At 32.9% G+C, this 70,184-nt stretch overlaps 10 protein-coding genes across 13 annotated transcripts in view; 6 read left to right on the forward strand and 4 right to left on the reverse strand.

Moving 5' to 3' along the window:
- Positions 1-8,331: 8,331 nt before the first annotated feature.
- Positions 8,332-9,611, forward strand: LOC105129972 (protein MIZU-KUSSEI 1-like). The gene has a single exon (XM_011032265.1). It carries the CDS (start codon positions 8,709-8,711, stop codon positions 9,399-9,401), a length of 693 nt encoding a protein of 230 aa, XP_011030567.1. The 5' UTR covers positions 8,332-8,708; the 3' UTR covers positions 9,402-9,611.
- A 7,718-nt stretch (positions 9,612-17,329) lies between these two features.
- On the forward strand, positions 17,330-18,637 carry LOC105129977 (transcription factor MYB44-like). Its single transcript, XM_011032277.1, has one exon. It carries the CDS (start codon positions 17,661-17,663, stop codon positions 18,402-18,404), a length of 744 nt encoding a protein of 247 aa, XP_011030579.1. The 5' UTR covers positions 17,330-17,660; the 3' UTR covers positions 18,405-18,637.
- Positions 18,638-22,842: 4,205 nt separating this feature from the next.
- Positions 22,843-25,831, forward strand: LOC105129985 (Thioredoxin superfamily protein). 2 transcript variants are annotated; one of them, XM_011032294.1, is made up of 4 exons: positions 22,843-23,034; positions 23,246-23,792; positions 24,583-24,776; positions 25,307-25,831. In XM_011032294.1, exons 2-3 carry the CDS (start codon positions 23,328-23,330, stop codon positions 24,739-24,741), a joined length of 624 nt encoding a protein of 207 aa, XP_011030596.1. In that variant the 5' UTR covers positions 22,843-23,034; positions 23,246-23,327; the 3' UTR covers positions 24,742-24,776; positions 25,307-25,831. The 2 variants fall into 2 exon arrangements, with proteins under 2 accessions (XP_011030596.1, XP_011030587.1); XM_011032285.1 differs by lacking the exon at positions 25,307-25,831 and having other exon boundaries at positions 22,844-23,034; positions 24,583-24,937.
- Positions 25,832-26,397: 566 nt separating this feature from the next.
- LOC105137985 (uncharacterized) lies at positions 26,398-26,769 on the reverse strand. The gene has a single exon (XM_011043959.1). It carries the CDS (start codon positions 26,767-26,769, stop codon positions 26,398-26,400), a length of 372 nt encoding a protein of 123 aa, XP_011042261.1.
- A 3,338-nt stretch (positions 26,770-30,107) lies between these two features.
- Positions 30,108-35,394, reverse strand: LOC105129999 (mitogen-activated protein kinase kinase kinase YODA-like). The gene is made up of 11 exons (XM_011032304.1): positions 34,794-35,394; positions 33,349-34,191; positions 33,174-33,261; positions 32,973-33,035; positions 32,708-32,871; positions 32,362-32,437; positions 32,218-32,277; positions 31,997-32,122; positions 30,989-31,198; positions 30,783-30,880; positions 30,108-30,667 (listed from the first exon to the last, which is right to left on the reverse strand). The coding sequence occupies exons 1-11, from the start codon at positions 35,201-35,203 to the stop codon at positions 30,469-30,471; spliced, it is 2,337 nt and encodes a 778-aa protein (XP_011030606.1). The 5' UTR covers positions 35,204-35,394; the 3' UTR covers positions 30,108-30,468.
- Positions 35,395-39,983: 4,589 nt separating this feature from the next.
- Positions 39,984-42,688, forward strand: LOC105130007 (protein OSB1, mitochondrial). Its single transcript, XM_011032318.1, has 4 exons — positions 39,984-40,461; positions 40,541-40,679; positions 41,200-41,347; positions 41,885-42,688. The coding sequence occupies exons 1-4, from the start codon at positions 40,118-40,120 to the stop codon at positions 42,367-42,369; spliced, it is 1,116 nt and encodes a 371-aa protein (XP_011030620.1). The 5' UTR covers positions 39,984-40,117; the 3' UTR covers positions 42,370-42,688.
- A 5,939-nt stretch (positions 42,689-48,627) lies between these two features.
- LOC105130016 (probable disease resistance protein At4g33300) lies at positions 48,628-51,954 on the forward strand. The gene is made up of 5 exons (XM_011032329.1): positions 48,628-49,433; positions 49,664-50,064; positions 50,180-50,535; positions 50,624-50,829; positions 50,953-51,954. Exons 1-5 carry the CDS (start codon positions 48,722-48,724, stop codon positions 51,777-51,779), a joined length of 2,502 nt encoding a protein of 833 aa, XP_011030631.1. The 5' UTR covers positions 48,628-48,721; the 3' UTR covers positions 51,780-51,954.
- A 1,658-nt stretch (positions 51,955-53,612) lies between these two features.
- Positions 53,613-58,701, reverse strand: LOC105130024 (nucleobase-ascorbate transporter 3-like). 3 transcript variants are annotated; one of them, XM_011032349.1, is made up of 15 exons: positions 58,505-58,701; positions 58,054-58,306; positions 57,572-57,669; positions 57,300-57,476; positions 57,072-57,172; positions 56,834-56,909; positions 56,691-56,747; positions 56,422-56,606; positions 56,214-56,310; positions 55,914-56,000; positions 55,750-55,808; positions 54,950-55,041; positions 54,785-54,862; positions 54,529-54,689; positions 53,613-54,263 (listed from the first exon to the last, which is right to left on the reverse strand). In XM_011032349.1, exons 2-15 carry the CDS (start codon positions 58,211-58,213, stop codon positions 54,045-54,047), a joined length of 1,647 nt encoding a protein of 548 aa, XP_011030651.1. In that variant the 5' UTR covers positions 58,214-58,306; positions 58,505-58,701; the 3' UTR covers positions 53,613-54,044. The 3 variants fall into 3 exon arrangements, with proteins under 3 accessions (XP_011030651.1, XP_011030659.1, XP_011030643.1); XM_011032357.1 differs by having other exon boundaries at positions 58,495-58,701; XM_011032341.1 differs by lacking the exon at positions 58,505-58,701 and having other exon boundaries at positions 58,054-58,461.
- Positions 58,702-62,618: 3,917 nt separating this feature from the next.
- Positions 62,619-70,184, forward strand: part of LOC105130044 (protein NRT1/ PTR FAMILY 4.5-like) — an 18,104-nt gene continuing 10,538 nt past the window's right edge. Inside the window, exon 1 of the mRNA XM_011032368.1 lies at positions 62,619-62,630. The gene's annotated coding sequence lies outside the window, so the exon portion shown is untranslated. The remainder of the gene's footprint in view (positions 62,631-70,184) is intronic.
- LOC105130060 (serpin-ZX-like) lies at positions 66,823-69,379 on the reverse strand. Its single transcript, XM_011032397.1, has 4 exons — positions 68,761-69,379; positions 67,807-68,486; positions 67,039-67,188; positions 66,823-66,977 (listed from the first exon to the last, which is right to left on the reverse strand). The coding sequence occupies exons 1-3, from the start codon at positions 69,148-69,150 to the stop codon at positions 67,083-67,085; spliced, it is 1,176 nt and encodes a 391-aa protein (XP_011030699.1). The 5' UTR covers positions 69,151-69,379; the 3' UTR covers positions 66,823-66,977; positions 67,039-67,082.

Below are 70,184 nucleotides of genomic sequence, written 5' to 3' on the forward strand. Positions count from 1 at the left end.
TCCTCTTGTGTATTTGGATTGCTATGGTACTAGAATATGGTTAGGGTTTGTGCTTGATTAGGTCAGATGGTATTATAAGTGTATAAAGCATGTGATACACACACACACACTTGTAAGTGCAGTTTCTCTTCTGTTTGGGAACCATTATCATTTTGGAATGCATAGCCTTAGATATTTATTGACAGCAGATAATGTTTTTTCATCTTTCTGCACATCATGGAGAAGGAGTTCTTGGTTCTCATAACAAATTTCTTGTTTCCCATCTTATCTATGAGTATATGCTTGATCCTTTTCTATGCGCATTGCTTGATCTGTTTTCCTTGGAAGTACGTATGTTAGTCAAAATGATGAACAGTTCTGGTGAAGCTCGCTTCATTCTTCCTGTCTTTTAAGGAGTGTTGTACCGCATCGTTAAAAAATTTAAAAAATTTTAAATAAAATTTTTATATTTTAATATATTTTTAAATAAAAAATATTATTAAATCTCCACTACTACAACAATCTCAAACAAACCTAAATATTCATACTTTTCTTGTAAATTATTTTAATAGCTTGGGTTAGGGGTGTGAAAAAAACTAAAATATTAAAAAAATTAAAACAATTAAAAAAACCAAATTATAAAAAAACTGATTAAATCAATTAAAATATTTAAAAAACTAATTAATTCAGTTCGGTTTTGGTTTCATAAACTTGAAACTGAAAAACTAAACCGAATCAAAATTAATAAAAAGACTAAGTCAAATTAAAACCAAACTCATTCAAAATTATAGAAAAAAATATAAAAAACAATATAATTTTTAGTTGTTAATAAAAAATAACTAAATCAAAATCGAATTAAAATTAAACTAAATTCAAACCAATCAAATTTTATTTTAAAATAATTAAATTAAAACCAATTAATTTAAATCAATTTTTATTTTTATTTAAATTAATTTAATTATTTAAAAAAAATAAACCAAACAAAAAATAATTATACAGTGACACGGGAGGCTTCAAGTCTGGGGCATCGGGTGGCATTTGTGCCCAGCTTGGTTTCTTTTTTGTTTTTCTTTTTTTTTTTTATCTTTTTCATGGGCTGCCTTTCTCTTAGACTGTATTCCTTTTTCGCTTTGGGCCCCAGAATTATATCTTCCTTGTGTGGGCTGCACTGATTTATTTAAGTCATGTATCTTTAATGGGCTTGGCCCTGGTCTTTTCACATTTTACCTGTGCTTTTAGACAACAAAATTTATTTTAACAATGCCAGGTACTTCAAAAATTAAAAAAAAAACTTGCATCTACTGGGTTTTTGTTAGCCCTTTCAAAAAAATAAAATAAAATAAAATAAAATTTTTCATATTTTAACATTTGTTAAAATATTTTTTTTAAGTATTTTCACAAAAAAAAATAAAAAAAATATTTTACATGCATTTTTTTAACTTTATAACAAGTTTATATGGTCCATTGGACCTTAATCAAAATTAAAAGTCTCGTTTTGCTCCAATATCAAAATTTTTAAAATAATAAAATTATTAACTTTATCTTTTTAAATAAAAAATATTTGTTATTCCTAGTTAAGATAAATAAACTTACAACAAGCCATCACCCTAAAATTTAAAATTTGTAAATTACAATTCCCAAGGCTTAAATAAAATTTTTTTATCAAAATAATTTGTTTAATTTTTATGTAAATTGAAAATACTTGCTTGGATTGGATTGATATCCAACCATGGTAATAATAAAAATATCATCTTAATATTTATAGAGTTGTGAATATTTATATTTATTAATATTAAAATTGAAAATATTCGTTTCATATTAAAGTTAGGAATATTTACACTAAAATTAGAAATAACTTTTTGACCTAATATTCATTGAATTTAAAATTAAAAATATCAAGTTTTTTTTATTGAATAATTACCAATATTAAAGTTAAAAGTGTTTTTAATTGAATATTTATTAACACTATAATCGATAATATTATAAACAGACCAATGATAGTATACTATAACAGATATCTAGTAATTTAAAATAAAACTAGTAATATAATATAGTTTATTTTAATTAAAATACTTTAAAGAATGATAATATTTTTTATTTTACATAACTTGTATTAATGATGAAATTTTTGTTGAATATTTAGAATTTTTAATGATGATAATATTAAATGATGATATTTTAAGATCTTTTCCCTTTAAAAATAAAGATATTAGATATTGTTTTTGTATAAAAAAGATCCCGTGTCCAGTCGGGTAGCAAACAAAAACTGTAGAACGAGAAGGAAGGATTCTATACAGCCTTCTAAACGATTGGAATCAAATTCACTTCCTCTGTTGCCTTGGTGTCAATTCTTTAACCAGCCAGTTTACAGCAATTTGTGGTATGGCTGGAGGTGAAAGCAACCTCTAAACAATCTCTGAATTTGCTGCTGAAAGTATGAAAAGGCACAGAATGTCGCTAGAGAGATAGCAAACTCCACAAAGGTAGTGAAATGCCGATTTGAGCTGGACTGCATAGTTACATGAACTCGCCTATAAATCTGTCAAATCCAAATGCATCCTCCAGATACCAAGTTTAACTAGGATGGTCTAATGCAGCCTCAGACTTTGATAGCCCACCATTTCAACATATTCAAGTGAAAGGCGCTTAGGAGATATGCATTGTGTATCTATCCTGGCAATTCCACTGTTGGAGCAGCACTCTGCCGAAATGCTCTTGGAAGCCACGAGTAATTACCGCCACTACTTCCAGTAATCATATGATAAATAGGCTATGAATCAGTGATGAAGCCCGTCAAAACTTACTCCTGCATCCTGTACAATCATCACATGACGAAATCAAAAGCACTGCAGTGGTTTAGTACTGCTTAAATCTAAATTTTAATATCGAAATATCAAACCGTCACTAAACACTTGTTTATTTTTGCATATTAAAAAATATTTTTGAAAAAATTTAATTTTTTATTTTAAATTAATATTTTTAAATTATTTTAATGAGTCATTATCAAAAATAATTTTTAAAAATTAAAAAAAGCTTTAAAGAGAGGCTTCTCATTCTTATAGATCCAAGACAGTATTGCAAAATTGGGTTGAAGAGTCCATTGTTAAATGCCATTACCGTCACTGTAAGCAAGGCCCAAAAGGAAAACAACTGAGCCCTCGGCCTCTACATTTTTGCGTTCCATATCCTTATGTTATTTAAAATCATAGTTAAAAAATTGAAAAAAAAATCTATTTTATAGCATTTATTTTATTAGAAAGTTCTATTCCTTCTAAAATAGAAGGAAAAAGGAAGAGAAAAGGAGTATCGTTATTTATTATAATATTATATTTATACCTTATGTGTATGTACAGTATATTATGTGAACAACTGTATTTCTTAAGTCCCATTACTGTCTAGTACGATACTATGATATTTGAATGGATTTTTTTATTTAAAAGAGTTTTTTTAAAAATTATATGTGGTATAAATAGAATTTACAAACAGTGTGATTATGTGTAGAAATTATTTTAATAAATATTGTTCCTTACAAATCAATGAAATTATCAGGAAACATAATACAAAATTAATATAAAACAATAAAAAGAAAATTTATATAAAACGATAAAAATAAAATTTATATAAAATAATAAAATCCAATTTGATATTTTTATGAAATTAGATATAATTTTATTATATTTGTATTATAATATTTTTGGGATTTTATTTATTAAAAAAATTGAGTTTTTATACGCAAAATAAATGGCTAGTAATGTACTGCATGTATTATTATGACTGATTTAAGATGCTTATTCTATATTATTTAGGGATTTATGTGATTAATAAATAGAAAACAATAAAAAAGTAATTAACCTATTTCTTCAATGTTGATTTTATTTTTAATTATAGGTGACGTGGAACTTACATGTTGGTGTTGGAGATATATTATGAAGTTGATATTATATTAAAAGCATCATAGTCAAGATATTGACTGGCTTAGATTTAGACGAGAACGCCTTTTTCTTGAACGGAATTTTTATCTTCAGCAAAAAAAAAAAAAAAAGCTTCTTTAAGGATGGATATCCACCTTTTGTTCACAAATTACCATCAATATTTTGAAATTCATTATTAATTCTTTCTCTTAAAGAGATCAAACACCTGCAATTGTGCTAGAAAAAGAATTGCTATGTAAAATTAAGAACAGAAAATGGCGGGTGTGTCTTTGGTAGATATGCAGGAAAATACATGATCAAACGATTGGAAAAGAAAGACAAAGTGGAGAAGAGAAGAGACATGCAGTGGCCGACGCGGGGGGCTGGCAGGTCTCCGTCTTTGCAATGAAATGTTTTTCTCAACCTTTTCCTTGTCAGTATTTATAATTTTAATAGCAAAATAATTAAAATTTTAACCTTTTTTAAATAATTCTTTTAATCTGCCCTCTTTAATTTTTCTTTTTGCTCCGCCCCCGGAGATATGGAAATAGTAAATAAGTAAACAAATGAAAAGGGAAAAGGAAAAGAAAACCTTGGGACGGTATGGTGTACTACAACATGCAAGCTTCTTTTTGGCTGGCAAATGGCAAGCATGAAAAACATAATTTTACCTTTCGAGGATGATGTTGTTTGAACAAATTATAACCCTCCCATGCAGTACGGCATGGGACCTCTTTCAATAAACAATGATGAACTCGAAAGAAAGTGTGCAGAAATTTCCTTAAAAGCCGTTTGTTTATGGTGTGCGGTATCCACTCTCAAATCTCAAACGAGCCAGCATCTCAGCTATCGATATTTATCATCGAAGATAGCTATCCTAACTGCTCCTTGTCCATGCCAGATCACGGCGAACATACAAGGTTTCGTTGGATGTATTATGTAATGTTAGGTTTTTATTTGATGACAAAAAAATATGAGGATGAAAACACAAAATAATTTTTTATATTTTTAAAATAGAAAAAAAAAACACGTCTTTTTATCTTATAGATGGTGAAGAGCATGGAGCTTGTCTACCCAATTGGCAAATAGTCATCCTTTTAGTTAGCTTTTTTAATATTTTTATATTTTTATATTCAGGCAATCTGCTTCTAGAGCAGTAGCCAGTAAGTGGATTTCTTCAGTGAATTTTCGTTTTCTGGTGGACTTATACAACATTTCATCGGAAATTATTTGCAACCTTTCCCCTTTTCCACTCTCCCTCCCTGGGTGGGTGCCGAAGTTTTAAATGAAGAATCCCTGTCTTGTAAACGAAGTATAAGCCTATCTTTCTGTAGATTGGAATTACACACGCACTAATTAGGGTTTTTTCATTATTATTGTGATTAATGAACTTCGGATAAGCAATATTTTATCACCACTTACACTTGTATTCTGAGACAAATAAGAGTTTTCTCGAGTTGTCATGTTGGGTCATCAATCATGACCTTAAAAATCAACAAGATTACATGAAGGGGCCAAGTTCGCTCTCGAGTTAAGCTATAATCGCGAAAGCAGTTAAACGTCACATATACTAAAGATAAGAAATGGAAAATCAATCACGCAATGTCTTATCACAGCCACAATAATTGGAAGGCGACAAGACGACGACAAAGGCTGCTTAGAATGTAGAATCATTTTATTATCTCTTTAATTAATCTCCAAGATCTCTTTCTAACATGCATTTTGTCAAACAATGTTCCAAGTCATTCACTCTTAAAGCTAGCGCAAAAACAATCCTAGACTACGTCTATCTTATAGATTTAAAAATATTTAGTTAAACATAAAAGTTTTATATGAATTTTATTGAAAATCCTATTTTGAGATCTTAATTAAACAAAATTATGATTTATAGATTTTTTAAATTAATTTTTTAAAATTATAATTAAAAAAACTACCACAATACTAAATATACATTAAAATATTTATGAAATTGATCATAAAAGATTTTTTTCAAACCATAGATATCAAAATTTATCCTTTAAGATTACTAGCTAATTAGTTTTAAATCGCATTAAAATATTTATGAAATTGATCGTAAAAGATTTTTTTCAAACCATAGATATTAAAATTTATCCTTTAAGGTTACTAGCTAATTAGTTTTCAATCACAAAAACAATCCCAGACTAAGTTTATATTTATTTCTATGATGTGATATTTTGCTATTTATATTTTATTGTTTAGCTAATCAATACATATAATAGTTTTATATGAATTTTAATGTGAATTTTCTTTTAAAAACTTAGTTAAGAAAAAGTTATGATTTATGTATTTCTTTAAATTTATTTTTTAAAATTATAATCACAAAAATTATTACAATTTTAAACTAACACCCATCATGAAAGATTTCTTCCAAGCTATAATTATCAAAATCTATCCTTTTATGTTACTAGCTGCCTAGTCTTTAATAGTATTAAAGTAAGTTAATTTTAAAGGATGTAGTTTAACTAGTTAAATTATAGATTTATTTTTAAAAAATTATTAATTTAAATTTTATAATTATTAAAATTATTAAAAATTTATATAATTATTAACTTTAAAATATCAAGACACCTACAGTAATAAAAACATAAAAGTATTAAAGTGAACTTGACAAATGATCTGACCTCACGAAACGTTGGGGTCTATCACTGGATGAGGGATGTGATCTTAGCTTTATGTTGCATCAATGGAATTTGCCCCTTCCTCTCTCTATTATAGATATGGAAACCAACTTTGTTGGTTGATCTTACACGCGAAGTGTGATTGCAGAAATATGTACACCTTTTGTCCAATCACTGCATGTGCTAAAGGGGAATCAATTCAAGAAACATTGGATAAAAAGTATTATAATATAAATAGTTTTTACATAAATTATTTAATCTCAATAGTCTTGGTACAAAATTGAAGGTTTTAATTAGATTTTTATTAATCAAACCTGGTTTTTCATTAAATTGAAATTAACTCAAAACATATGAAATTTACGTGTTACCAATCTATTGCCCTTGTAATGGACACACGACAAACATTTATTAGAACTATTTTTTTTTTCAGATTTATTATAGACAAATGATCATTTGGAGGGGTTTTTTTGTCCAAATAAATAATTAATTTGTTTAAATTTATGGTATATGTGTAGCTAGCATCAATTAGATGGAAATCTAGACATAGTTAACGAAATGAACTGATTAAATCTTTAATTTATTTAAGGACTATTGATGCCGGGTAATTTATTCAGGCACCACCTGCATTTTATCAGTAGAACAGGAGGGTTATTTTTTACTCTCTTTTTTAACACTCATATATGGAGTTATTAGCACAAAAAAAGCTGGGAAAACCTCTGTAAACATATCTTTTTAATCCAATAAAACACAAGCCATTCACATTATAAATAATTAAAAAAAAATCATAAAAATTATACTTCCCATATCAGGACATAACAGGTTCGAAGCTTGGACAAGCACTTCAGTTCAGTACATGCAACGCTCAAGTAGAAATCGGCTGTATACGTAGAAACATTACCAGCCCTAACATTCTTTCGAAGACTTCGGCCGTCCAGCATATTATCAAAGTTATCAGCAGAATGATTACAGAACTTTAGCTGCCCTTTCTTAAATTTCTCAAACTGACCAGTGGTGGGTACAAACGAAATAGTTTAACCCAACAGGAGACTGTTTATATGTACATCGATCATAAGAGATTCCTGCCACAAATCAGTTTTCACCCACAAATCAATAGTTAGTACTTGTCGAAATGCTAATTAGTGTCCAATGTTGATGCCGACAATACTCCTTCCTTTTTATCCAGTCGTTTCGAAGGACCCATCATGGACACTAACTGGTACATGTGGACACTCCTGTTAACTAAAGATGTGCTGGTACATTTACTGTGTAATTTGAGATGAAAAATAATTTTGGGAATCTAAGAACGTCTTTAATCACACCGGCCGCGTCAGAATGTTAAACGAAGCCCAGGTCTTGTAAGAGAAATTTAGGTGTATCAGGATTTAATGCGATGATTTCCCAACAATAAGCAAGTAATTCAGACTGGTATGAGAGGCTATAGTTTTCGAACCTCCATGACTTGAAAAGCAGACAGCAAGAACGTTACCTAGTATTTAATACTTGGCAGTAATACACGAACACATGAGCCAGTTTTTCACTTCTCTGTTGTCTGAATAGCTGTACCGAATTATAAGACTATGGTCTGACACGGAAAAGGATGGCAGATTGGGAGCAAAAGGTAGAGTCGCCCCACAAGCAAAAGCAGAATTTCCATGGCGAAATGAATTGAGGAAAGATGAGCTGCACCTCAATAATTAGTGAGAGTTAGGGAGGGGAGGGGGGGTCAGGCAAAGCATAAAGAAGTGATGTCGATGCCCTATGTAATGATCAGAGAGGCACATGCCCGTGCCAACATTACCAGAGTCCCTTTTATCATCTTTCGAGTTTTTTTTCTTCCCTCCCTTTCCTCACATTATGTGGTCCGAATCCTCTTATCTTATCGCATTCAATCCCCCTCTTTTTCTTCATCGCTGAACTTGGTCACATCAAAACATTAGGACTCATTTTTCCTTCTCACAACCAATTTGGGGGGTCTCTCCTTTCCCTTTCCCACTTCAAAAGGATTCCAAGGACTATCCAGCCAGAGCGACCAACCACCTTCCTAACTCTTCTTTTTAATCCCTACACCTCCCCTTATATGTATCTTTGTAATTGATCAATAGCTCAAAGCCTCAAACACACCATCGCCCTTTATTTTTCCTGAATTTTAAAGCATAGCACTACAGTAATTAGCCCAACGATGCCACCAGTACATTCTAGCCCTTACTTCCAAATGGACAACCAGGCCATACTGTCTTTGCTCCGGCATACGGCAAGCGAGAAACGATCAAAATCTAGTGGCGGTGGGCTTCTTAAAGTGTTCAAGCTCTTCCCCATGCTAACATCAGGTTGCAAGATGGTTGCACTTTTAGGCAGACCTCGAAAACCTTTACTTAAGGACCATGCTACAACAGGTACCATTTTTGGTTATCGTAAAGGCAGAGTTAGTCTAGCCATACAAGAAGATCCTCATTGTGTGCCGATGTTTGTTATAGAGCTGCCGATGCACTCAAGTCTATTTCACAAAGAGATGGCATCGGATATAGTAAGGATCGCACTTGAGAGCGAAACCAAGACTCATAAAAAGAAACTACTGGAGGAGTTTGTTTGGGGTGTGTATTGTAATGGAAGAAAGGTTGGGTACTGTATAAGGAGGAAGCAAATGTCTGATGATGAGCTTCATGTCATGCAACTTCTGAGAGGTGTTTCAATGGGCGCAGGTGTGCTTCCTTGCCCAAATAGTGAGAAGGAATCAGCTGACGGGGAATTGACGTACATTAGAGCCAGATTTGAGAGAGTGGTTGGATCCAAAGACTCTGAAGCTCTGTATATGATTAATCCTGATGGTGCAGCAGGGCCAGAATTGAGTATTTTCTTTGCAAGGGCTCGCTAGGATTTGTTTGTGTGTGACATTCTACGTAATGTCTGTGAACTTAATTTTTCTAATTATAAGCACCACGAAAAGTATTCTATTGATCTCTTTGCTTGTTCTATGCCAAGATCATTGCACGAGTTGTGGTTTTGAAGCTAGTAGTCCCTTGTAAATTCCTTAATAGTTGCATGTTGTTGAAATCTAAAAGAACATTTATCATTCTGCCTTGAAGATTTTAAATTTACTCGGCAACCCTGCAGAGCCAATTCACAGGCTCTCTGTTAATTACTAGTAAATGTACAGATACTTCAGATTAAACTTTTATATTTTCCAGAACATAAGCCCTGTAGTCGCAGCTCATTTCAGTAGGGAGAGGAGAACTTTTATCCTGGGATTTCTTACATTTCAATAGCTTCTGCGCAAGACTTCATGCCAAAACATTAATAAATCTTCATATTATCATGTATACCTTCGAGGGATGGTAATCTTTTTCAGACTGATTGTTTTTTTTTGCCTGATATAGTCTTCAATCAAATAGACAGACCAGTGAGGGCCAAAACACAGCATGTGAGAGCATTAATTGTTCCGTTTTCTTCTTCTTTTTTCCCAGCATAGGCACATTAGGCGCTGGAACTAGTTTTGTCAAACATCAGATGTATGGTGGGGAGCGGGGACTGGATGTGGACTTCAATCCTTGGAAATTTTGCACAGAAACAAATCTTGAGTCTAGACTCAAGAGTGTCGATTAGGGTTTCGGTACATGTCAAATGATGTTCCCAACACTTTTATCTCCACTCGATCAGAATGAATGAATGGAAGATGCAATTTAAGAGAAGCAAGGAGATCTTTATGTTAGGAAGACAGGATAACGTTAGTCATACTCCTATTATTCATCAAGTATCAAGCTTTCTAAGAGGCTTCCTCCCAAAAAAGGGTAGATCAAAGGGTTCCGTAGAAGGTCATCGAGATAAAAATCTTCGTATCATTAGAATTTAAAACTACCCTTTTTTTTCTTTTTTCTTTTTTCTTTTTTGAGCTAAAGGGTTTCGTGAGAGGTGAATGAGATAAAAAATCCGCATTATTACATTAATTGAAAACTACATATATTTAAAATGTGTTTTTAAAAAAAAAATAATATGTTGCTTATTTTTAAGTTTCTAATCAATGTGAAATATTGGTAGATGCTATAGGATTTTATCTTTATAAAATTGAGTTGTTCTTTGGAATAAATATTGGGATTTGAACAATATCACAATTCTACTTGTCCTTCGTATGAAAAGGCAACTTAGCTTACAAATGTACAGGATTCCACAGGGTGCGTGAAAATCAAGCTCAAACCAGCAGAAACTCGGGGATTTAGAGCGACTCTCCTCTTACACAAAGATTCAGCTCAGCTAGCCCATACAATAGAGAATCAAATGAAGGTTGTGCTGAGATTACTTGCCATTTGGGCTATATCATTCTCGCTTCCAGTACTGCTAGGGTCCATTCTCTCATCGTGCAGCCTCTGTGAGCATGAATTCTGAACTCAATCAATTAAAAAGGGTAATGTATGTTTTTTTAAAAAAAATATATATCAGAAAAGCAAGCAACTGTACATATAATTTTGATATATACACACACATCTCAAATATATATTTTACTTTTTTATTTTATATTGAATGATAGATAATAAATAAAGAATATTCAAATAAATACATAGAGCCTGTGAATAATATATGGATTTTTTAAATTTTATTTTGATAATTAATAGATAAAATATAAATATAGTAATATCTCAACCCTTAAATATTTAATAAGTCAAAATATTGTTATGATTTTTATAAATTAAAAAATTCTTAAAAAATAAAATAAATTTATCAAACACGTCAGACCAAAATAACTTGAATTTGATAGTTAATCAAACCCAATATAGCATGGATGTGACAAACATATTAAAAGCAAAGAACTTGAACTTGGTAGTTAATCATGTTTAAGATAACGTGAATCTATTAAACATGTCAGATAAAAAAAAACTTGGACTTGAGAGTTAATCAAATCTAAAAGTAACAGGGGTTTGACAACATGTCAAGTTTAAAAGAACTCAGACTTGATAGTCAACTAAGTCCAATATAATGTGAATTTAACAAACATATTTGACCTAAAACACTAAGATTTAAAGGTCAATCAAGTCTAGTTGAAGGTCAATCAAATTTAGAACATAGACATCTAGCAAACATTTAAAGCTTATAGCATTTAGATTCAACCTCTACTAAGTTTTAAATTTATATCCATGATTCTAAACAATCTTTTAAAATAAAACTATTGAAAGCATGATAAACTTCTATACCTCTTTATCTAGGATAATTATTTATATTAATATAATGATTTTTTTTATTTTTATAAGTATATATATGACCTATTAAAGAACCTATTATATTTATTGTTTCATTTATGATATTGATTAATTTTAAATATACTAATTTTATTATCAGAGATATTTAAATGCTCTTGACTAAGATTGTTTTTATAAGTATTGAATATGTATTTAATTTTTTATTATGAAACTGGAATTTTTTGAACTAAAAAAAAATTCAATTATTTGAAAATATTAACTAACCACTATATGAACATTAAATAACTCATTATTTATCTATCTTGAATTTTAAAACATAATCAATATCCATTATCATCCCTACTTTAAAGCTTCCCCAATTTAATTCCAAGATAAGGAGATTCTTGATGGACCATAGTTCATGAGACGATTACCAGAACTTCTTTTTTTTTTTTTTCGCCAGAACAAAATAACTCCCCCGAATCAGCCTTCTGGATGAATGGGTCCTCCTATGGACTGGATGCTGGACCCTCGTATCTATGGAGAAAACGGGTCGCTGACACTGTCTGTTAAGATCGAGATAGGGTATATTCTTGTCGTGTTGGGAGAAAAAGCCAGGCCCATCGTTTTCACCGGATGGGTGAAATCTCTGAGAGCCTCTTTCAGGATAGACGGTGATTGTTCAAAACTAGCTGGCTCCCGAAGAAAGAGCCCAGCTATTAATGTTCCAGTTGTGCCCAGCATATTTATAAGCATTTTACATGTCAAGAAATTGAAAAACAAGATATCGATTAATTATTCAGTACACTAAACAATGTATTCAATATTTCCTAATAATTCGTCAAGAAGTCATTATAGAGAATTTATTTTATAATTTTAAGGTTTTATGGGGTACATGATTGGGTTTTCTTTTTGTAAAAAAAAATTGTGATTAATAAAATTGATTTTTAGTTATAATTTAATTTTTTTAAATGATTTTCATTTGAAAAGCATCAAATTAATGATTTTTTAGATAGTCTTGAATGGTTTTAATATTTTAATATCAAAAATAAAAAATAAATTGAAAAAATATTTTAATTTATTTTCAATTAAAAATCATTTTTAGAAAATATTATATACCAGATAAATACTGACGACTCGACCGTGTTTTGGTTTTTTGCGACGGTAAACAATACAATTCTTCATATGTTTAATAATTCATCGCATTAATAAACGACGGGGAACATGTTCTCCTCGGCCGTCTCATGAAAGTTAAGAACAGGAAAAGAAAGCGTTAGTAAGAGTCTCTTGTTTGGTGGATACACGGGAGACACATTAAAACAATTACAAACCTCCATGAAAATAAAGAATTCAAGCACTATAAAATAGAAGGAACAAATCAAGTAGTGCCAAGAACAGTAACTCATTTTCAGGATAAAAATTCTAATTTCTAAATATTAATTTTATAATTAATAAAAATAAAAAAACCAACACAACTAAAAAAAATCCAAAACTAAGTTTGAAAAACAATTAAAATATAAAATAAACCAGAAAAAAAAAGTCAAGCACCAAAAAGCAATGAACTCTATTTGAAGCTCTTCTGACTGTATACAACTGTATACAAGTCAACTCATCTATCGAGCCAAGCATATAAATTCAAGGTCGACTGAGAAAAATTTAAAGCTATTATTATTTTTTAAAAGACAAATCCAAGCTTTTTTTATTTTTTTTTTACATAGGAACATTAAAATAAAAAAAAATCAATTTAAAACAAAATTTTTTTTTTTCAAAAACACTTTTAAAATAAAATAATAAATATTCTCTGTATCAAGGGGACACACTGTCTACTCGTCTATTTCGAAATTCGATTGCTTATCATCTTCAATCAATGCGAAAGGATAACGATAATGCGTCAATTTCCCTAAGATGTAAACTCCAACCAACTGGAGCGAACTTGTCCAATTTCTTCTCCTTATTGCTGTATTAACACGAAATTTATCATCATTTTCAACAAAAATATTCAAAGAAGGTCAATTACTATGGAAATTGCACGGTCCCAGGGCAATGCGAAATGAGAAATAACAGCGCCTTAAATCATGGCTATAGCTGGGAAAATTTTCATTTTGGTGCAGACTGTAAAGAACATCTGATTTCGAGGCGTGACTGTTATTGTATACGTCGAGGGGACCAGGCTAAGGAACCTATCTTTAAAAACCTGGCAGGACCTGTAATTCGGAGAAATTTAAACTTGCTTTTTCATGTGATTTTTGTTCTAGGAAAACGTTAACAAGTTCCCTTAAACATTTGAGAATTAAGATCCCTTAAAAGCTGAAAACAAGAAAAAAAAGAATTTCAGTTCGTAACAGTATTTATTATATGAAAAATTGAAAATCCCCAATGTCCTGTTTATATTAACTGCCAACAACTTCTATTATAATCTATTTGTTTTTTATGCTGAGATACAGTGTATTTTTTATTTGAAAAAAATAATTTTTTTTAAAACATGATTTTATCATATTACCGAATAAAAAGAGAGTGAAAAGTCAAAAATAGACAGAGCAATCAACAAACAATAACCAATGGTTGACCAGCTCAACGAAAAGGACAAGCTACCCATTCCAACGCGGTATTGGGCAAAACCCAAAACAACCAATGACAGAGCTAAACCGAGCAACAAATGGGTTGGAAGGGAACATGTTGGACCCCACGGTCTGCAAATCAAGTGGCTCAGTTTCTTTCCGATCAGATTGAAAATATATCTTACGAAAAAAACAGTCCACTTTCTGGTCCCACAAAGGCAACCTCTTAAAGACAATTATTAAGGAAACTGTCCTTGTTTGTGATTTACTGTTTGAAAACTATCGAGAATTTCGAAATCAGTCGGTGAATGAATCAGGGTTCGATGCTAGCTGGAGTATAAACTGCCCAACTGCTTCTCGGTGGGGTTACATCACAGGTCCACTATAAGGCTCCAAAAATCCATTAATATTGACACGTGGGCGGCTGGGATGTAATCATGATGCCGACCCGTTTATATTTTGTGGGGTTGCTTAAATCTCATTGTTGTAAAGCGCGTATTTCTCAGTCTCATTATATATCCACGGCCAAATTACTTCGACGTTTTTCAGGGACTTCAAGATGCACGAGAGACAATCTCAGATATTAATCTGATGATTTGTTGATTTAAAGTCTATTTTGAAATTAGTGTTTACTTTAAATATATCTTTTGTTTTGCCTAATAATTTTTTTTCTGGTTATTTTTTTAAATATAAAGTAGATTATTTTGTTAATTTATGAGTCAAGTGAGATGTCTGAATTATTTTATGAGTTAATCAATTTTAATATCTATGAAATTTTTAATTTTTTTTGTAAAGTTACGAGTCGATCAGTCTTGACATGTATGAGATTTCCGAATTGAAGTTTATATCAGTAATTATCATATTCTCTGTCTACCTTGTTAATTCATTCAACTTGAACTTTTAAAATGACCTGTTGAAAATAATTGTACTTTTAATTCAATTATCGTTGTACTTTTAACTCACAGGATCACACCTCTATGTAAGTCAACAAATTCGGATTTAATCTCAATTTTGAAAAAAAATTATCGATGACCTCTAAGTGGCATCGCAATGTAAAGAAGCAGAAACAAACAATGAGGTATTTTTGCCCTGGTGTGTTCTGTATTATTCATGATAGTGCTGGCATTGGTTTGTAATTTTTTATAAACATCAATCAAGATGAAAAAAACGAGTGTACTCGAACTAATTCGAGTTCTCGGTCATGAATTTACTAGATAAAAAAATAAAATAATATGATTTTAATTTATCTCAAAGGAAATAATATTATTTTCAATAAAATATATTTAGAAAACTCTTGAAATTAAGTCAATTGAATCTCAATCAAATTTCAAATTTGACTAGTTAATTTAAACTTAAATACCATCATGTTAATTTTCAAAGTTTGAAATAAAACACAATTCAGGTTAGATTTTGATTTAGCAGGGTATTGAGCCGACTTGACAGCCAGGCTAATCAGTTGACTTATAAATACAAGTTCGGTGTATATTTAATATTATAATAACTTTTACTATTGTAATTTAGAAATTAAACTTGAGAGGATCTATAAATTACCGTGGAACATCTCGGGACTTAACTTTTTTTAACTAAGATTTTTTTAAAAAAGAAATGGAGCAAAACTATAATATATATTAATCAACAAAACATTTTAAAATAATTACAGAAGATAAAACACAGTCCGCAGAACATACCGCACGAACTGGATTGGAAAAGAAACGTAGGCTTAATAACCGAGTATTTAGGGGCAATTAAGGGCTGTGACACGGACGCTCCAAAGGGAAGAGTGGAGTAAGTAAGTTACTTTTGTTGAATAGACAACAAAGTCAAGGGGATTTAACACGAATCACGTGAGATTCGCACAGGCTGGCTGTGGGACCGTCCTACGTGGAAGACGTAAAAGTCATCCTCCTGAAAAAGCCAATACTAATAATTTAAGGGATTCCTCTCAACAGTATCTCTTTTTTGAAACGGTTGATCGGAGCCGTTGATTCCAGTTACTGAGGCTATGGATTTGGACTCACCAGCTGTAAATCTAGCCATCTAGTCAAAAGGTTTCGACCCCACTTTCCGTTTTAAAACGTTTGTTTTGTGTTAAACAGCTCTGGCCTTCCTGTCATGTTTTAAACGCTCCTCTCTCTCTCTCTCATCTTTTTTTTTGGGTAAAAACGCTCTCCTCTCTTGTTTATAAACGATAAGCCATGCTGAGAGAGAGAGTGGGAGTCTGGAGGACGCGAATGATTTTTATTAATTTTATTTTCTGCATCGAGATTGCCTGGTCTCAACCAAATCCCAAGATTGCCCCTTAGATTCACTCTCTTGAACCTGTTTTTATTATTGTTTTTAATTTTCTCGCACCACAAAGCTTTTTATGTTTGAGGATGTGATTGTTTTGATTTTTCCAACGTCGTCATTTAAAAGAAAAAATATTTTTTAAATATTTTAGATTATTTCAATAAGATAATAACAAAAATAAAATAAAAAATATTATTTTAATATATTTTTAAATAAATTTGATAATTTACCATGAATAGAAAGATTAGTCTAAGTTATGATTAATTTTTTCAAAAAAAATACTTAAAATAAAACATGTTGCAAATCACTAGGTTAGTACACAGAATCGAATCAAGATTTATAACTTCAAAACTTTGCTAAAAAGTTAGAATCATTATTCCTAAATATAATCCGAGTCAAGCTTTTTATTAAAAAAAAAAAATCTCCAAATAAAAAATAAACAACTTAAATTCATTAAAAAGGAGTATTAAAAAAATTGTGAAATGTGTATTAATAACGAGTTTTGAGAACCACACCATTGTTTTGCTTTTGGAAATTCTTTTCAGTACATTCTAATTAGTGATTAACTTATAATTGTGTGATGGTTATGTAAAATTACGTAATTTGGCAACTAAACATGTGTCCCTGTACATAACATGTGTACAGGGACACATGTAACACAAATTAAGTCATCTGTGTTCGGAATTCTCTACTATAATAATACTTTCCTCGCATTACTTGTTTTCTCCACACTTGAATAAACCTTCGGAGGCCCAAAATGGTCAAATAAAAAAGAGCAGACAAAACAGAATCCGACCTGCAACAAAATTTGGTAGCAGAAAAGAAATCTCGAAAACAAAACTCGACCTCGAGAGTACGCACCTATTCCTGGTCTTCACTCCCCACCAACTTTACAAAAGCCAGTTTCCTGGAAGACCCCTCTCTGTCTATGGGGTACCGAACCAAGTGCATGCATCTCCTTGTCTCCCTCTCTTTCTATCCCCATTTCTTTCCTCCTCCGTATATAAGCCCCTTCAATCCTGCAACTCGATTTATTGTCTCTCGTCCACTCTCAAAGCCAACCCCTTTACTCAATCTCTCTCTCTTTTTCTTTGAAGCTCCTTCGTGATCTTAATTATCATGGAAGCAGGGAACATGTGCTCTACTTCTTCTTCAGATTCTTCCTCTTCGGATTCTTCTTTCAATGGAAATAAAACACCAAGAAGCGCCAATAAATCTGAAAGAATTAAAGGACCATGGAGTGCAGAGGAAGACAGGATTTTGACAAGGCTTGTTGAGCAACATGGACCAAGAAACTGGTCCTTAATAAGCCGTTACATAAAGGGTCGGTCTGGAAAATCATGCAGGCTTAGGTGGTGCAATCAGTTAAGCCCAAATGTGGAGCACCGTCCGTTTTCTCCAGTTGAAGATGAAACAATCCTGGCTGCTCATGCCAGGTTTGGTAATCGATGGGCCACCATTGCCAGGTTGCTGCCAGGTCGGACCGACAACGCGGTCAAGAACCATTGGAACTCCACGTTGAAAAGAAGGGCAAGAGAACGCCAGAGTCAGATGAATTTGGAAGGTAATTTATATAGTAACTATGGTAACCACAATGAAGGAAATGCCATTGATATCAATGTAGCATCAGGATCTATGCCGGATACCATAATGAGAGAAGAGGAGGATGCGTTAACCACGCTGACTCTCGCACCGCCAGGGATTGGTGGTGGAGGCAGTGGTAATAGTGGTGGAATGGTGGCGGAGAGGAGGCCAGAGAGTTTGCCTGCTGGATTTTGGGATGTGATGAGGGATGTTATTGCAAGGGAAGTAAGGGACTATGTGAGCTCTAACTTGTCCGAGAGTAGCTCAGGCTTTCATTAGTTGGGACTAAATTAGAGAAGAGGGGATCGAAGCCATGCCTGGTGTTGTTAATTTGATTAATTCGGTGGTGTTAACACTTAATATGATCATTATGTTAATTTTTTTTATTTTTTTTTACTAAAATGTGAGATGAAGATTGATGAGTGCCTGAACTTGTGGCCTTGGATAAATTTTTACAATCTATGTTTCATTACAGCCTGTCTCCAATGGATGACGGGAATGGATTTTAATTATTTTGCCTTGGAAAAACTATTCTTACATTATTTTTAAGTGAAATGCATTAAAAAAGAAAGCCATACCACACTCACGATCACTCATTATATTCTTAGATTTTATTAACTCCATAGGTTCTTCATCTGATTAATCTAGAAATAATATTTTTGAGAATGAATCTCGAAACTAGTGGGAAAGGGAGGGATTGAAAATCTCTTCCTTATTGTATGTACATATTTTTTTTATGATGATGTATATGCTCCCTTGTTTTTTACATTGTCGAGAGAGAGAGAAAAAACAGAGGAAGAATTATGAGTTATCGTTTAAAAATAAGAATGAGTTTTGAGAATATCCTATAAAGAAAATAAAATTGAGAATCTTAATAATCTCAACCCAAGACATTGAGGAATTTATATGGAAAAGGGATTGAAGAAAAAAATTTGAAAGAAAATAAGAGGATTTCTTTGTATATAATAGAAAGTAGGAGTTTGAAATCTCATTAACTGGGGAAAAACATTTATTATAAGGAAGACCAGACACGCCTTATGTTGCATCTCACGTGATACGAGCTAATTTAAAACGAAGTTGGATGAGAGTATAGGAAAAAATTATAAATAGAATATTTTAAAGTATTTAAAAATTATTTTTTATGTATCTTTAATAAGAATGTCTTGAATAATATTTATTTTGCAATTGGGAATTTTTTATTAGGCAAGAGTAATTTTTGTTTTATAAAATATAGTAGATAAATATATCTTATTTATTTTTATTTTTATTTTTATTTTTATTGTTAAATGAAGATATTAAATTATTATTTACATGGCGCATCAACTCTCACCGGCTCTGACTTGATCAGACTTATCCTGGAAATCCAGACAATTAAGCTAGACTTGAGCAACATATCTGATAGATTCAGAGCTAGTACATGAACCTTAACAATCACCCGTCAGATCATTACTGTTTGTCACCATCTTGCCAGTAGATCAAGGCATTGTTAATCTGTATTAATATCTTTTTTTTTTAATCAAAATTGTAAATTCTCGAGATAAATATTGGCAATGCTTATCGTTCACGAGCTGTTTGTTTTTAATTTATTTTATCCGAGTAGGAAATGTAATTAACTAGTACCACAGCAACTTCAAAGAAAACTGTTCGAGGCTCAAGATCGAGAAGAATATCATCAGCAATAGTGCCTTCCACGAAGGGTTTGAATCCAGAACATGAGACACAGGAGCACCTTTGTTTCCTTCTTCCTCGAAGCAAATATTCACAAAGCTGTTGTCCCACTTTATAACGACACTTGTGGATTTTATATTTGAGGAAAGCTGCAAAGGCATGCATGTTCTAAATGTGCTAAATAATAGTAATTTTAATAATTTATGCACAAGAAGATGCAGGGTCCTTGCTCACATGATATCCTCTCCTTTTGTAAATGTGTGTTTCTCATTATGACAGCTTTTGTGGAAAGCAATAAATGGTAGCTTTTTATCCCTAATAAAAGTTTTAAAGTTTTAACAAAGAGTTTTGTAGAATTTTATAAGATTATAATATATATTGATGATTCAAATACCTTTAAAATTATTATCAAGATAAAATGTAATTTCAATCACGCTTCACTACATTGTTAAGCAAAGGAACCCGGTCTTGGCCCTCCTATACAGAGTGGCTGAATTATTTAACTTAGAACTATTGAATATGCATGCATAAAACTGAGATTGCAATCAATTATAGTGGGGGGGGGGGGGGGGGGGGGGGGAGAGGGTCGAGAGGTTATAATTAACTTATAGTTTTTATTTATTTATTTCAAAATGCAGATACTTGATCCAAGAAATTAGCATGACCAAGTTACTTTAGAAACGTTTATGCTAGTCAGTGCTATCAATTAGTTTCACCATATACATGCTTTTTAGCATTTCAACTCGATTTCGGCATAACATTTGATTTGTTCCATTCATGTCTTGTCTACTTCACGTTTGGACAACAGCGGATTTAGGCTAGTGGTGTGATTCATAAGCCATAAATTCCATTGTCATGACTGAAAATAATTAAGTTGATGATACTATTGAATTAAATATCTCTCTCTCTTCTTAATTCTTTATAATGCGTATTGTAAACCTTTATTTGTACTGAAAAGTTCAATTTTTTCCTGTGTTTTTCGTTTCTTTTCAAAATCCTCAATATTAGGAATACGCTTGAATGCGGGTTGGATCGAACCAATTAATAACAACAAAACTCTCCATCAATCCTATAAAATTATTCGAACTTTAATCTCACGAGTTTGATCTAGCGACTACGAAAAATTTGTCCCATTTCTTAATTTTTAGGGTTTAAATATTAGAATTAATATCCATAAAGATTTACTATATTTATTCAAATACATCAATCAAATTAATATGGTTGCCATTCTTTTATAATTACTCAAGAATAAACTTAGTCTTAATTGACTATTAACTTTCTCTCAAGTCTTTTGTTAAATAGAGGTATAATGTTCTGTGTGGTCCTGTATTATGTAATGGTAGGACCACTATATTAATTAAGAAGAAAGGCAGTTGGCTCTCTTTAAAATAATGGTTCAGCTACTGCAGACGCCATAACAAATTTGAAGAAGAGAAGAGAAGAAAATCAAGAGAGAGAAAGAAAAAGAGACAGCAGAGCAGCTTGTGTTCTTCCTTTGATTTTCAGCTCGTTCACTGTTGGATCGGACTGAGATTTTGATAGCAGCTTCTAGACACGTTATTCTTCATTCTGAACGGTTGAATAGAAGATTGGTGATGTAGAAGCTGACCGTTTTGATAGAAAATAGGGCTGTCAATATTGTGAGTTTTTCTCAAATAATTCTCCTTTAATCTTGTTGTAATTCGAGAATAAGTTGTTCTTGATGATATATATGTTGTATCCCTTAATTGAATTTAAGAAAAAATAATTGTGAATCCATTATTTGTTGATAGTAAAAATTTTTAGATGGACCACGGTCATGTGCCTTTTTCCGCATCGGATTTTCCATATTAAAATCTTGGTGTTGATTTATATAATTATTTGTATTACATTTGGTTATTGTTTAATTCTATTTTTACTGTACAAAGAATAAAAAAGATTGAAACTTATAAATTGTGAATTGTATTCTATTGAATTGATCCGGATAAATTAATATCCAGTTATTGTTAGTTTTCCCAACACATACCTCCTCCAACATTCTTCATATACAATTCAAGGGATAAATCTAATTAAATCTTGTTTAATTATCTTAATTTAATTTATGCGATTGAAAAGTATTGAATTGATTTTTAAGCATATTTTTCTTCTAAAATCTTATGCGTGTTGAAAGAAATGCTGGGGCTTTGTCATGATTGGGTAGGAGAATTGATTTCTATTTCCCAGTTCTAATTTTCGAAGGTTCAATCATGGCTTCAATGTTAAGGTTTACTTTTAAAGAATAAAAAACACTTCGGCTTGGTTTTAGCATGCTTCTTTCTGCATATCCTCCATTGTAATCGGGAAAGAGGAGTTGCAAAAAAGGATGGAAAGAAAAAGAAAACTTTGATCCTCTTGCCTGATAGATGTCTATTCAATTACCTTCCAAGATAATTTGATTAAATCTTGTGGTTAACTGTTTTTTTTATTCGTGATAAAAGTTTTTATAGGTTTCGAGAGAACCTCATTAACCTGAATTTAAAAGGGTTAGGCAAATTAATGAATTTCTAGCTAATAAGGAAGGAATATTAGCTAGTCATCGTAGGTTTGGTCAATTTTCATCTACCAACTAGAAGATTTCGAAGCCATATTATCATGATTAGGATAGAATTACGGTCACCGAAAAACAACTACTTCATTAGCGGTCAATTTCCGGTGCTTCCTCCTGCCTTAAAACTCGCAAGCCCATCTTTTAATGTTGAAATCCGTTTCCATTCTTCTCCAACTAAAAACATATTTTTGCTAAAACAAAGAAGAAATAGAAAGGACTTCTAGACTACTCGGAAGGTGGGCTCATACGAAAGGTAGGATTAGCACAACTTGGCAACCCATCATTGTAAGATTACAGCCCGAAAGAAATCCCAAGTTTTTTTGAAAGTTGGCTTTAAAAAATTCAGAAAAGGATTGGTGGAACTAATTTGTAGAGTACGAAAATTAAAGAATATTTGTTAAGAAAAAAACAAGAAGAATATAAATAAATATTTGACATAAATAGAAGTTACTACTATTGTTAGCGCTAAAGCAGGCCGGTGTGAAATCGAAGCTAAGCCCACAGTTAGATCACAGCCCAATATGTGCATTGTTCTCTTGCTGCCATCTATCATGGCTACTGTGCCCTTTCTTCGTCCTCGTTGAGTACTTGCTTTGGCTTGTTACACCATCTCTTCCTCTCACTCTCTCACACAGAATTTTCTTTGTTTTTAATGCCAATTGGAAAACCCAGAAGGTATGTGTATGGATCCAGACACACCAATCTGTTTTAAATTTTTATCAAAGTTTAATTCTTTGAGTTCCAATATGTTAATTTTAGCTTAGGGTTTATGCTTGGTGGTTTTTGTTCTTTAAAGGAACCTTCAAGGCTCATTGCATACTTAACTTTGTAATCTTAGTACTTGTCTGCATGTTGTCTCACTGTCTTATTTGTTTATACCATGCAGTAAATCTAGTAACTGTTTCAGTGTTGGGTTCTGAAAGTCTTGGTGCTTAGGTTCTGTAACCCCGGAAAAGAATCAGGTGAAAATGGATCCTGTTACTAAAAAATCTTTGTTTTGTCTGAAATGGCCGTGGGATGTTGATCGACATGCGAAAAATGGGAAAGTCTGTACCTTAGAAAGTCCTTGGCTTTTCAGGTCCTTGCAGAGTCTGGGATCCGTTGCGCTTAATTCGTTGAACTCGATTTCAGAATCCTCTAATTCTTGGATCAATAGTTTTAATCCTATCAATCTGGGTGCGAGAACTGGCCAAGATAACTTTTTGAAGAATGAAAAAAGGGTCTTGACTCATGAAGAGCAAGGAGAAGCAGAGCAGAGAGCATTTGCCTCGGCACTGGCAAGTGGTAAAGAGGCTACGGTGCTTGAGTTTTATTCGCCTAGATGCAGGTTGTGCAACTCTTTGCTTAATTTTGTCCTGGAGGTAGAGGGTAGAAACTCAAGTTGGCTCAATGTTGTAATGGCAGATGCAGAGAACGAGAAATGGCTGCCTGAGGTATTGCACTCACCTCCTGATTATATTGTTTTAAAAGGTGGGAATTTGAAAATCTCAAGTGTAAAATGAGGAATTCCCTAATTGGTGCTGTTATTTAGTTTTGTCCAATTCTGCTTTGTGAGCAACAATAACATTGTTTTGTTATGTGATGGAGCTGTTAGATTTGATCATTTCCCATTGCCACACAGATGGCTCTGTGATCTCTCTGTGGCAAGCAGAAACAGAACTCCGGGATCTAATTTTATTGTGTTGCTTGTAATTTTAGGATTCTTGGCATTTTAGATAATGATTAAAAGTAAAACAGCATTGAACGAATAGAGTGATGCAATGATCTTTTATAGGTTGTGACATTAAGATTTGGTAGTCTTCTTACCTACTGCTTTGATCAACATCTTACATAGTTGGAGGTGTAGGCCAGGAGTCAGAGAAAGCTGCTTCTGAGAATTACATTCTTTGGAGTTTAGTGCATAGCTGGTTGTCATAACTTCTTGATGCTCCTTTTCATTGCATCCACAAACTTACATATACTGTTCCTGGCTCATCTTCATCTACTAATCATCTTGCTATCATAACACCTCTCGCTACCATAAACCTTCACCATCATAAGCCTGCAGTTGAGCTAGTGGAATTTTGACTTGATGATGAGACTACCCCACAACACAAACAAATATCAATACGCATAGCAGTTCTGTTTTTTTTAAGTTTTTAACCTGGTGTAATCTCTAAGACTTGAATGGGCATTAGTTTGCTATGATGTGCTGACTGATTACATTTTATTGTTTGTCTTCAGCTACTTCATTATGACATAAAATACGTACCTTGCTTTGTTCTGCTGGACCAAAATGGGAGGGCACTGGCAAAGACAGGAATTCCAAGCAGTCGACTACATGTAGTTGCTGGCCTCTCTCATCTTCTCAAAATAAAACGGGCACAGAATAATAGTGGTTGACTATATTTTGTGTTCAGAACAGATAAAATTACCATGTAAGTTTATACGAGACACATTTTTGAATTACAATTCCTAGACAAGGATAAATTAGTGTCTAGATTGGCGAACAGCCACAGGAAGATGATTGTATGCCTACGCTTACAAGTTTGAACATCAGCAACTACAGCAATGCATCCTTTTCTGTCCTTATTCTTTCCACCTTCTTTCTTTAACCCAATGAACAGCCATAGATTTTGTTGTTACAAGTATATTAGCTGTAGCTTTCTTGTTCCGGCTATCGAAGCAATATGATCATGCATAATTCTAATAGAACAATGAGCTATAATCTTATAGTTGTTGTCGTGTACTCACTTTAATAATAAATATGTATATGTTTATTGCATATATATAGAGATGTGGACAGCTAACCCTAGCTAACCCTAATGGGTTTTGTATAATGGACCCTAATATAATAGATATAGTACTAACAATACACCAGACAGCTGGTCCTAGAATTATGTTGATCATATTGCTTCAATACTGGCGGGGTTCCAGCAAGTCTCTAACCCCGTGTTTGGTTTCGTAGGTATTTAGTGTTGTAGATTTTCGAGTGAACTGGAGTCAATTTGAGGAAAGCTAGGCACGAGATCAAAATGATAGCAGACATTCATTCAGTTAATATTTTTGTTGTTGAAAAAACCTTAAGGTGGCTTCCTTGTTTTCCCTGGTGGCTTCTGTCCTTCAGCAAAACAAATTCACCGGCCTCCAAGACTGTTTTGTTTGTCTTAGGAAAGCGTACTTGTTTCTTCTCATGGCATGGGAGCAAGAGTGTAGGAATTTTTGGAGTTAGTAAGCTGATTGGGTATCGATAAGAATCAGAAATACGAAGAGATTAAGGGATGAAAACTATGTATCCAGTGCCACAGGATTTATGCTGGAAATTCTTAGAATCTAATTCACTAGTTAAAATAGCCTTATACTAAATAAATGTGAACTGCCAGTTTCCACTGTGTCTGGGTTATTACCCTGGTGCTCTGAATCTCAGCAGATCCTTTGGTTCCTGGGATGGGATTTTGTGATGGAGGCTAATGTTTCTGCTTTAGTGGGGAAAGAACAATGTTTAGCGGAAATGGAATATATGCTATATCTTCTTAAAACTATAACAGTGAACAAGGTAAAAGAAAACCTCAATTCTCCTGGTTTTCGATTCCATAACATGAAAGGAAGCAAGTAATCCACCACATAAAAGGTGCCAAGGCCGAAGCAGTAATTTAGTTCAACCCATGTGGCCTTCCCCAGCAATGTCAACATCTCATAATGTACTCATCGTCATAATTCGTAAGCAATAATGATATATAAATTCAAAGAATAAATTATCATATGCATGACACTGGAATAAAGCCATTTCTCGCTTTAGTAGGCAAAAGGAATAAGTTAAGAGTGGGAATGGAATGCAAGTCAAATCTTCTTGAGACTACAAGGAGCAAAACAAATGGGTACTAATCTTCCTCAACGAGATAATTTTCGCCCAAAAAAATGGTGCCACTACTGAAGCAACCGCAATTTTCCTTTGATATACAATGACATCGAAGAGATATAAAATGTGCTCATCGTTACAGTTCATAAGCAGCAATGCTCCAACACATGCATTCAAGTAACAAGTCAAACCTCCCACGTTTAAGAATCAAGATTTTCAGGTGGGTGTTGAGGAGATTGCTCTTCGTGCTTGGTTTCTTGTTGGGTTTCGGCAGGCGTCGGGGCTGAACTAGAGGTGGCAGGCACGCTTGACCTCGAAAGTGGGGGGCTAATCCTTCCATCAATGCAGGAAGAACATTTTACCTCTGCCCAAGTCTCCATATCGTACTGGCCATAACCCATGATTCTCCTTCCCGAGCAGAGCCTTCCAACCATAACAGCAAGTACACCAAAGACCATGATCACTACAAGTACTGCAATAGCCGGACCAATTGAAGCGTGCGTTGAGTAGGTGTTGAAAGATTGCGGGGTTACAGACATTGGTGGTGGTTGCTGGTCTAACAGCATTGACATTTTTAGCCAGCTACCCTTGAAATGCTTCTTATTGAACTTGAAAGAGAAATGCTTTAAATCAGTGAAAATAGACTTGGGTTTCGAAAAGATTTAAACTTGAAAATGCGAGGGGACATGGAGGAAAAGCCAATGCACAGATAAAGAACCTGTGTGTCTTGTTTTCGAATAGTTAATAGCTCTTGAAAAGAAACAAAACCTAACGGATTTTCGAGCTTCTCAAACACGGAAGAGCAAGATCTTTTGAGCTGAATCTCTTGAGCTATAACAGAGTGGTACCATCGACATGTAGCTTGAAATTTACCGGAAGAGAAAAGACTAGATAGAGAAGGAACTAGGAAGCACAAATGGGCTCAATGTAGCAGAGCTTTAAAGCTTTAAAGCTTTAAATGAAACGAATACCATTTTACTGGTCTCAAGAGACTGAGAGGGAGAGAGATTGTGTCTAAATAATTCAAACAAAAGAGAGAGGCCATGGATCTACCCAGTGGCATAGGTCATGAGTTTCCCTATTTTATAGGTACAAAAATTGAGTAAAGAACCTTGGGACGGTAAGAGGACAAAGGGAAAAGGAGAAAGTAATCAGAAAAGTCAGGGAATCTGAAGGAAATGACTGAGTAAAAAGTCCAGGACCTTTTTCTACACAAGCTCTTTTCATAAAAACGTCTGCCAGCTTTTGCAGGACAATCCTGTTACTTTTAAGCCCCTTGTATTCGCTGGATGGGCTCTCTCTCTCTCTCTCTTTTCTTTGTATTTTTTGGAAGTAATTTTAAGAAAATAAATAATAATTAAAAAATAAAAACTAAATATAATAAATAAATAAAATTAATTAAAAAAATAAAAAAATAAAATCAAAGCTAGTATAAAAATAAAATAAAATAAAATCAAAACAAAACATATAACAATTAAAAGATTGATAATCAAACTTGATATAAACAACAATATAATTTTAAATTTTTTATAATTTTTAAAAATTATTTTTTATCAAAAATTTAAAAATATTTTTTAAAAAAACTGGAAAGATATTTTATGAATTAATTTTATTAACCATAAATAAACAAGTTTTAGAAAATGCCGTAAATAAGATGCCATGAAAAACAAAACAACCTCAACCATTTTCAATTTCAATTTCAAAGTGCCACTCCCTAGCACATTGTGCATGCACACCACTGTCTATAACTCCGTAGCCCACACTGATTAACCCTCTTTAATTCCTAAAAACATATTTAAAAAAAAAAAACTGTGATTGGGTTTTATGTTAAATATTAATATTATAAATCAGATGTTTAGTAACTAGATTTATCAAGTAAAATCCGACCCAAATGGTACTGTGAGTTGGGCCATACGACCCAAGAAACTAGTGTCTCGGTAATTGCCCTTGTGAAAAATCAAAATGGATTTGATAGCCGCCGATGGTCCACCACCACCAGTGCATTCGAAAGTGAGGTTCAATTGATTACCACCAGTACCTCATTGTCAGAAGACCAGATCAAGTTCTGAAATTCATGGGAGGTATGCTCTGCCGAGAAAATAATGAACGGAGAGCAACATTCTAAATTTCATGAACATTTGACCGCCCATTTCTTTACGGAAACCGTCCCCAGGATTTTATTAGTTTGACAGAAACCAGTCATCGTTCTACCAAGCAGGAAACTATTGGACGTGCAGTTTACCTAAAGATGTGACGATGCACATTTTAAAGCTCTGTCCGTTGCTTGCGGTTATGAGAGGACAAGCTCCTCCTTCTCCATGCTTTCTGCTTAACCATTGGCCCCAAGAATTATGATAGCAGACATGGTTTGTCCAGAACAGACACCACTGGCTAAAGTTATCTTAGAAAGTCATAGTAGAAATTACCAACGATCCCCCGGTCCTGTGGTTCCAAAGCCTATGAACAAGGGCTCAAGCACTGGTACCAGCACAGTAGAATCTACCTTGTGTTTTAAGGATCCTTTCATTAGTGAAAATCGTTTTGTCAGGCACCCAACCTTTGTCTTGGACTTTAGTCTGGATGATGAATCGGGCACCAAATAATCGAATCGTATGGATCAAGGACACCTTAAAATAACACCAAAACACAAATACCCTGGTTGAGTCTACCGAACATTACAATTTTGCATTTCTCTACGTCTGAGAAAAGGAAAGTACAGCAGTTAGAGATGCCAAATATAAGCGTGGGCTATCATGGGAGATCATCATTTTCAAATTTCGGCCACCCTACGTCAACTAGTGTAAGACTATCTAGCAATGCCAGATCACTTCAAATTCTTGTTGGAGTTCATGACTCAATCAACAGGCAAACCAAAGAAAGTTCAAGCTTTGAATAGAGTATATGACATGATACTCTGCATGTATATCTGAAATATGAACAAATAGTGAGAAAAGCCTTGTCACTGCTCTCATTAGTTAACATCAAAATCAATTGTATAAGTTGAAGTATTTCAGATAAAAAATTTGGAAAATCTAGAATAGCACCCTCTCTACGAACATGTGGTGCAGTAGCTAGTTGATCAGTAAGCAAAAGCCAAACTTCTTTATCCATCTCAACGACCATCCCTTGCACATACACATGCATACCTTTGACAACACCAGTAAAACACCACAATCACCATTCCCTCCAATAAACACTCTCATGCCTTGCACTGCAGTTCTGTCTTTAATATTTTCACGAGTTCTGTCTTTAATAATTCATAGGAAACCAAAACGGGTTCGGTTCAGTCTTTAATATTTTCACCTGTCTTTAATAATTCATAGGAAACCTAAACGGGTTCTGTCTTTAATATTTTCACGAGTTCCAAGAATGAACATAGATGGGTTCCAGCAAGACAATGATAATTCTCACATCCAAAAAAAAAAAAAAAGACACGCAGAGAGTAGAATTCGTTCCACTGGCAGAAAGGTGGTCAAGAACAGTAACAATGTCGGCCTAAACAGGAATCTGACCTACGTGGTGAATATTCAAAGATCATTTATTCCAGGTCATCTAGACACTTATAAATGGACACTTCCTCGTTATTAAGCCTTAACAGATACCAAATATAGTCATTAAACCTGCACTAACCTAGTATATTAGAACTTGAGATTCAAAACCTACCTCGAGAGCTAGGTTTTCAGTTGAATCTCAAAAAATATTAACTCAAGTTGAACCAGTTAACCTATGAATTAACTCGATGATTTAATAACACAAGCTTTTTTTCCCAAGCTAGTCTCCAAGCTAGAAATGACAACTAGTCTCGGAGCTAGAAATGACAACTATGCCAACAAATTTCATTTATTACATGGCGTACCATGGTATTAAAAAATAACCAGGTGAACCAAGAATCGTTAAGCGAATCAAAATCTGGGAAAAAGAAGATACCTGTGATTATAATCTACAATTAGTCTGAAATATGTAGTTATTTTCACCAAACATGCTTACAAATAATCAATGCATTTCTTCTAAACTTTTTTTCTGTTACATTGTTGTACACTATTTTTATATACATCAATTATCCTTTGAATCGTAAATCCTTTATATTTATATAAACACTAAACCTAACGAAGAATGAGGAAATATTTTCAGGAGGTTTCAGAAATAATAAATCGAACCTCCAATCAAATGTGAGTCACCAGATGTTCTAATGGCAATATGAGAATCTCCATTGGACCTTTGCAGCTTTGCTTCTACCTTGCTTTCTTATCTCATGACAATCAACACATGATTCAGATATGTGGAATTTCCCTTCCATGACTCCTTAAATGCACATTGCTAGAAACATTTGAAGAAGAGATGAAATTATGTGAACCATGAACTAGTTGTGCTGCCAATAGATAAGGGCGAGCTTCGAGTGTTGAACAAGGTGGGTTATGAGAAGTTGCAGCACAGTTGAATGTGTAAGCATGGCTTTGCTGACTAGTCTCACTGTGGGTGTACAATCACAAAAAGAAAAATAATTATAATCTATGAAACTAGCAACTGGAGAGTGAAATTCTTAAGCAAATATTTTGCTAGTAGTGGTTGCAAATAAATACATAACCTGCTACTTGGCAGTCGATGGTTCCTCATCCACATGCCTGGGGAGGTTGGCGACACATCATTTTCCGCGGTGTGGTCTCTCAAACTCTGTGAATTATCCTACAAAAGGCACCCCAAAGAATTAGCATAATAATTTTGTGCACACGTTTAGGTTATAATGAAATTCTTTTAGATCAATAGATTAAAGAACTAGTGTCTGATGCTCACCTCAAGGTTCACTGCAGGTATTGCTGCTCTGCTTGCTGACACATTAAGATCGCTTGACTTGCACACAAAAGGATGCTCAAGTAGCATCATAGCTGATGGACGCTCTGCTGGATTCCTTCGAAAGCAATGACAAAGGAAATCTTTTCCCTCTGGTGACAAGGTTTCAGGTATAGGTGGATCTTTATTCAATATCTTGAACATAGCTTGAGCCTGATATGTACCAATCATTGCATCAAAATTCTGAATCAGAACAGACAGGAAATCCTCGAGTTGAAGAAATGAAGAACAAATGAGCTTATACTTCCTCTTCAATGCTAAGAGGACAAACAAAGCAAGGAACCAATCAAGAACTAACATGCAAACAAGAGAAGCCAGTATGTTTTGTTGTTTGATCAAAAAGTCAATCGATCACACCCAGGAAAGAGAGGAGTTTTGGTCAAATATTGAATAATAGATACAGTTTCAGGATTCTATTACCGGGCTCTCCTATCCTGTTAAATCACGACATACATGATGCAATATCTTATTCTTCAAAGAATATTAACTATTTTCCACTACAAGCTAAGTCAAAATTAGCAAGGAGAAACAGTGATGAGTAGTTTTCAGAGAAATTCCTTTCTCCCTAGATTACTTAAGAAGTAGTAGTCTTTTACTAAAGGTCATGTTGAAAGAGCAATCATATAACATTGGAAGGTGATGCACCCCTGTCAAGAGACCAAGCACATGCACTCCAAAGGAATCAGGCCAAATGCTGCGAGATCTAGTACCTTAAATGCATGCTCAAAAATGAGTGCAGATCTAGCCATTCTTGGAAAGCAAAGAATGAAGAATTAGCAATATAAAAGAAAAGGGAAAAAAAAAATTCCAATGAAAATGTTGTTTCCTTATATTCCAAATTCAACCAAAAGTTGAATATACACTTAGCAATGTGACCATAGATATCTTTCTAATTTTCAAAAACCTGGGCTGTGAACAAATAAGGGTAGTAAAGTCTAGTTACGAGCTCACCCCCTGAAGGTCACCCCATGGAGGTTTTCCAGTAAACATCTCAATGATGGTGCAACCCAGACTCCATGAATCAACAGCAAAAGCAAGTTCAGGATTGCCACTTTTCAGCATTACAGCTTTAATGACCTGAATAAAAGAATGGGTTCAAAGAAAATGCATCAATAAGCCATGTAAGCACACACATAAGGTATGTTTCTATAAATAATTTCATCATGAAGTACCTCTGGAGCCATCCAGTGTGGACTGCCCTTCAAGGACAATTCATATGATAGTCCTGTAAGCTGTACAGGAACAAAAAAACACGGTGAGAAAAGTGCAAAATTAATTACAACCCTACAAAGTGTCCAAAGTTATTCAAAACTCACATGTTTTGCCGTCCCAAAATCTGTGAGCTTAACAACTCCTGATGCATCAACAAGCAAATTTGCACCTTTAATGTCCCTGCAGATCATAATTGTGCAAATTATTAAAACTGCACAGCAGGAAAAAATCCTCAACTTTTATAATAGACACACATCATGCTTCCATTCAGGGTTCTTAGTCCAACAATCATTTATTATTCTCTTTCTAAGCATGGCTATAGATGATAATGGTGTGGCTCTTTGCAAGATTCTATTTTTTTCACAATTTATTGAAAGGCATTTGGCCTAGTGTGATAACTGCCAGTTAACAGAGTTCATTTTTACTCTTCGTCAAACATGAATCACCAACCTGTGGACCGTCTTTTTACTGTGCAAGTAAGCCAATCCAGAGAGAATATGGCGAGTGAAATTGCGGACTATAGATTCTGTCATATGTCCACAATGTTCACGAACATACTTATTGATCGATCCTGGATTAATATACTCCAAATATATGTAAAATTGATCATCAACCTGGACACAACAAAATGCTCCCTGAATCATCAAACGAGAAGAAACTTATAGGAACTCAAATTAAACTGATAAATTAGTAGATAGGACAAGGGAATACTCACGATCTCACAGCCATAATATTGCACTATATTTGGATGCCTTAGATCACGTAGAACTCTGATTTCCTGCAACCAATGAAAATAGAATCCCCAATCAACTTGATTAGACGCCGCTTCTGCATTTGTCCTCAATATTTGCAATTATCAGGATGGATATAGTGAATTGAAAATGCTAAAATGGCTATAAGGAACTCCAAAGATAACCTGCTCCAACTGCTTTATACATTCAGCAGATTTTGGATCATCGGGGATGATATCAACTTCCTTCATTGCACATGAGGCTCCAGTCACTCTGTCAAATAAAAGCAACCAATTAATTTTCACAGAAGCAGAAAATCAAGAAACAAGAAGCACAAAAGCTTCAGAATTACTAGGTTACCTGTTGGTTCCCAGATAAACTCTTCCATATGTACCAGATCCAATAAGTTTTCCTTTCACCCACTGATTTTTTCTTAATGGTTCGTTTAGTTTTTCTAATGCGTTATGGATGATAGTAGCTGGGGATGGCATGGATGATTGTGGTGGTGCAGCTCCAGGAGGAAGAGGCAACGGATGAGGAGGAGGAAACCGGGAAAGAGGAAATGGGTGAGCACTTACACGACTGTTTTCAGGCCACTCCTTGGAACTTCCCTGAAGCAATTTATGAAGTGATCGAAAATAAAATTTATTTTCAAGGTCGACACAGGGACTTTGTATTGTAGGGCTGCGAAGTGGAGAATGATCAGGACTAAACACAGTTCTAACTGGTGGCACTTGTGAAGAATGGATTGCAAGCCCACCCAAGTCAGGAATCTTCAAAGTTGACCGAACCTGCGATTCCTGAGAAGCCACGAAAGAAGGTAAAAAATCTCCAGTGTATGATCTTTGTGGGCTAACAGTAGCAGGACTTGGAAGTCCACTTATTGGAGCACTGCTAGGAGAAGAAATCAAACTGGACTTGTAATTTGCACCTTCGATATTTAGATCATGAGGCAGTACCCTGTTACTATTCCCTGGAGATTTAGTCAATTCAGTGGCAACATGAGAAGCAAAAAGATCAGTGGCATTTGATTGTCGAGGACTGGCAGAAGGACTTGAGAAACCACTTGTCGGGGCACTTCTGGCCTGAATTTTCAGTCCTAAGTCACGACTAGTGCTGTCAAGATTTGAGACCTGAGAGAACCTCTGACGAAAATTGCTTGAAGGTTTGGCAAATTTTGTAGCAATGTGATCGGTGTTTTTCCTGATGGTCCATAGCCGAATCAATAGAGCAGATCAACATAGTAATATATGCGGAGCAAGCCATTCCCTATGCAACATAATATACAAAAAATTTGTGACACAACACAGCAGAACCAGACAATATCAGGATATTTAGGTTTCTAAAGATTGCCTCCAAATCCTAACCTCGTCATAATAGATTACCCCATAGACATTATTCCCGGAACACAAAGCAGAATTTGATCACATTATCCTGAAGTATTTATCATAAAAATTGCCGCATGTATCCATTACCTTAGATTTCATTTTTCTCAGTATCCATCTTTATATCCATTATTCAAATTTGTTGTCATTGATTATTTGGAGAGGGGATGTGCATATATTCAAACGACTAATTAGCCTTTTCCTTGCAGTCAAGACCTATAGTTTGATTACTTTTTTTGTGTTCTTGGTTACAAGGGGGTGACTTGAATCTGAGGCAATAACTTAAAAAAAAAAAGAAACTGCAACAAAAGAAAGAAAGAACGCAGAAGTATTTATCTTGCTTGTGATTGATTTGATGCAACTGCCTTCTACTACTTTTTTTACCGCCAAATTGAAAAAAAAAAAACAAAATGGTCATACCTCCTTAACATATGGTTCGGCCCTTCTTCGGGTGAGCCGAGATGACCATGGCCCAAAATCGAACCCGACGGCTCCTGTCTCCTAGTCAAAAGTGATACAGGTACTGGCAATGGATGCGGGACAGCCATCGAAGACCAGTGGTCCGTCCCGCTAGGAGACCGGGACTTTTTGGCAGAATCAGGGTCACCAGACGGCGAATTTGGTCGGTCGGTTAAATTCCAGCCAAGGTCCTGCTCACTGACAGGCCTAGGCTTCCTCTGCCGTTCCATCTTCTTGAGCATAAAAGATTGGCCACGGTTAATCCAGGAAGTACCAGCAGTGTTACTGCAGTTGTTGCTGTTATCTTTTGTCGAAGAAACAGAGGGGGATGATGGCATGGAAGAGGAGGGAGTTTTTGAAAAGAAAGGCATTTGGGAGGCTTGGAGGGGAAGGAAATGAAAGTGTCTGAAAGCTTCATGTGACCGATGTAGTAATCGTTGCTAGCTGTAAAGCCTCTCGGAGAGGGGCACTTCTTAGGTTACTTCGTCGTTGTTGCTACACCTACCTTTTTGTCAAAACTGAGGATTTGCGGGGATATTAGGATCTGCCTTGCCCAGTTTGAACTCTGTTTTGGGTTTTAAAAGTCAGTCTGCCCGTACATAAAATATGTTCGGCTGAGCTTTTTTTATTAATTTAAAATTAATTTTTTATTTTATTTTTTAATGTTTTTCCTATTATTTTCATCTTTGATTTTAACAAAATTATTTTAATATATTTTTAAATAAAATTTTTTAAAAATAATTGTTATTATGCTCTCAAACATTATATTTTATATAATAATTAAAAATATAAAATATTTTTTTAGATATTTTTATTAATATGTCAAAATAATTGAGAAATATAAATTTAATATTATTTTAATTTTAAAAAGCAAGTTTAACTGTAAAAACAATTACTCTTTCAGTAAACTTTAAACAAGACATTCATATTCAAATTAATATTTCGAGAATAATGAATTATAGTGATCGTCATTATCAAACTTGTGTTGATTTGAATGATAGGTTTTAAAAAAAAATATTCTGAATTTAATTGATAGTTGAGTTGATCTATCCATGTCAAATTTAAAATGATTTTTTAAAAAAAAACAATATTGTTTGACCAGTAAATTAATTAGATAATTCAATGACTGGGTCTTTTTTAATAAGCCATCGAGATACATGTAACAATTTTATTTTGTATTCGAGTCCAGATTAATAACATATATAAAACCAAACATAAGTCAAACATCGAAAACACAAGGTTGAAACTCAAGTAACCGAGCTTGGCTTGCAGTGTGCTGGGGAATTGGGATCGGTAAACACGGCATTTCTGCAACTACAAAGGTCAGCGGCCGATGTGACTCACGAAATGGACTTTGAGAGAGATGGACTTGAGGAGGGGGGGATAGACTTTAATTTATTTTACTTCTTAATAGTAATTAATTCCTTGTTTCTTTAAGTAATTAATTGAGAGTGAATTCTTATTATATGATCTTGAATTAAAAAAAAACTATATGGTTGACAAAGTCTGTCATGCACTGCGGCAAAATTAAAGGTGGTTGTTCCAGGATTTGCTTTTGCTAGTTCCTCGAGTCCTTTCATGGCATTTCTCTGCAAATCACATGCATTTAAATCTCTCTGTAAATTAATGCCACTAAGATTTAATTAATCAATCAATCAAGATATCATTTAAAATTTAAATTTAAGTTGAAATCAACTAAAATTTGATAAATCTATTTTTAAAGGATTTAAAAAACCTCACACTATCTTTTTTTCTTGGGCATGCCTCGAGTGGGGGATAATAGTGTCCAAGTCTAGCTAAGCTAGATCAGCAGTCTACCAAGTCCCAATACGCGAGGTCTGATGGCCAGATACTAATGAATTTGATAGTATATCAAGCCCCTTATATGTTATAGGAATGCGAATCCTTCCTTGAAACACTTAAGAGAGTAATTTTTTTTTGTATGCTTAACAAAGTGAGGTAAAATATATTATAAGACTTGTGAGTGTTAATATACAATGAGACTTTTAAAATAAAAATTTATAATTTTTATTATTTATTGCATGTATATTTTCAAAACATCTTTTTATAGAATATTCTTATATTTTTTATCTATAAAAAAATATTTATTTAAGTATTGGAGAATTCTTATCTTTACCAAAAAAATTTTTTGCAAATAGTAAAAAGTTATTTTTATTGCTAAACACCAAATATAAATTATTAATTATCTTAACAGGAAGGAATAGAAAAAAATTGTCATGAGTAGTTAATTAATTAACTAATTATTCAATCTGATATTCTATAACTAAACTAGTAAACCAGTTGGATTTCCAGAACTTCATCAATAATATTATTTAATGGAGGTTATTCATGATCTAGATTATTTGTTAACTACTTGTATAGTTTCTTCATCGACAATAAAACTATAAAGAAATAATTGCTTTATAACCCTTTTTGCCGCCCCTGTTGATAAAAATTAAGTCCTAAAGTCAAATATACCCCGTGGATTCTCGTCCCTTTACTTTTCTAAAAAAGAAAAAAATCATTATCTGGAGGGATAGTGTGGAAAGATTCATGGTAGTTGAAAGACTAATATTGTTGAAATTATAATAAATAAATAAAAGCCAGCTCACTACATTGAAATGTATCAAGTAATTTAGGGATGTGCCTTTGAATCTTGGAATCTAATTGCACTGTTGCTGGTCCCGAGTAGGTGTTTGGTTGATCGTTTCAAACTGTGTTTAGTTTTGTTTCAAGAATATATTTGTTTTTTAAAAAATATTAAATTATTTTTTTAAATGATTTTGACTTTTCCATGTAAAAAATAATGTGAAAACAATATTTTAAAATAAAAAATATTTTTGAAAAATACTCTAGTTATTTTTACATGCCATAAAAAAATGAAATAAATTAAGTCGTGCACCACCTAGTTTTAACAAATTCCATTCCTCATCCATCATTTAATATCATGGGATAACACGAGAGGATTTTGAATCCTACACGTCAGTGCCGTGCCCATGTAAACATCATGTGAACAAAATCATGAAACTAAACATGGGAGCTTGTTTGTTTGGAAGTCTAATTATAATTATTTTTTAAATAATTTTTTGTATTAAAATATATATTAGTAATATTATTTTATTTTTTAAAAATTATTTTTGATATCAACATATCAAAATAATTTAAAAATATTAAAAATATATTAATTTAAAGTAAATAAAAAAATTTAATTTTCTTTAAAAATATTTTTAAAACACAAAAATAAATAGACTCTTAAGATAAACTAAAATGCTTAAAAACTAGTCAATAAAAACCAATAATATTATTAAAATTCAAATATAATAAAAGTGATATCAAAATTCATAAATAAACTAGATTCTTAGTTTTTCTTGCAAGTTGTTTAGTTATTGTATTAGTTTAATTTTAAATCATTCAAAGAAAAATATTCATAAAATTTATACTATTCATTTGATAATTTCTTTAATTAAACATATTAACAAAAAGAACTTATGCAGTTCTTATTCATGCCTACATTGTTAATTTCTATCACTTATAATTGAAATTAAAAATCCTGCGAATAAAATATTTATAGATAACATAATCTTAATGCTTCTATATGTTGTCATACAAAAAATAAAATAAAAGATTCATGGATAAAACTATTGTAATCGATTTTTATTTTTAAAAAACAAAAAACTGTGTTAGAGGTGCTTATAAAAAATTACAACAAATATGGGCCTACAACGGCCCGTCATTTTTACCTAAATTCAAGCCGCAGGCAATAGCCCCCTAACCCTAAATCTCCAAAAGCCCAAACTCCAATCCCTCTTTCTTCCACTTTAAATTATACTAAACATTAAAACGTATTTTAAACTATTTAATTCTAATTCAAAACCAGTTGCTCATGATTTTTGAGTCATTGTTAAAATTATAAGAATAAATATTGAAACGAAAGAATATATTAGATATTGATAAATTTCAGAAAAAATATACTTTGGTTCTTTAATTTTAAAATAATATAAAGTATATAATTTATATGCCTTACCCGTTTTCGAGTTTAATTTTGATATATAAATTTATTTTATTTATTTTTTAGTTCTTGTTAAGATACAAGAGAGAGAAAAATTACTGAATTTTGATGATAAAAAAAAAATATCATTCATATTGATTTACATTATCAAAATTATCAATATAGTTTATATCAACTGTTTTCTTTGATTTACATTATCAAAATTATCAATATTTGTGTTAAGTTATTTAATTTACCGAGTAAAGTTTATATCAACTGTTTTTTTTTTACATGTAAAGAAAATATATTTGAGTTTATTTTTATTTTTAATTTTGAGTTGATTTTTATTTCTAAATTTTTTTTTGAATTTTTTAGGCATTTAATACGTTTACAATGATACCAAAAATGTTTTGAGTCAAGATAATGATTGAAAAACAGTTTTTATATAAAAGAACTTAAATCTTGATTTTTCAATTAGCGTATTATTTATTTTTCAAAAAAATTGAACAACTGACATATTATCCTCCCCAGTTGCAGGAAAAAAAAAAAAAAACAAGAGTCCAGTGATGTAGGTTGCTAGGGCAAGCTCGAGCATGAGCTGTGATGAAATTGTCTTGCCTTAGTCTTTTTTTAAAAAAATATTTTTTTATAATTTTTTAAAACTAATCCTTTTTTACATGGTTCTCTTCTCTATTTTTCAAGAGTTTTTATAATTTACCTATATTTTTTTGATCTCTTATATAAGTAAATTTTATTTTTTAGAATATTTTTTTATTTTTAATTAATATTTGTAATATATGTAGCAATACATAATATTTTTTTATTTAATTAATTAAATTTATATTTCTATTTTTTTATCATTTTATTGAATAAAAATATTATTTTAATAAAAAAATTAACAAATATAACTGATTAAGTTTCGTACCTTGTAAAATTAAATATCTTAATTTATATTTATTTTTTAATTTTTTTAATTTTAATTATTATTTATTTTTTTATTTATTAACATATAATTTTTTATTTATTTAATTAGATACACAAATTTTCACTTAAAAACCTTGTAAATATATAAACATGACAATATTTGATAGAAAAATATCTTACCCACGTCAAAATACGAGTTAAGCATGTAGTTATAATTAACCCTAATAGTTAGGGTTTTTAAACCGTACACTCGGAAACCCCCCCCGCCAAACTCCTTCCTTCAAATACCGCCTGAAAATCCCCTCTTCATCTTCGGAAAATACCTAACCAGAAACAGCACATCGCCTAATAGCTCTAATCACACTTTGAATGCATGATTAAGCCGTACCGTACCGGGTTCCTGATTAGGAACCTGTCCCGATTTTCACTTCAAAGACTCGCTCCCTTCTCTTCATCGTCTGCTGCAAACCTTGGATTTTCGAATTCCTCTACTGATGAAGACGAGCTAGACGAAATCAATGATAGCGCAGTTTATCGACACACCATCTCAACCCAGCGGCCGTCCACCGTAGAATGGAAACCCAGTTTGGTGAATTTGGTTAGATTTATCGGTACAGTGGGCAGGTCCCCGATAATCTACAAAACTAAAGGCGGTGGATTTGGTTGTTACACTCTACTCTACGCAAGAGATCCACATGATTCGAATCGCTGGTTCAGGTCAGCTTTTAATGGAAAGTTCGTTGCTTGTTAAGCATATTTTGTGTCCCTTTAACTAAGAGTTAGGTGTTGTGAACAGGATTCTAGTGGAGACTTGGTGTGAAATGGCGAAAATGTGCATTCAACATGTAAAGCCAAACGATATTATCTACGTTTCGGGTCATTTAGAATCTTACATCAGTTTTGACAGGACTGGAAATCCAAGTTCCAGTTACAAGGTTCGCAATTTGAATTGTATTAGATTTTCGATGTGTCCACACTCACTGTTAGTTTGCCTTGATACATCATTTAAACCTTTGATTAGTGCACGAAACTGTTAATGATTTATGATTAGTTATGGAGTGGCTAATTTTTTTTTCCCCGCGTATAAGAAGATCAACACAGATACAACAGAGTAAAGTTGGAGTAATGTGCACTTTAATTAAATGTTTAAAAGGAACGATGATGGTGGTGTTTTTAAGCGTTCACATGTGTTTTTCTGATTACGTTGTGAAGAATCAATTTGAAATTTTCTGTAAATCTTTGTCCACTGATATTGAATTGATCATATCAGGCAGGATTAAACATTTTGATGTTTCTGAAGGGATTGAACCATACCGGTAGATTTCTATTCTAAACACTTTGATGAGTCAGCATAGAGATTAGCAAACACAGTCACACACCTGTGCACTCGCTCTCTCGCTCACCCTTACATATGTGAGTACAGAATGATTTATTCGTTTTTATATGCATGTATAGATAATTGCGAATGAATTGTGTTACATTGCACAACATAATCAACGGTCAGATTGCCAAAGCGCTGAGGAACCAGAGTCAGAGACCTGCCTAAAATTCAAGGAACCAGAATCAAGTGCTTGTCAAAAATACACGGAGCCATATTCAGGAGGTATGATTTTTTCTTTCATGCATTGCAGCTTATTTTCAAGCAAAGCCTATCTCCCAACTCACCCGGCCGCTGCACAATACACAGCTGCATTGAAGGTTACAAATGGCTTGTAGTTCAATTAACAACGGAGATGGTTTAGTTAGGTTGTTTCTTAACACAGGACTTCCAAGTCTTTGGCATATCTAGGTGTCTGTCACTTGAAAGCTTGGAATCTATTGTTAGCTCATTTATTATTTTGTCTACTAATTTGTTGAGCTGCTAATGTTAGCACATTCAACTAAGCTACACACATTCACACTCATATGAAGTTTCCTGATCTGACAGCCTTAGTGTGTGGGGATTAAGAATCAAAACACATATATGAAGTTACCTGATCTGACTGCATTAGTGTGGGGGTACTAAGGAACTTGCTGTTTGGTTGGGCTGGCCATGGTTTCTTATATGATGATTAGCAGTGACTGATTTAACTTTGTTTCTCTCATTTTATTTTGTTCTCTCTTCCCATGCTTTATACATTTTTATCTCTTACAAATTCAGCTGGAACTGGCGTGGAAAAGGACAAAAACCATCTTTGCCTATGGAAAGCATTTTTCAGCAGCCCACATGAGTGGTGGGATAACAGGAAATTTAAGAAAAATTCAAAGTTACCTGATTTTAAGCACAAGATTAGTGGTGATGCTCTGTGGTTGAGACCAGATGATCCACTGTGGATCAAAACAAAACTTCAATTGCTTGATTGGAAAGCGGGAGAACATTGTGAAGAGGAAAGGCACAAAAACCACCTTTACTTGTGGCAAGTGTTCTTCGCCAGCCCGCATGAATGGTGGGATAACAGGAAAAATAAGAAAAACTCGGCGTCTCCAGATTTCAAGCACAAGGATACTGGTGAAGCTCTTTGGTTGAGTTCTAATGATCCCCCTTGGGTAAAAAGACAAATCCAATTGCTTGATTTAAACATGGCTGTACAACACCAAGAGAGAGGTGCAGGTTCTCGTGTCTCTCATTGGGTGTATGATGACTGAAAGTATACGTGCAGGACCTTGAAAGAGGAAGGCGTGTGGTACTGGAGATTTACTGCAGGAGAGCTTGTGCGTGCATTCTTATACCTCTTGCGTTCTGATGTATGTTAGGTAAATACTATAATTTACGTTAACACAATCACCACCCGTAGTTTTAGTTGAAATGACGTTAACCACAACTGATATTAAAATTTCAGAGTGGTCAAATGTGATGAAAAACATGAAACAGGATCGATTATTGTAAATACAGTAAAACTAAGGGGTGATCAATGTACCTTCCCCAGCATTACTTATATACTAAAACGCTGGTTTTAATTGTATTTTTGTTATTGTGTAATTTTTATTTAATTTGGTCTTTGTTTTCACACAATTAAGTTCTATTTAAGGAGCAATTGTTTTTAAATTCTTATAAAAAGATCGGATTGAAAGAGAGGAACTAAAATGAAAAATACAGATATAGATGACATTATTAGTTTTAAAAACATTCACTTTGATTTTTTTAACTTAAATAATCATGTAAATTATACAATTGTAATTTCTTGAAAAAAATTTATTTTATTTTAGTATATATATTTTTTATTTTTATTTTTTGATCACTGGTTAAAAGAGGAGAGAGAAGAGTTGCTTAAAATAAAAGTTTATTGTTGACATTGATTTAAGCTACTAAAATAAAAGATTTTTTTGTTAAATTATTTAATTTGATGCGGGGAGTTTATATTAGGTGTTTTTGCACCTTAAAAGTTTGTGAAAAAATAGATTTTTGTTTGAGTTTATTTTTTTTTGTTGGGGGTTGGGTTTGGTTTTCTAGGTGTTTTTTTGAGGCCATGAATGAATTTGTTTTGATTTTTAGGATGTTTTGGGTAAAAAATAGATTGCAAAATATATTTTTCGGTAGAAAAAAGTATAAACCTTGATTTTTCAACTACTACAATGATCAAAATCTAGGTAAAATTGGCCACACGATGTCTGTTTTGACTGGTGATGTGTCGTTTATTATTGACATGACTGTTAGACTCAAACACTTTGGATTTGACATGATTGTCTAATCAAATACCTTGGGTATGACATAGCTGTAAAATCCAAAGCATTCGAATCTGACATGATTACCATAAAAATATAACTTTAAATAATGTAGTTGAATATAAATAAAGTGACATGATTAGTTAAAAAATTAAAAATTAGAAAAAAGAAAAAACCTCCTCTTTTAGCCTCTTTTGAATAATATTAATTTTTTTTATTATGTGTTTAATTTTTGAAGAAGTTTTTCTAGTTCATCCAGGATTTTGTTTTAACGTTTTATATAGATAAATTATATCTTTTAAAATAAAAAATATTTATTTTTAGATGATATTTTTAATAACTGTAGTCTTACATGTTATTCCTTTTGTCTTTTTATTTTATTCAATCAATTTAATGTTCTATTTTTCTAGATTAAATATCTTAATATATATCCATCTCCTCGTTTTTCAAGTTTTATTTTTAGGTGTCATTAATATTTTATTTATTTATTAGCACACATAATTCTTAGTTTATTTGATTACATTTATGCATCAACTTTTTAATTTGTTACATTTTTTTAACTACAAAAATTACTTGCTATGGTGGTTCATTGTTCATATACTTTAGTTTTTTTTTTAAGTTCTTTTGTTTTTAATTCTATTTTTAAAATATTTTATTTTAATTTTATTTTTCAATATTTATTAATTTCGAGTTTGTCATCATAAGTTCTATTGATTTATTTTCTATGAGGATATTTTTGCATTCTTAAATAAACATCCTTGTATTTGGTTAATTGATGTTCAATTTTTATAAGTATTTATTTTTGTTATTGTATCATTAGATAAAAATAATTTTAAAAAACAAAGTTTTAAAAATTAGTAGAGTCTATAATACAGGTCGCAAGTTTTGCGAGTTAAACTATGGAGCCTGAGTTTCAATATGTCACTATTTCAATATTAAAAAAAATATCATTTTAAATTTTTTAAGGTTAAATTATAATTTCACTTATCGTCTAAGTTATTTTTGGATCTGTCAAGCCAATGAATTTATCTAGAGTTAACTTTTATGTGAATTAATTTTAAACATAGGTTAAAGAAGAAGTTGAGTTGAAAAGTTTCGAAGTTGACCTATTAGATCGAGTTTAACAACAATACCAAATTTTTTTCAAAGAAAATCTCATCTTCCAAATGAATCATTCTTGGCTTTTTTTTTGTTATTATTAATTTTACTCAAAGTCTCAAATCAGCATATCAACATTTGGTCAATATTCAATTTTTCAAGTGCCTATTTTTGTTATCACATCATTAAATAACAAATAGTTTAAAAAATAAAATTATTAAACTCGGTAAAATTCATGGTCTCGGTTATAGGTTTGACATGTTAAACCATAAAACTGGGGTCATTATAATATATCAATGTCTCAATATTTTAAAACATCATTTAGAAATTTCTTTTAAAATGAAATCACATTTTTTATCGGCCATTCAAATTGTATTTGAATTTATTGAGTTGACCGACTCATGTCGAGAAAATTCTCATACGATTTAATTTGAAATCAAGTCGTGTAAGAAGTTGAGTTAGAAGTTTTTAAAGTTAACTTGCTGAATCAGATTTAATAACAATATCAAATAATTATTTGCAATGTGGACAGTTTTTAGGTTAAGAAAAATAAAATTAATTTAACCTATAACACAGTGCATGTCAAGAACCTAGTAATTATCTATATAATTAAAAATGAAGTGTTTGTGATACCATATCACTATTTGGTACTATAGTAGTTTTGCAATTACACTTCAAAAAAGTAGGTTTAAGGAAATAATTTTAATTGTAATTTAAAAAAACTAGGTTTTTAAAAATAAATATTTAATTAAAACTACTAAGAAATTTATTTTTTGTATGAAAAATAAATAAACAGTAAGTATTCATGAATAAAAAACAGCTTATTTCAACTTTTATAGAATCAAAGTTTGATATACAATTATAAGTGAGGTAAAATGCAAAAGGCAAAAGTTATTTCTTCTACCAAACACTTTTTTTTCTATGATTAAGTGGAAAAAAAATAAGTTATTATAATATCAATCAATGTATTGCAGTCATTTGAAATAACATTTAAAAAATGATTTATTTAATTAAAAAATAATTTTTTATTGTAGAATAACATCTAATTCTGAAACAAAAAAATATTAATATAAAATTAATTTCAAATAAAAAAATAATGCACAGTAATACTCGACAAATATATTCGAATGATAAACTTTAATAAAAGTGTCATGCAAAATAATGGAATTAAAAAAAATAATCTAAAGATATAAACAAAAAGGCCAAAAAAATACAACTTGATTCTTTGATTAATATTTACCAAACTTATCAAACTTATGATCCAAGTTATAGATTCTACTGAGTCAATTTTATTTTTTATTTTATTTTATGATAAAAATACAAAAAAATAATAATTTATTACTAACTGAAAGATTAAATTCCATAAAAACCCCGCACTAATTGATGGAATTGAAAAGGAAAAACTAAAGATATAACAAAGGGCAAAACAATCCCAACCCGACTCTTTAATTAATATCGAGTAAATCCGCCAAACCCACGACTCGTGTTATGGACTCTACTTAGTTTATCTATTTTTTATTTTACTATATGATAAAAATATAAAAATTAATTTATTATCAATCCAATAATAAAAGATAAAATTAAATAAAAATCATACTCTAAAAAAAAATTTAAAAAAACAAAAAAAAATAATTAATAAAAAAAATCCACTTTAATGAACAATCATTATCACAAAAACTACATAGAAAGACTTTAAGCCCCATTTATTTGTTGGAAAATAGTTTTTTTTTTTTTAAAGTGAATTTTGAAAAAGTGAATTATTTTTCGATGTTTGGTAGTGTAATGAAAAATAAGCTGAAAAATAATTTATTAATATTTTATTTTTTTCAAGTTTATTAAAATAATGAGAGACAAATCTTACAAAATAAAAAGTTGAATGAGAATGAAATTGAAAAAAAATATAATTTCATAAATTATCTCAAATAAAATAAATAATAATAAAAATAATAGAGATCAAATTAAAAAATTAAAAGATGAAGAAACTAAAATAATAATAATTAACATTTTATAAATTATTTTAAATGAAATAAGTAACAATAAAAATAATGAGGACTAAATTTGATAAATAAAAAAATTCAATTAAAAAATAATAAGAAAAAAGAAAATAACAATTATAAAAATAAGGACCAAAGTTAATATACAAATTAAATTCTAAGGGATAAAATTGAAAAATAAATATTCAAAATAAAATATATATAAAAATAAAAAATTTGAGGATCAAATTTGATATAATTAGTAAATAATATGACATTTCTAATTTTTTTATAACTTTTATAAAGTATTTTCTGTCCAAAATAAATAAAAAAAGATATTTTTCTAAAAATTAAACTAATTTTTTTAATCGAAAAATATTTTTTATTAATTAGAAAGTGATTTTTATCAATCAATTTTTTTAATAATAAATAATTAAAAATAATTTTTCAAAAATAATTTTTTGAAAAACAAACAAACGTACGCTTGAATGTTTGCTTTTTTACCGAAATCAATTATGAGGGCTTGACTGATTATTTCACTTGCCAGACAAAATGGTCTGCCCAAATAAATCTCCGCACCGTCCGACCACGATGATTAATACATTGAAATTAAGCTGGCATTGCTAGTACATGTTGCCACGAGGTCTACAATGTCAATCGCACCGATCGATTTGTCAACAAATTCGAAGGCATTGACTGAAGCATTGACCGCAATTTGTCTCCAAACGTGAAGGCTTAAACAAGATGCAGCTAAGACCTTTCCGAACCGGCGGGCAAATCTCTGGCTTAAAATGTAACGCCCTCAAAGTCTCCGATCCAAAGCACGCCATCCTCATCGATCAGGTTCCAGGATCCACCAACCTCGACTAACACACGTAGTTCCTTTGTAGTCAATGTCACTGGCCCATGATTGGGAGAGTTTAATGCATTGACTTTGTCGTTTTCTGAGTCAACGAGCCTTTCATGTGCACTGGATGATTTGAACAGTGGCACGTGTCTAGCAACTGACAATTTAGTCAAAGCTCTATTACTATAGTATACATGATTATTAGAGTAATAGGGTATTTGGTAATGATGTATAATGTCCTTTTGGATAAATATTTTTTTAATTAAAAATAAATTAAAATGATTTTTATATTGAAATATCAAAATCATTAAAAAATACTTAAAAAATATTTTAAAAAATAAATTAAAATACGTTGTCAAACATAACATAATAATATATTTATCCATGTATTTTACTTTTTAATTATAAAAAATAAAATATTTAGAGTTAAAAAAGAAACACCCCACAACTTGAAAATTTAAAAAATATATTGAAATGCATGATCAATTAAAGTATTATCGCAATATTTTGTTTATTTTTGTGTTTTAAAAATATTTTTAAAAAATTAAAATTTTTTTTATTTCAATTTTTTTTTATTGTTTTTATATTATTTTGGTATGCTAATATTAAAAATAAATTTTTTAAAATAAAAAAAATATTATTTTAATATATTTTTAAATAAATAATATTTTAAAAAATTACTAGAAAAATACAAAATACCATATAAGTTTATCGATGCATTTTATTTTTCAATTATATATATATAAAAAAAGACTTGAGTGGAAAGAGAAAACACACCACAGTACCTCATCAACTATCCTAAATTTTGATGCAAGAAAACTTTCTCCTATCAAGATACTACCAGAAACACGTGCGGGAATAGGAAAATACTTCCTTTTTTTTTTTTAAAAAAAAAGAGGAAAAATTTCTTAATCTAGTTTCTTGATGTTCTTGGATTATATACGTCGCAGGTTGTGTGATGATGATTTGTAATGTTAAATGATTTTTTTTTCTTTTTTTCAAAATAGCCATTTTTTAGAATTTTATTCAGCTTTATTTATCAAACCAACCTTAACAAGGCAAATGGATTGGAAGGGTTATTCTAATTTGTTTTAAATAAATATATTAAAATAATATTATTTTTAATTAAAAAATTGGCAATTCTTTTATCGAGATTGAACTGGGTCACATGTAAATCCGGGTTTTTTTTCACCATGTTAATTCCTTTCCTCATTTTTACTCGATCCCGGGTTTCATAACACCTTTTTTTTTTCCAAACATTTTTTTTTTTTTTTAATTTTGAAGTTAAAAAAGGAAGCTAAAATGCAACTTATAAATCGCACTGCACTGACCCATTCCAGCACTCTTTCCACGCCAAAAGTCGTCTTCTCTTCTTTCGAAAAACAAAACCTTCTCCCACCACTCCGCAACCAGTGCCATGGCGGTCACAGACCTCTTTGCAGGGGAGATAGCCACCGAACTCCTCAAATTGCTATTTGCAATTTCAAGAAAATCCTGCCCATGCAAATCAAGTGCAGAATCTTTAATGGCAAGCGTAAACGAACTCATGCCTATAATTCAAGAGATCAAGTACTCCGGTGTTGAACTCCCTTCCAACCGCCAATTCCAACTTGACGGTCTCTCTCGCACTCTCACTGAAGGCCTTGAGCTCTCCCGCAAGGTCTTAGCTTCAAACCGCTGGAACGTCTACAAAAACCTTCAGCTAGCAAGAAAGATGGAAAAGATGGAAAAGAAAATATCCACGTTTATCAACGGACCTTTACAGGCACATATATTAGCTGACGTGCATCACATGAGGTTTGAAACTACAGAGAGGTTCGATAAGTTGGACTGGTCAGCCAAGAGGCTAGAGGAGAGGATAGGGAGCTTGAAGATCGGGTTGGGAGGTGGTGGTGGTGGTGTTGGTGGCTGGATGGACGAAGCGATGAAGAGAGTGGAGGAGGAGAGGAAGTGGGACGGTAGTTTTGGGCAAAATTTTTATCTGGGGTTGGGGATTGAAGAAGGGAAGAGGAAGGTGAAAGAAATGGTTTTTGAGAGAGAGATTTTCAATGTTGTCGGAATTTGTGGGATTGGTGGGTCTGGCAAAACTACTTTGGCTAATGAAATTTGTAGAGATGATCAAGTTAGACGTAAGTTTTCAAGATTGTTTCTTTTCTTTACTATATATGTGTGTGTGCCTTTCTCTCTTCCATCTGCTTAATTCATCTTCAAAGAAAGGATACGATCTTCTCTTCTTGAAATTTATTTGCTATAGATTCGTTTGCTACTGGCTTAAGGAATTGGTGTTTAGCATATGATCGTTCTTCTATGTTAGACGAGAGAGCTTTTGATTGACTCTCTTGATCTTGATTTCTTTCAGGTCACTTTGAGAACAGGATTTTGTTCTTGACAGTATCACAGTCTCCGAACGTGGAGCAACTGAGGGCGAAAATTTTGGGGTTTATTACAGGGGCTGATGGAATGGGTGGTATGGGCAATGATTGGGTCCAAAAATGGAATTTTCAATTTGAATGGAGAATTGGAGCCCCAGCGTTGATTGTTCTTGATGATGTGTGGTCACTCAAGGTGCTTGAGCAGCTCATTTATAAAGTTGCTGGATGTAAAACACTTGTGGTTTCGCGTTTCAAATTCCCGACAGTTTTTGAGGCTACTTACAATGTCGAGTTGTTGAGAGGAGATGAAGCAATCTCCTTGTTTTGCCACTCTGCTTTTGGAAAGACATCTATTCCACCTTCTGCTGATTCAAATTTGGTGAAGCAGGTAACCTTCAATTCACTGTTCTCCATTGGTTACAAAGTTGAGATTGAGTGACGAATTTCGAAATTGAGTAGTTGGTTACTTTCTTTGCCAATACTGATGATCATGTGTTTGCTAGATCGTTGATGAGTGTAAAGGCCTGCCCTTGGCTCTCAAAGTGATTGGAGCTTCGCTAAGGGACCAACCTGAAATGTATTGGGCAAGTGCAAAAAAGAGGCTGTCAAGAGGTGAACCTATTTGTGAGTCTCATGAAAGCAAGTTGCATGATAGGATGGCCATCAGTACCCAGTTCTTATCTAGAAAGGTCAGGGAATGTTTCTTGGATCTGGGATCCTTCCCTGAAGATAAGAAGATCCCTCTTGATGTTCTCATCAATGTGTGGGTCGAGATACACGACCTTGATGATGAAGAAGCATTTGCAATTCTTGTTGAGCTATCTGACAAGAATCTTCTCACCCTGGTGAGGGATGCACGGTATGTTAACAAAGCCAAGGAACTACATTGATCTTATTTAAGAAGGCATGATCCTTCTTTCTTAACCCTTTGAGTGGTTAATTTGCAGAGCTGGAGACAAGTATAGCAGCTACTATGAGATTTGTGTGGTGCAGCATGATGTGTTGCGGGACCTTGCTATTCATTTGAGCTCGTGTGGAGATGTAAATGAGTGCAAGCGATTACTTATGCCAAGAAGAGAAGAGCAGCTTCCAAAAGAATGGGAGAGAAATGCGGATCGACCATTCAATGCTCAAATTGTTTCAATTCATACTGGTATCTTCATTGCTTTTCTGTTTGCTTTGCATTATATAAGGCGATTAACCCATGCAATTTAGTGAGATTATAGTCTTAATTTCATTTTTCCAATGCCAACTTTTTCGTGATTCTGTTAAATAGGTGAAATGAATGAAATGGATTGGTTCCGCATGGATTTTCCCAAGGCTGAAGTGCTCATCCTGAACTTCTCTGCTAATGAGTTCTTATTGCCTCCTTTCATTGATGACATGCCAAAGCTCAGGGCATTGGTGATGATAAATTACAGTCCAAGCAACGCAATCGTTGGCAACTTCTCCGTTTTTTCTAATTTAGCTAATTTGAAGAGCCTTTGGCTTGAGAAAGTATCCCTTGCTCGATTATCTGAATTTACTGTCCCTTTAAAAAAATTACGAAAAATATCTCTAATCCTGTGCAAGATAAACAACAGCCTTGATGATTCTGTCATAGACTTATCCCACATATTCCCTTGTCTCTTAGAGCTTACAATCGATCACTGTGAAGATTTAATCCATTTGCCCTCCAGCATTTCTAGGATGCAATCACTCAAGAGTCTGAGTATCACCAATTGCCACAACCTAGAGAAACTGCCTCCCAATCTGGGCAACTTAAAATCTCTTCAAATTCTAAGGTTGTATGCTTGTCCAACCCTGAAAATGCTTCCCCAAAGTATATCTGACCTAGTTTGCTTGAAGTTCTTAGACATCTCTCAATGTGTCAATTTGAAAGCTCTTCCTGAAGGGATTGGTAAACTATCAAGGTTGGAGAAGATTGACATGAGAGAGTGCTCACCATTGAAGCTGCCATATTCTGTTGCATCATTAGAGTCGTTACGTGTAGTAATCTGCGATGACGATGTTTCTCGGTTATGGATGGATTTGAAGAAGGTTAATCTTGATGTCCAAGTTGCCGAAAAATGCTTCAGTCTGGACTGGCTTGATGATTGTTAATTAATTGTAACTCATGCCTAATGTATATAGACCTTTCAAGTAAAACTGAGCAGCATAGCTTCTTATTTTCTTTTTCTTTTTTTTTTACTCTAAATCTTTCTTCGTCCCGCATCACTTGTCTATGATGTATAAATTTGTCTCCTCTTTTCCTGTGAAAACATCTGTTCATGATTTGCGTTATGAAAGCTTAGCTTTGCACAAACATTGACCACTATTTCTTAGTTAGAAAACGTCTACCATTTCAACCAATCTGCAATCAAGGAGTGCAGGAGCCCGGAAAAGGAAGAAAACGGTGATCTCGGGCTGCTGGCGAGGAGCATAAAACATAATTCCAAGTCCAATTTGTTTCGTTACCTGGCATCTGGGACCTGCAGGTCTAGTTTGATACTTGGATTTGTCCTGCGATTTAGAGAACGCTGGAAGAGATAGATTGACAGATGGTTGAACGCCGCGTGGACCCCATGAAAGATTCTTAATCCGTCACTCTCAATGTTAGCTCGGCACTTGTATGGTCAACATCTACTTTTGTCATTCTCTTGACTCCTGTGCAACGTACCTTCCCAGAACTTCACCTGGTGGTGGAAGCTTTCAGTTTAAAATGACAGAAAGCCCTTTCTTTCTTATAAAGAAATCTTGAAATAATTGAATAAGTGATCAGCAGGGAACCTTCTCTACCTCTCTCTCTCTCTCTCTCTCATGTATTGTTGTTAGATCTGATTCGGAATTTGACCCAGTAAAGAGCTTAGATTGTCGGCGGCGGTCCAACAAAGAGGCGAAGCAGTGGTGTCTTTCTTTCCATTACGAAAGACACGCTTCGTCAGCTTGGGTGGCTTTCAAAATAAATGTTACATTATTTTTTATATTAAAAAAAAGTGGTTGGAGTTTCCTTTTAAATAATTTTTTTTGTTTAAAAATATATTAAAACTATATTTATTTATTTTATAAAATTAACATATTAAAACTATTCAAAAATAAAAATAAATAATTTTAAAAAAATAATCTCAAAATCCAATAAAAAATAGTTCAACTACAGCTCAAAACAGGATTTTAGTGGGTTTTTTTTAAAAAAATCTTAAATGATATGGTTTTAGAAAAAAATAAAATATTTTTTTTGGAAGTCTACTCAACTCGCATTTAATTAATTAAGCCAATTAAAAAAAAAACCCTCAAACCAAGTTTCAAGTCCCTCTAATTAGATCAGTTGGAATTTAATAATTATGATTAATATCGAACCACTAAAATTTTCAGTGAAAGGATGAAGGTCACCAGAAGCCCACTTTGTTTGGCACGCAAGAATTGAAAGATTAAATTTTCGTCTTGTTAGGCAAGCCAGGAAGAATTGCAAAGGGATCAATATCCTCCAATTAAAATGAAGATGGCACCTCCACCTTGCACGTTTGAGTTTTGATCAAATCAATTACTCCACTTAAGTTGTTGGGTTTCGTAATGTTATTTTCTGTATTTTAAAAGTATTTTTTTAAAAAAATAAATTTATTTTAATGTTTTTATATTATTTTGATGAATTTATATGAAAATCATAAAAATATTGTTGTAATATATTTATTCAAAAAAAATTATTTTAAAAAAGAAGCACTGCCACAGTTCCAAGCACCCCAAACTTTCTCCATGAAGATGATTCGAGACCCTTTCCATCCAACTCATCACTAGTAAACGAAAGGCCACACGTTTTGTCATAATTGAATTAAAAACCTCGGATTGCCTTCCATTGATATGAGGATCTGCTCCAAATGATACACGTGAGCATGACATGGAGATGATACCATTCGGACAAAGAGACAACCGGAACTATAGATAAATGCTCAAGAAGGCACCTGTGATCATGGCCGAGGATGAGACGATTTTATATTAATAATAATGAAAGAAAATCTGACGATCATCTTAAGGAGTATCGGTACACAATTCAATATGGTTTATATGCAGTTAGTTCTCTTCATTCGTGGGGGGTCTTAAATCTACAAAAAAAAATTGCTTCTGCATTCTGCTCAGAGAGACTACTTGATTCCACAATGCGCTCCCTGTAGTTAGCAGCCTGAGACAGTAACAAAACCCTGTAGTATTGAGACTAACGGAGATGAGTCAAGAAGACGGCTAACCTGCCAACGTAACAAAAGGGAAAACTACAAATCGATGGCAAATGGTTACAGTTCTTTGGAGCAACGTCTAGGGCTCATCATCATAGATATTAAAATGGACTTTGCTCACGGTATATCTAATTAATTAATAAACAAGGGGGTGGAGTTTTTTTCATAGATATCTGGTGGGCATCCACTCATTCATCCTGATGGGCATACTGTAGTACTCGTCACTTCTACCATCACCCTTCCTGTTCTGGAAAGGTTTCCACCATGGAATTCCTCGGTCGTTGATGTTCTTCTTTGCTTCCAATAGGTTATCAAGCAATGTCCCAACAATCATTGCTACTGTTGGAGGTGATGAGAAAACTGTATTCAATATGTCATTGAACTGCAGAATCAAAAGGTATACATGTTATTCAGCCGGTATGAGTGGAAGTCACAAAGCTGATCCTATATGATCCTCATTCATCAAGCCCGAAAGCATCCGCCAAACATATTCCTCATTGCATATTGGTATAAGAAGTTTTTTTTTTATGATTTCACACTAAAATACTAGATGCTGGTAGTGGATGAACAACACAGAGGAGTCAAATGATGCCCAAAAAATGCAGGAAACCAATAGGATAGGCTTGTGGAGTTATTATGCGACTTACCCATCCACCATCTGCTCTAACTGGTCCATGTCCATCCCCAGTGGTGTTGCTGACAAAATACTGTGGAATCGATATCCCAAGGAACAAAGCCACACCCAAAACATAATGGTTTCTCATGGAATTATTGTTTGAAAACTGTATAAATGAAATCCCAATTGCAGCTGCAGGAAATGAAAACGAGAACAAATCACACCCATCGAACAGGTAACATATGGTTACAACAAAATAAAATTTCAAAACCTACAAAATCACTCACCGACAATGCCATATAGCACACAGTATGCGGCAGCAAATATTGCCAGGGGAATAGACGCGAACAAGGCACCAAATTTCCCTGAAAGATGCAATGTACCGCAATAAAAATGAATTTGGACCTTGTGCAATTTTCTAACGGGACTTATGATGGATATTGAAGACATACCAAAGATGGAGAAAAAAAACATGAAAGCAGTTGAAACCTGCACCACTCTTCGGCTCCCTATGTGTGTAAGTCCAAGAAGCCCTACATTTTCGCTGCAATATCATTTCATCAGTCAATGAAACAGGCCTCTGCATTTTAATAGTGATCATAAAAAGCTGGCATTTTCCCCTTGTAATCACCCACCACTCTACAGAGGATTAAGACTTTCTTTCCAAAAACACAATTCCCCTATGTGTTAGCTGATATATGTGAGAAAAGCTTAACTCTAAAGCGGTTAGCCTGAATAGATCATGAATATCAAAGCACCAATGAAGAAAGCTTTGCCAACCATAGGTTCAGCATTTGAGATAAGATTACATATGCTAAGCAAACTATAGAAGAAAGAAGTGTGTAATCCAGGCAAGGCCACTTTACTCGTATCTCACTTCCAGGATTTGTTTCTTTAAGAGGAAAATGCACCATAAACAAATTGCCAGCGACTCTCTTCTGTAACCTCAGATACTTGGTTTCTATTGGAAGAGTAAAATAAAGGAAAGTAAAACGCTTAAATTCCAATGGAACTCATGACTTGTCCATTTAATGGCAAACTTTTCCTACTGGTCTATGAGGACGGGCTCTTGGTCAGAATGTGATCAGCTATTCCTACTGTGGTATGTAAAATATCTGTGGTAGATGCAGGAAGCAGTTGCACTGGCAAATCCTTCACATAGCAGCTGAGACTGCAGTACCTCAAAATCAGATAATTAAGCAAAGAATAGCAGCAGCAAGTAGAAGGAAAAAAAAAAAGCGCAATCCCTTACACAGATGCAGTGGTGCCAACAGCAGCACCAAAAATCCCATTAAGCAGCAAGCCAACACCCTGTATTTAAAAACAACAACCTTTAGATGTTGATGCCTTGCTTTAAAAGGTGTGTGTGTGTAGAGAGAGAGAGAGAGAGGAAGACATAGCTCTCAGAGACTTGACCTGTAGACCAATACTTCGGCTAAGAACATGAGCTGGGGGGCTCGTAGCACCTGCAAGCCGTGCAGCAGCAAAAAAAGTTCCAGTTGACTACATCAAAGTAGATGGACTGGTTAGGAAAATAAATACTTAAACAGGAAATTTCTCACTTCCATCAAAGAAATAGAGAGGTCAGAAACCATATTCATAATCATAAAGGGTTAAAATTAGGAAATTCACATCAAGGGCCCTGTAAGTTAGTTAACAAAGAGCCTCCAGAATAAGTGGAAGACAAAAAAGGTATTTCTGAAATGGTGAACAAACCTCTGCAGATGAAACAAGTGCTGCTCCAATCATCCCGAAGACATGACTTGCTCTAAATTTAGGTGCACCCCATTGAAACGGGTATGGGACTCTAACCCTAAAAAAATGCAAACAAATGATTCTCAATTGGGTACTTTAACTCTTCCTTTTCTGAAAAAATTATGTACTCTGCCAAACCTACAAAGATAAATAATCTAAAAACCAATACCAAGGAGAAGATGATACAAGATATGATCGGTCTGTGCGACAACTCTGTTTAGTTTGATATCCCACATTGTTGTAAGCACCAGCAACAGTGAGGATAGCAGCGAAAGCCCAAATAATACCAACGCAGATGAGTAAGCCAAACATCTCTAGTACAGGATGGACATTGGAATGAAAACGCTTCAAATACTGCGGCAAACATCGGGCTTTATGATCTTCATACCAGGTGGATTCCATATAATTAACTTAAACATTCTGAAGAAGGTATATTACCTGACAAGTGACTAGCAGAATCAGCATAGGCAGGCCAAGCTCAACACAGTTGGCAAGCTGTATAGAACATAAGAAAATCATTTGTTATAATCAATCTATCACTTTCACCAACCAGTATTCTTCATTTCATCAAGTGAACCTACCAGTGGAAAGCCCCTCATAAACAGACCAAGACCCACTACACAAACCACAGGTACAACAGTAATGGGACTAAATAACCTGGGAACATCAAAACAAAGAAGGAAAATTATCACAAAACAATATAATAAAGAGAACCTGCCGAGTTTCTATACTAGAACTCGAGCTGCTGCTACTGAACGACAAAATTGTAAGCAAGAAGATGAGTAGAACGAATTCTAACACAGATTATTATCAAGTTACCTTGTTAAAGTACCCCATCCTTTGCTATACCCGAGAATGATGTTGACAAAGGAAGAAACAATCAGTGATCCTTGTATAGTTCTCATAATGTCCACAAATCTCTGCAATCAACCACATCATTGCAACCGGGGAAAAAAATGGTGATCGAGGAAGTACTAGAATAAATCATGATTGCAGCTAAAAACAAACTAGTAAACAGACTAATTAAGTAAGCTTAACAATTATTACATCATGGTCTTTTGAGAAAGTTTCATCATCGTAATCTCTGATGATTGATAAAACTGGCAGTACAAAAGCATAGGAAGGTCCCATCACTGTGGGAAGCCGTGTTCCAATCATTGTTTGAAGCAGTGTATTGATTCCTGACATGAACACCAGCGTTTGAATCACACGGGCAGCATCACCCTGTTCACGGTAACACCAAGACCAGATTAAAAGATAAGCACCTGCCAATTGATCTATAAATCATCAAAAAAATTCAGACGTTAGATAAAACGTACAGGGTCGCCGCCCATTTGAGTCACAAGAGCACGTGAAATTAAGACCGTAGTTCCAAGCATCACAATGTAGTGTTGGAAAGCCAGCAGACATGTCTGATCTGTGGTTAATTAGAAGCATCAGACACTTGATTTCGTTGATAAATATCCACTTAGTTCAAAAATAATTCTGAATACTAGCTGTTAAATCTACATATGTTAATAATAACAGGAAGACCACCAGGATTTAGATATAAAAATAATTAAAACTTTCAGAAATTTAAAAGAGAATCAGAACCAAAGGTAAGAGATAGATGGTGGTGTGCATAAACTATAAATTTTATTTTAACAGAAAAACTGACGATAGCAACTTTTTCTCAGAATTGAATAATCAAAATTTGAATAGCCAAAAAAAAAAGCCAAAAGAATTATATATACATCACAAAAAGGCAACAAGATAAGAGAACATATGAATCACAAAAAGGTAAAAAGATAAGAGAACTAACACCAAGGAGGATTGGACTGGATGCAGTACTGGAGCTGGTGGAGTTGCTCAGCCGGAGTCCAAGTGGGACCTTTTGAAAAAGCAAGTGATGATGGAGGTGGTGCTGCTGCTTGTGGTGGCGGTGGCTGTGGCTGCTGGTGGTTGTGAGCTGTTTCTCCCATCTTTTTTTGTCGCTTACTCTTCACTCTCTCTTGCTCAGGTTGCTCTTAACTGATCACAACCAGGCCTTACAACACCATAATATATTTTAGTAGCTGTAAACGAAATATGACAAGAAGAAAAGAAAGAAAGTCCCTTTAGCAACCTTCCAGGAAAAGAAAATGAATAGATTAGCAGAAGCAGCAAACGAAAACTATATTAAGGATTAAGCGGTTAGATAAAGATCTATTATAAGAAGAATACGAAGGAGATTGGGAACGAGAATATTATTAAAATTTGGAACTTAGGACTACGTTAAGATTGTCGTTGTCCAAGGTGCATATAAGCACTGAGCCATAACATAACATTTGTCGACGTATGAGCAGAGCTCGTACTTGTGGACCCTTCTCTGCATTCTTCGAGGATCGAGATGCTTTCTTTCTACCTTGTTAAGTTCTAACAATCTTCCTGTCTTATCACTCAACTATCTTCTAACGAGCCAATGATAGGCAAAAGAAAAAATCTAGGCAGTTTTTATATGTATATATATCATAGCAATAAGATACTGTGAGGGCGAAAGTTGCATGTAGAATGATAGGTATTCTTGTTTTATAATTTTTTAAAAATTATTTTAATATTAGCATATTAAAATTATTTAAAATAATAATAAATTATTTAAAAATATATAGTTAAACAACAAAAACAAATACTTTCTTATAGTCAACAAAAACTCACATAAAAAAAAATAAAGAAAGAAAGACAATCACTGGTTTTGGAAGATATTTTTCCATCCATCGAGTACTGTCATGTAAGTAAATATCTTAAATCCGGTTAATGACATGAACTTTCACGTAATTGGACGGTCCAGTCAAAACTGCCTTTGGGTTTGGTGTCATTTAAGGTTCTTTTTCAAATTAATCTTCATTTTTCTTTTTGGTTATAGACTTTGCTGGTTTATTATTTTGCGTGCTATCTCCTGGCTTGGAATAAAAAAAAAATATAAAAAAATAATATTTATATCAATTATAATTTTTTTAATATTATTATTAAATTTGATATAATAAATTTTATTTTTTTAACTTGAAGTTTTAAATTAAAATATATAAAAGTTGTTCCGACATGTTTAGAGAAAAGAAAAGATCATGTTAACCTAATCAATTTGTCAAATCTATAATTCTAATTATATACTCCATCAAGTTAATTATTTTTTATTTTATTATATGATAAAAAATATAAAAATCTATTTACAATCAATCATTTTTTAATGATAAAATTCAATAAAAACACTAACATTGAAGGATTTAATTAAAGAAAAAAAATAAAATAAAAAAATCAAGTGAATAAGAGAAATTTTTTAAACACCCTATAAACAAAGAGCTCGCACGTGCAAGTTTGGGTTATCCACCACAGTTAAGCTTGTGCAAGCTTGAGTTATCCACCACAATTGAGCTTGTTTTTAAAAAGTCTAGATTTATGAGCTCAAGATAGGCCCGCATATCTAAAACATTATTTTTTTTTTCTTTTCATAGAGGATGAAAAACCTTTTATTTGTGCTTCTTTTTTTTTTCATAAAAGAAAAACAAGATAGCAAATCATTTGCTACCCTATAAACAAAGAGCTCGCACGTGCAAGCTTGGGTTATCCACCACAATTGAGCTTGTTTCTAAAAAGTCTAGATTTATGAGCTCGAGATAGGCCCGCATATCTAAATCATTTGCTGCAATATACAACCTATCATCTTCTTATAGAAATTTAGCTGCCACAAAGGTGCTCAAAAAATTAGGATAAATAATTTTTTGACCTAAAATTTTACTTTCCAATTATTTTTATCTAAAAACATTAAACAACATTTTAAATACTTGAATAAATCTATTTATAACATCAAGTAATCCAAAAATAAGTTGAAAAAATAAGAATCAAACCAAGTTGATAGAACTTTACAAACTCATAACTATCATTTCAAGCAAATTAAAAACCAAATAACATAGCTGTAGAACTTTTTTCATCAAATAGAATCCTCTGACACTATGATAAACTTTTTTTGTTTTTAAAATTGGTGTTAATTAACCATTTTCATGCCAGTTTATCTCTCATATCTTTGGTTCAAGGATTAAAAAACAAAAATAAAACTTATGAATCAAAATAAAAATTGTTATTGATGTATAGCAATAATATATTCTTCTTTATCTATTTTATCATTAATTTTCCTTTTGTTCTTAAACTTGTATTGAATATGGAAAACTCAATACGGAGTTTTTTATGTTTTTTTTTATATATAGGTTTTTCATTGTTTTTTAAAATAAAAATATAAACAATACAACTTTTATATATATATACACAAGCACTTTTAACAATGTAAGGAATTAAAATTATTTTTATATTATATATTTTCATGTCTAGTCTGTCTCATAAATTTAATTTTTATTGTAGACATAATATAATATTTTTTAGTTAACAATACAATTTTTTATGATAATTTTTAATTTGAATTAAATAAAATTAATTTTTTTATAATTAGAATACCTCAAATATAATGTAATTGAATGCCTATTATAAGCTATGGTTTTCATTTTTTATGAAAAATAATTTTAATTTCCACGTATTGTTTTAGAAAAAAGAATATCATGTTTTTCTAAATTCACGACTATCAGAAATATCTTTTTGAACATTAGACAGCATACTCATAGTCAAATATTCTCTTTTTTTCACAGTAAATTAGACCCTTATTAAAACAGTAGAGTTCAACTTTTTAAACCAACCTGGTCCAAAAGCTAGGTTTTCATATGGTCCATTGAAGTTTTTTGTTTGGTGGTAGTACGATACATGATCCAACCAAGTTCCATTAGTCAAAGTGGTTAAATGTACTACAATAAGTTCTCCCTTGCTCACATGGCTTCAAGAGTTTTTTGTTCACTCAATCGTCGAAGGTTGTTTTTGTCACGAAACTTATATTTAATTGTTTTCCAAAGTATTTATCATATAAAAAATATTAAATTATTAAAAAATACTTTCATAAAACACGTAGAGTATATCAGTAGGCACAGATAAAGTCATGCCGTATTTTTCAAGAAACCATGCTCTTTGTTCACACAGATCTTGATAGTTCCCCGACGATCTCGTCGATTTTACCGAGCAAGTAGCCTCACAATTACTCGATTGTATAGCTTGCCAGACAATCCTGTAATTCTTGTCTTGTTAACGTGTCAAATCATGCCTTCAATAATTACTCGCCAATCAAGCACCAAGAACAGGGACGACTGAGGGTTTTTTCTCCGATGGTGGCCGGTTCTTTCTCGAGTCCCATCCAACACCAGAAAGAAAAAGAAAAAGGCAAAAAAAGACATGGGACAAGCTTATCAGAAACGTGTGTGTGTGTATATATATATATATGGATAATGCCAACATCATGTCAAACTCTTTTTTTTCTTTCCCGTAGTGCTGTGACAATCATGCTGCGCCCCCCCACAGACTAAGTTTCTTGCGATCATCATGTTGCTCGCCGTGGCAAATTTTCTTCCAGTGGTATTGATAAGGCTGGAGAGATCATTACTAGATTGAAAATAATAATAAAGTTCGAGATATTATTTTAAAAAAACATTATTTTATATTAAAAAATATTATTTTTCAACTAAAATAATTAAACAAAAAATAATTTTACTCTAGGTTAGAAATATATATATATATATATAAAGTTATCAAAAATATTTTTTAACACGATATAAAATATACAATATAAACTTCAATTGTAAAATTATAAATAAATTATTTTAATTAATTATATATTAATAATTTTAATCAAATAGTAATTAACAATATAATACAGTAAAAATAAACAATAAACAATAAAAAAGTTTAAATACCTGTATTTTATTTATATTAATTGCTTTACTTTTTAGATAAATCAACTCACTTATTTTGTTATTTACAAAAAAACAAGTTTTTTTAAATTTTAATAGATCATTTAACATTAATTACTCTAAGGATCAAGTATGTCAATTTACAATTTTTATTCTATTTATTTTTCAGTTAAAATAATGTAATATATCAATTAATATGATAATAATTTATATAAGAAATCGGGAAGAATGAATAAGTATTTTAATTTTATAAAAATAAAATCTACAAATAACTTATATCTTTAAAAAAAATTATAATAATTATAATAAAAAAATCAAGCTATTGATTATCAATTTACACAAGTTTTGCAAAATATAAATTTAAAACAATAAAAATATTAAAATAAAAATTGCTAAAATGTATAATTTTTTATATTTTTTTAAACTCATAAAATCAATCTAATTTTACCAAATTTGGTTAATTTTATTAGTTTTCAAGTTTTAATCCTATTTAATATATTAAATACATATTGACACATAAAATTATGAGATTTTAAGATTCGGCTCCTTTGTTTTTATAATACACATATATACACACACACACATATTAACTATCTAATGTACAAGCGATATTTATATAGAAAATTGTTGTGAGATTGCATGCATAAGCTTGTGCCAAGCCAAAAAAAAATCTTTGCGTTGCCTCAACGCACGAGACAACGCATATATTTTTAAAATTTTTGTTATAATAATTTATTTTTGATTAACCGTAATTTTTTATACTCTTCAAATCAATTTGGTAGCAGCTCTCAGCGCAGCTGCATGAATCAATTCTTTAACAGCTCTTTAAAAACCATTGTAGCTGCTTTGTTTAATTCCTTAACTGCTCCCTTAATTTAAAACCATTGTAACAGCTGCCTTACCCGAGGCCAAGAAAACTTGCACTTTTTTCTTGAACTAATTACCCTCCACTCTTGCAGATTATGAGAGCCGAGAAAACAAAATATATTTGTTCTCTGGAACTTGCTGGATTTTTTACTTTATTTTGTTCTTGCTTCTTCTTTTTTTTTAATGGAGGATAACCTTGTGTGTGTGTATAAATATATATCCTTAAGAATAATATTTATGCACCCCTCATATTTTGTGTTGTGTTCTGTTTAACATCTTTCGAACATACTATATCTATTCCCGGAAGAATATAAACTGTAGAACATTTCCTCCGAGGTCAATTTGGTTCTTCATGATCCCCGAACCTCACTCATAACATGCTTGTGGAAAAACTTATTTAAAAAAGAAGAAGATTAAAAAAATATTATTTTTATTTTTATTTAACATAATATTTTTTCATCATTTTTTTTTTTAAATAAAAACTTGGATTTGCACATTAATTCGCGATTCAACCTACTTGATCAATCCCCAGATCATGCTGTATAACTGTGCATTTTCCCACTCGAATAGATTGGTTCCTGCCTTGGTGCTTACTATATAGGCAATTTTAACCAAAAAAAAAAATTTTAAAAACATTTTTTAAACACTAAAACAAACATACGCCAGTGCATAAGATCTGAATCTAAATTCCACCAGAACAATTTAAGAGAAAATAAGACTTGTGACGTACGTGCCCCCTTTTCTTTCCACCGTCACCTTCGATGATATTGATATATTTGAAGCAATGATTCATATGATCGAAGAAGCAAAAGACGTGCCTTGAATTTGGATCAGAAACATGTGCCTCGGAATTGAAATTAATGTGCTAGTCAACTCAGACTTGTGAAAATAGAGTAAGGGCAACGTGAAACAACATTTTTGCAGGCGACCCAGGCATATTTCAAGCTATGCAAACAGAAGCTCATGATTTTCTGAGTTCAAGAGAAAAATGGCATGCAATTGTAGATTTTAGCAATTCAACCTTTCCTCCTTGATTTTAATTTAAAAGTTCTTTTTTAAAAACAAATTCCGTTTACTTAACCTTTTAGCCACATGACTCATGAGCTTTACCATGATTTTAGCACATTTTACTCTCAATTTAACTTATCTTATATATAGGTTATAACTTATCAAACTTTGCAAAAGTGTCGAAGAAAAGCCGCATGAGGAAGTATTAGGACCTTGAGACCATTAAAGGCGTTGCCTAACTGCTTAATTCTCCTTAATAATAATAAAATGATACATAAACTGATAAATTCTCTAATTAGTAAATAAAAATATAATCATTAAATTTAATTAAACTTCATAAGTCGACTCATAACTTAATTAACCAAACACTTAACTCGAGTAAAGTTTAAAAATAACATGGTTTAAAAGGTAGCATCAATAATTTCTAATTAATTAGACTTTACCTAGGAACCAGTCTAAGAAATTTTGAAATGATTTGAATAAGGGATGCTTATGCTGGTTGCTATTTTATATTACAATTAATTGTAAGGATTATGAACATCACTTATCTCTATATTGATATGATATTGTCCACTTTTGGGCCTAAGCCTTCATTGATTTGCTCTTGGATTATACCCAAAAGACCTCATACCAATGAAGATATTTGTCCATCCTTATATGCCCTTGATCCTCCTCATTTCTAACCAATGTGGGACTTTGGTCGCATACCCAACAATCCTTCCCTCGAACAAAGGACCACCGAGCCTCTTCTCAAACGATCATTTATCCATCCACTCTCTACCAACCAGGATTTTTCATTCTCTACTTCTCTTTACTTCATCGTGTTGGGGTCAGGACACATCCATGAAGTATCCGGAGAGCACTACTACCTGACTTGAGAGTTTTTTGCTCTTTCTAGGTCAACTCCTCTTCACCGTGTTGAGATCAGGACACGTCCATGAAGCATCCGGAGCACACCGCCTATCCAATAAAGCTAATCCATGGATTGCATTGTGATTTAATTAGGGCCCACCGCCTTTTGTCCGGCATTCCGAGGATTCATCCATCATGGCTAACTTGGGGGCATGACTCTGATACCACTTGTAAGGATTATGAACACCACTTATCTTCACATTGGTATGATATTGTCCACTTTTGGGCCTAAGCCCTCATGGATTTGCTCTTGGATTATACCCAAAAAGCCTCATACCAATGAAGATATTTGTTCATCCTTATATGCCCTTGATTCTCTCTATTTCTAACCAATGTGGGACTTTGGTCGCATACCCAACATTAATTACCATATAATATTAATTGGTTATAATATATATATGTGTGTGTATGTGTGTACTAGCTAATTATGATCCCGAAACTAACAAGCCATGTAATTTTTTTCTCCTCGAAGGAACACCTTTCTTTAAAAGGCACTAGGCCTAGGAGGTATAAAAGGAGGACACCAAACCCAACTAAACAATAGAAGCTTATCAAAACGCTAACAATTAACTAGCCCATCAACATATATTAGCCCGGTCCAAGGCCATGGAAGTCGATGGACCCCTCGTGCTCTTTCTATGCATGCAAACATGAAAAACAATTTTAAGTTGATAATTAGGGATAAATCTCATTTTATATATGAGTTTAGTCATTTCTTTCCAAAATATTTTATATATATAAATTATCCTTATGAGCTGATTAGCTTTTTATTTCATTCATTTTGAAGAAAAACTTTATTGATAAATGAAAGAAATGATAAAAAATAATTATTGATTCCTAACAAATTACCTTATACTTTAAAAATATGATCGTTGGAGCAAGTTATATGTCACATATGATCAATTTTTTTAATAAGAAAATAAAAAAATATTATTTGAAAAAAAATTTAAAAATCAACAAATTTTAACGAAGTTTTTTTGAGATTGATATTAACCTGAATTTTATAAATCAATTTTTCTTTTATTTTTTACTTAATCTAAGCTCTAGATTATATAGAGGTCGCATGTCAATCTACCCGTTCGGGTAGTATTCTAAGACTGTGATACAAAGACATAAAATAAATTAATCTTATAATTATTTAAAAACAAGGAAATAAGAAAAAAACAGAATTTTTTTTTGTGGCTTTCACAAACTTACTTTGATTTTTTAAATTATTAATATAAGAATATAAACGAAACAAAGCACAAACAAAGCTTGCTGTCGTGTTAGAAGTTTAGCAAATTAAGACGAGTAGCATGCAAAACGACAACCAGAACCCATCCCATCCCACCCGTGTTCTGTTTTTATACGTGTGTGTATAGTGCTCGAATATCGGTTCGCTTACATTCTATATACATAGAGATTAGCAAATATTTAAGAGCGAAGAGATGGATACAGTGCTTCAGGGATTGTTAGGAGGGGTGGTTCGCCAGTGCTACGCCGTGTTGTGCTTGGGGACAATTCTTGTTTCTGTTTCCATAGCCCATTCAATTCGTGATGTGAAGCCAAGAGATCCTAGAGAACGCACTACTCGACGTCAAACTGCCATGCAAAGTCCTTCAATTAGTCCCAGGCGGCGCAGCTGCTCTTGAATGATATGTTTTGTTTTAGGTTTTGGTTTCATTTCAAGGAGGGAGAATCTCATCTTCGTAAGAATATCTGCTTTTGGGTTCAGAAATAGGATAAGTTAGAAAAATTAAGGGAGGCAATGGCTCCCCTTCTCCACAACGCAGCTTAGCCCCTGGTTTTGCTTGTGTATCTGTTTTACTTCTCTGCTTCTTCCTGTCAGCTCAGCAAGATTTAGAATTGAAGAAAACTTTCTACTAAGCAATTTTCTGAACTTCAATGGAACTTAGATTAACGAGTTGCATCGGAGCAAGCTAACCAAATGGGCGAAACATAGCAACATCGATCAACTGTTCATCCTTTTGCTAAGTTTTTCAATCAAATGCAGGATTTTTAAATTCCATTTACTTGATCTTATGTACAGTAGCTTTATAAGGTTTTTGGCGCATCGATCTTACTGTCACAACCAAACTAGCTTGCATGCCTGGGTCATGTATGTCTGAATATGTATAAATGACTGAATACATGTAAAATTCCACTCGAAAATACAATCTGTTGATGAAAATAAAAGAAAATAAAAACAAAGATGAGTTATAGAACCTGTCAGTTAGCTTGATGTACTTAAACGCGCTGCAGAAAGATTTTAATCTGCCTGCGGTGGCTCGAGCACTTGGGCAAAATCAGCAACGTCGTTGCACCCTGTTTTGTTAATGGTGAACAGGAATGAATGGTCAGCTACAAAGTCTATCTTGGTGGGGAAAGCCATCTGCCACAGCAGCTAAACTGCATGTACTTGGATAAAGGATTAATGGAGTAAACTTAGAACTTGTAATATTGCGACGGGACAACAACGCCTCCGTAGGTTGAATCTGCAGCCCAGAACCTCAGCTAACGGATCCATATAAAAACACTCATACCCAAGCTTTTCTAGACGATCTAACGGGTCCATAAATGATTTCATTCTATCAATCTCACCTCATTCAAAACGATAATCTAATTAATTTCACCTCATGCAAGTAAAGTTCACATCTTTTGTTTTCGTGGCTGCAAGCAAAAGATGAATCCAAACATAACATATTGATCTGTCATATCCATACAATCTATTATTGAGAAAAAGACCTCCTTCAAAGCAAAACAGTAGGACACAATCCTGCATCAAACCACCACAGGAAAGGCCGAACACATTACAATAACCAGCCACGAGTAAATTAAAGTTATATTTGTTAGGCTTTGATCCACGTACACACGAGTTCTCCAGTATGGAAGATTAATTGGCCAGTGAGGGGTCAAGGACGTGGCCTACGAACATTATCACTCCAGTCATGTCTTCTCTGATGACGAAAAGGAATGGGTGGTCAGCAACAAAGTTAGTGGGAAAGTCAATACCTCTCAATGCTATAACACCAGCTGAAGCAGCCGCAGCTTCTGTGCCTTCTTCATTCACTTCAATAAATGATTTATGGAATATGCTTGAAACACACAGGCCCTGCCCTGCAGAAGAGTCTACCATCTCAGTCAAGTCTGCTTCATTAGAGAAAGGCGACACCAATCCTAGTCCCTTTAGAGCGTTGGAAGCTTCAAACCCAAAGGAAATCTTGAACCTCGGGATCCTAAATTCATCCACTTTTACTTGTTTTGGTGGAAGGTGGCGATCTAAGAATCCAGATTCAGAAGCCATTCTCTCAACCAAAGCTTGCAGCCCATCTTTAGCATCTGGAAGGTACAAGTACATAGAGAACTTGCGTTTATCTTCCCCTTGTTTATAAGGAAGAGCTAAGACTTTAAAACCATCATAGTCACATACAAATTGCTTCTTCTTGCTAGTCATAAACGGCACACGAACCGAGCCCCCCTTCAACAGGTAGAAATCATCATCTTTTGTGGTTGATGCATCAAACTTTTCATTCCAAGCTCCTTTGAAATAGAGTGCATTTGTTAAGATGAGCCTTGTCGTTCTATCAACTGACCCAGAAGGCAAAACCTCTTTGATAAGGCCATTGGTCTCATTTTCAGCCCAAGTGTTAACTTCATTGGTCACTTCAACAGCCTTCACCACCACCACCACAAACATCAACATTAAGGCTATTAGCATCTACTTGGAACATCAATAACTAGTACGAAAAGAGCAACATTAGACCTACCTAAGGAATCAGTCCTGGAATTTTGAAAACATTAACACACATGGCTCACTCCTACTGATAAATTACAATCAGTTGAAGACTACATGAAAAGAATCGATTTATCCTTTCAAGTTCCTAACAACAAAATTATTGTAATTTGTAAAGCTGAAAAAAATGGGTTACTAGAAAGTAATCGTGTACCTTGGTTTGGAAATCAACTTGATTAGTCGCAGCCTTATAGTTACTGCCCACAACCTGCGTGAAAGAAGGCTTAAGAGAGAGTGACTTATCCACCCAAACGCCATTGGCGAACTTCAGTCGTGGCCCACCACTGGCGCTCCCGTCGGTGAGAACAACCGCCAATAACTGAGAGGAGAAGGAGCTGAGGTGATCGCTGGACTTGGACTTGAGGAAGGAGAGCAACTGCTCAAGTGTGCTGCCCTTGGACCCGGAGGCGATGAGACTGAGCAGCACCTCAATTGACAGCGGCGAGAACACCAAGTTGGAGTTGTTGGATTCGGTTACGAGAATTTGCTTGGAGAGGCTCAATGCTACGTCGGTTTGGTTCCTGATCGATTCACGGAGATCCATTGGGTTTGGCTGTGTTACTTGTGCGTGGAATTGAGCGTTGCAGGGTGAAAAGATACAGTTCTTGTAATCTCTCTCCTCAGTTCAACGAAGGATGGTTCGTTCCTTTCTCATTAAGAAAACCATTAAATGCTAGCTTTTCAAAGTCAAGCAAATTCTAAATCCGAGGACGGTGGTGGATTCTTCTGTTCTCTTTATAGGAGCCACAACACGTGTCTTCATCGAGCGACGACGTTTTTTAATAACTCATATATCTACAGTTATTGAACTCGATTTACTCGGGAAATCCATGATTCCAGCTTGTTAAGCTGGATTTTATGTTGAACTTGCAGATGAAATATTCAACTCGTTCAATCAATTAAATTTTCTAGTAATTCGATTGAACAAGCTAAATCCATCAGGATTCACTTTCGCATGATCTTAATTACAGAATGTGCCAGATTTTTCAGCGCCGAAGACATCTTAAATCAAAAGCAAATAGTTGACTGCCAAATTTCATCAGGATAAGATATACACTCAGCTGCTTTGTCTCATTATGAAGGACAAACTTTTAGAGTAAAGACCTTCGATATTTATCTCCGGATATATCTTATAGAGTTGACGGATAGATATTATAGAGTAGACGAACGAATGAAGTAGATTTATTAAAAATTCAGAGACAGAAAAAATTGGGGAAAAAGGCATTCATTCCCCTTCCATAACTTACGTTTATAGTATTTTTATCTTGATAAATTTCTTTTTTATTTAATAAAAATTTGGGATATTGAATTATTAATCAGTGAAATACCAGTAACTTTAAAAAAATTTTAAATGATATTTAAAAAAAAAGATTTATAAAAAAATTAATAGAATTCAAGGATCCTTCCTGTTGGACAAAATAAGCTATAAAAGTGTCGTATTGAAATTCATAAAAAAAAAACAATTAAATTGATTAAGATGCACTATACAGATCATAGAAATGATTTTACACTTTTCGATTGTTAAATCTTTTACTCGTAGACTTGAAATTTTATTTATATAAATTTTATTTTGAATTG

Source organism: Populus euphratica, unplaced genomic scaffold (genome assembly GCF_000495115.2).
Source record: "Populus euphratica unplaced genomic scaffold, PopEup_1.0 scaffold2.1, whole genome shotgun sequence".
Taxonomy (NCBI): Eukaryota; Viridiplantae; Streptophyta; class Magnoliopsida; order Malpighiales; family Salicaceae; genus Populus; species Populus euphratica.

Coding starts and splice junctions, on each gene's coding strand:
- LOC105130024 (XM_011032349.1), bottom strand. CDS start 58,213: ATGGGAGAAACAGCTCACAACCACCAGCAGCCACAGCCACCGCCACCA. Junction 57,670..58,053: donor CCAGTCCAATCCTCCTTGGT/GTTAGTTCTCTT, acceptor AATTAACCACAG/ATCAGACATGTCTGCTGGCT. Junction 54,690..54,784: donor TGTGCTATATGGCATTGTCG/GTGAGTGATTTT, acceptor CATTTCCTGCAG/CTGCAATTGGGATTTCATTT.
- LOC105130060 (XM_011032397.1), bottom strand. CDS start 69,150: ATGGATCTCCGTGAATCGATCAGGAACCAAACCGACGTAGCATTGAGC. Junction 68,487..68,760: donor AAGTTGATTTCCAAACCAAG/GTACACGATTAC, acceptor GTGGTGGTGAAG/GCTGTTGAAGTGACCAATGA. Junction 67,189..67,806: donor GGTATTGACTTTCCCACTAA/CTTTGTTGCTGA, acceptor TTTCCCCACCAA/GATAGACTTTGTAGCTGACC.
- LOC105130007 (XM_011032318.1), top strand. CDS start 40,118: ATGATTAAGCCGTACCGTACCGGGTTCCTGATTAGGAACCTGTCCCGA. Junction 40,462..40,540: donor GATTCGAATCGCTGGTTCAG/GTCAGCTTTTAA, acceptor TGTTGTGAACAG/GATTCTAGTGGAGACTTGGT. Junction 41,348..41,884: donor CACGGAGCCATATTCAGGAG/GTATGATTTTTT, acceptor TTACAAATTCAG/CTGGAACTGGCGTGGAAAAG.
- LOC105130016 (XM_011032329.1), top strand. CDS start 48,722: ATGGCGGTCACAGACCTCTTTGCAGGGGAGATAGCCACCGAACTCCTC. Junction 50,065..50,179: donor ATTCAAATTTGGTGAAGCAG/GTAACCTTCAAT, acceptor TGTGTTTGCTAG/ATCGTTGATGAGTGTAAAGG. Junction 50,536..50,623: donor ACCCTGGTGAGGGATGCACG/GTATGTTAACAA, acceptor GTTAATTTGCAG/AGCTGGAGACAAGTATAGCA.
- LOC105129999 (XM_011032304.1), bottom strand. CDS start 35,203: ATGCCTTTCTTTTCAAAAACTCCCTCCTCTTCCATGCCATCATCCCCC. Junction 33,262..33,348: donor GTTTATCTGGGAACCAACAG/GTAACCTAGTAA, acceptor TTTATTTGACAG/AGTGACTGGAGCCTCATGTG. Junction 32,123..32,217: donor CACACTGGATGGCTCCAGAG/GTACTTCATGAT, acceptor TCTTTTATTCAG/GTCATTAAAGCTGTAATGCT.
- LOC105129977 (XM_011032277.1), top strand. CDS start 17,661: ATGGAAGCAGGGAACATGTGCTCTACTTCTTCTTCAGATTCTTCCTCT.
- LOC105129972 (XM_011032265.1), top strand. CDS start 8,709: ATGCCACCAGTACATTCTAGCCCTTACTTCCAAATGGACAACCAGGCC.
- LOC105137985 (XM_011043959.1), bottom strand. CDS start 26,769: ATGTCAATGCTGTTAGACCAGCAACCACCACCAATGTCTGTAACCCCG.
- LOC105129985 (XM_011032294.1), top strand. CDS start 23,328: ATGGATCCTGTTACTAAAAAATCTTTGTTTTGTCTGAAATGGCCGTGG. Junction 23,793..24,582: donor ACGAGAAATGGCTGCCTGAG/GTATTGCACTCA, acceptor GTTTGTCTTCAG/CTACTTCATTATGACATAAA.